This window comes from Amblyomma maculatum, chromosome 8, assembly GCF_055883805.1.
Source record: "Amblyomma maculatum isolate TAMU_Amacu chromosome 8, ASM5588380v1, whole genome shotgun sequence".
Classification (NCBI taxonomy): domain Eukaryota; kingdom Metazoa; phylum Arthropoda; class Arachnida; order Ixodida; family Ixodidae; genus Amblyomma; species Amblyomma maculatum.
Genome location: NC_139351.1, coordinates 121,237,523 through 121,309,110, shown reverse-complemented (window position 1 = coordinate 121,309,110; position 71,588 = coordinate 121,237,523). Strand labels below are relative to the sequence as shown.

General features: G+C 47.4%; 3 protein-coding genes across 3 annotated transcripts in view; 1 reads left to right on the top strand and 2 right to left on the bottom strand.

Moving 5' to 3' along the window:
• Window positions 1-2,747, bottom strand: part of LOC146182380 (uncharacterized) — a 12,179-nt gene extending 9,432 nt beyond the window's left edge. Inside the window, exon 1 of the mRNA XM_084577473.1 lies at window positions 2,566-2,747. The gene's annotated coding sequence lies outside the window, so the exon portion shown is untranslated. The remainder of the gene's footprint in view (window positions 1-2,565) is intronic.
• Window positions 2,748-26,154: 23,407 nt separating this feature from the next.
• On the bottom strand, window positions 26,155-37,029 carry LOC146182379 (uncharacterized). Its single transcript, XM_084575993.1, has 8 exons — window positions 36,937-37,029; window positions 35,549-35,598; window positions 31,238-31,415; window positions 30,390-30,551; window positions 29,860-30,172; window positions 29,586-29,684; window positions 29,185-29,252; window positions 26,155-26,321 (listed from the first exon to the last, which is right to left on the bottom strand). The coding sequence occupies exons 1-8, from the start codon at window positions 36,978-36,980 to the stop codon at window positions 26,222-26,224; spliced, it is 1,014 nt and encodes a 337-aa protein (XP_084432119.1). The 5' UTR covers window positions 36,981-37,029; the 3' UTR covers window positions 26,155-26,221.
• Window positions 37,030-52,441: 15,412 nt separating this feature from the next.
• Window positions 52,442-70,273, top strand: LOC146182378 (uncharacterized). The gene is made up of 15 exons (XM_084575992.1): window positions 52,442-52,483; window positions 53,902-54,105; window positions 55,080-55,241; window positions 56,608-56,699; window positions 56,977-57,142; window positions 58,818-58,990; window positions 60,105-60,175; window positions 61,144-61,260; window positions 63,177-63,499; window positions 64,344-64,502; window positions 66,046-66,157; window positions 67,336-67,472; window positions 67,937-68,164; window positions 68,338-68,457; window positions 70,013-70,273. The coding sequence occupies exons 2-15, from the start codon at window positions 54,064-54,066 to the stop codon at window positions 70,271-70,273; spliced, it is 2,163 nt and encodes a 720-aa protein (XP_084432118.1). The 5' UTR covers window positions 52,442-52,483; window positions 53,902-54,063.
• The last annotated feature ends 1,315 nt before the right edge of the window (window positions 70,274-71,588 follow it).

Below are 71,588 nucleotides of genomic sequence, written 5' to 3'. Positions count from 1 at the left end.
TGCTCAAAATAAAATGAAATGCAGTTACCCATGCCATGTCGCTTACTAGCGTAGTAACTCACATAATATGCAACCTATAAGACCTGCACAGGAAACGGGAGTTTATTTGCACTCTTGATGGAAACCTTCCAGTAAACAAACCTCTCGTTTATTCGGTCTAAGTCTTTTCATTTCATAATACTTAACTGATCGAATATGACGTTGCGGAGAAAAAAGTGCAATTAAACTCCCGATTCCTGTGTAGCTCTTATAGGCTACATATATGAATATTACAGGTGTTAAGCTAGTAAGCGTGAGGGCCCATGGGCAACTGAATTTCATTTTATATTTAGCAGTGCAGCAATGGGTTGAGCAGAAGACAAAAAGAAGTGGTCACCAGAGTTGAGGCATTTTCACTGTCCCTATACTAGTTTCCACAATATCTACATCGACGGGGTCCTTTGCACTCTTGATGGAAACCTTCCAGTAAACAAACCTCTCGTTTATTCGGTCTAAGTCTTTTCATTTCATAATACTTAACTGATCGAATATGACGTTGCGGAGAAAAAAGTGCAATTAAACTCCCGATTCCTGTGTAGCTCTTATAGGCTACATATTATATGAATATTACAGGTGTTAAGCTAGTAAGCGTGAGGGCCCATGGGCAACTGAATTTCATTTTATATTTAGCAGTGCAGCAATGGGTTGAGCAGAAGACAAAAAGAAGTGGTCGCCAGAGTTGAGGCATTTTCACTGTCCCTATACTAGTTTCCACAATATCTACATCGACGGGGTCCCGTTAGAAAAGCTAGGCATACTTGTAGAACGTGATTTTTCTACCCTTTCAATGAACGAAACAAATGTGATCTCAAGAGCGATCGCCTTCACACATGTGGCAGTATACTGGTACTTCTTGTGGCAGAGGATCTGCACTCTCCAAAATGTCGAGAATTCACAAGTGAACCTAAGAAGTATAAAATAAGTTCCGCAAAACATACGACTGGGGGAAAACGCAAGGCTCACAAAGACATCGCAAGGGGAATCACTTGGACGCTGTACTGCATGTTTTATTTCAGAGCGCAAAGCTAGCTTTTTTTTGTTTGTTTGTTTTTGTGGACGTTTGCACAGCGCGCGCCGGGCGCGGCATTTATGCGGCACGCCTGACAAGAGTGACGCAGCGCTTTGAATCTATGGAAGGGCCTCCGCACAAAATCAGCTCGAAAGAAGTGATAGCCGGAACGCCGCACTCACTGTCGCGAAGCCAGCGCAACTTTCCTTCCCTCGCGTCCTCGAGAGTGAGAGACCCAACCTCTCACCCTCTTGACTCTTCCGTGGCGAGCGCGCTTGAGAAACAGGAGCGCCACCTTCCGGCCCCGCAGCCGCAGCGCGCTCCCCCTCAAGACCGGCCCTAATTTTTCACAAAGGCTGTAGTACAAGTAAGCCGATTGCGCTCAGTGCTCTAAAGCGCTGCGCAACCATAGCCCATACTTCACTGATAAGAGAAAAAAAGAAAGGGTACGTGCTTTACTCGCAGGATGGCTAGATAGCTCCCCCCCCCCACCCTCTTGCCACAACCTTATAATCACTACCATTTTTATTTTGCTATCTCCGTCATAACTATCCCTATGTAATGTTTACTTAACAAGCCGTATTTTATCACATTCCATTATGCTTACCAATTTCATAACTGGAATATATTAATTTTCAATCATTAATCAGCACACCGTGACGTTCACTCGCAAACATTTTTAGCCGACACTTTCGGCACTCATTTTCTACAGCCACTCAGGAACACACACAAAAAACACAAAAACGTTTCGCCTTAAAAGCCCGCGGCAAAACATGAAAGCATGCAAGTCGTACACTGAGTAAAAACGAAGGCATGCTCACACTAGCGGGCATACGCGCAACCTAGGACGCTTTCCGCGCGCCGCTTCCCGCAAAAACCACTTTATTCTTTTTTTCGGCAGGCTGACTGACGGTGTAGGGACTTTTTCAGTTTCGCAGAAGGGATTGGGGAATCAGAGCCGGCCGCGGACCTTGCTGTCATATCTAGTTCAATGACTCGCAGGCAAAGGTTGCGTGAGCAACAAGAAAGCAAGATGGCGACGCGGGGCTCAAGTTGGCGGTTACGCGGGAGGAAGGAGAGCAAGATGGCGACGCAGGACAAACTCGCGCTTTCCAGTTTTCGCCTGCTTTATGCCGACTGTCCCTTTTCCTTTCATCTCGTTAACATCTGCTTTCAGCGCCTTCTCTGTCTACATTTCAGGGCAAACGCGACGGAAAAACGCGAGTAATGTGAGCATCATTCCAAGGAGCTGGAACGCAACGGCGCCGACAATGCTACGCCGGTGAAGGAATTTTCCCTGGAGTGTGCAGCAAAAGAGGCTTAGCAGCATCACGCAGAGCCAGGAGCATACGACAAATGGCAGGACGCGCCGATATCGAGGAGTCACGCGAGAATGCTTCCCGAATTTCATGTTACAGTTTTGAGGCCAAAAATGCCAGTTATCCAACGTGGGGAGTTAAGAGCATAGCTTCACAGAAACAAGCCGTCCTCGCCGCGAGGCTTAACCCAGTACTCACCGTAAAAGCCGAAGGCCTGGCTCGAAGTTATTTCCGTGCCTCAGTTGGTCAGGAGCCCGCCTTTCCAACTGTCCGTGAGGATGGAGAAGATGGCAACTAGCCGGCAGCGTCCAGAAAGTCACAAAGGATGAACCTAGCGTGTCGCGCAATACCAGCGATGCAGACGATATGCCTGCTCGGGAGCGGGTTTGTCACGAATCTGAACAGGGGCACATGCCAGACGCTGATAAAATGTCGAATGTGCGGTGATTGGATAATTTTCTCGCACCGCTATCGCTTACGTGTCCGTTCGGCTGCGCACTTCTTGACCACGTGCACAGACCGAAGCCATGACGGAGCACTTTAGTATATCTTTTTTTTTACTTCGGGGCACGAACATGCACGAAGACGAAGCACTTCGGCGTCGCTGTCTGACTTTTTCTTTTGCGTCCGTCTGCGTCTGGGTCGACGCAAATGCTCCCGATGAAGCGAGCGATGTAAGACGCTTTTTGAGACGGGAAAGTTTTGCCATGTCTGGGCCGTCTGGGCCGCTTGCGGACATTTGCTTGGGGGACGTGTTTTCGCTTCTGTCATCAGTACTTGAATGGAACTGAATGAAAGCTTTTCACAGCGCTCTTTCTAATTGTTAACGGGTTATTTAATGCCAAACGTACTAGATTTTTCACTCGACCCCCACCGATCTAGTCGATAAAAGTTTAATTCCTTTTTGAACCGGCTAAAGTAATTGCCTTTAACTTCGGCGAAAATAATTTCCTGGCCATGTGATAGCCCTTTAATTTCTCAGAAGATTGCAATAGTTCATTTCACTGAAACATTTACAAAAATCAGCTACTTTTTTTTTTATTGCGCTTGAAAATTTTGACGTATTAGATACGCATTGCGGTGTTTAACCACACAGGAAACAAATTTGCAACGGAGATACTTTTTTGTTGCATTTCATTATTTTCTCAAATATACTATTTCTGCAAATTTTCTTTAAATTCTCTTTCGGGACATTGGCGAGCAACACTACATGTTTCATCTCTTATCTACAATATGCGGTGTGTTGTGTATCTTCTCTTGTGTTTGTGTTCGTTGCGCCACATTTCTGAATATGCGGTATCTCATTGCTTAGTTCGAAAAATACTATATTTCAGAAACAACTGTCAAGGTCAGAAAAAACAGTAGGGTTTCAACTAAGGTTAAACCGAAGTAGACGTCCGAAAATACGGTTTCATCGGTTTAGCTGTTCGTCGGTATCCGTTATTTATTTTTTTTTCTAAGTTTTGATTTTGTTACGCTGTTGGATATACACACATTAGGCAACGTGTTAAAGCAAAGATCAGAATTGGCGAGCCGTTCTCGTAGTGGTTCATCTCGCTAGAGATATTTGCGATTGCGATCAGTCTCTAGGCGAATTAACAGTTCTTTGTTCTGGTGTTTCAGCCGTTAGCACAGACTGTTGTTTCTGCGGTTTTTTTCGTAAGCTCTTCCTTGCGTTGAGCAAAGTCTTCGGGATCGGCAGATTAGCTTTTACGGCGTCTTCTGTTCCAGCTCAGCCCGCTGGTCATGGTGCGCTTCTTCGACCGGCTCACTCGCCATCCTGGCGTGATCTGACCAAGGTATGGTCTAACGACCTATTCAGGTAACCATAGCGTGCAGCAAGATGCCAGTCGCATCTCGTCGGGCGAGTCCACACGAGCGAGACAATCCTGTTGTCCGGCTAATCCGATAATGATCCCTAGGCGTGACGGATCGGACTTTGTCAGCGTCCGATGAAATCTATTAAAGACGCCGGGTACGCGGCCCTGTCCTCACCTCCATCTGTGTAGCCTTTTCTTTTTCTTTTTCTTGGGGGGAGGGGGGGGGGTGGGGGGGTGCATTGCAATGAACTCGTCAATTGGCGCTTGACTACGGGTGAGCTGTTGCTGCTTGGTCTGGCAAAGTCACACTCAAGATCAAGTCATGCACATCCTTGAAGGCGACTTTGTTAAATAGTGCATTCGCACTAAATCTGTGTTGTGCCGCGCTTTCAGGAGTAAATTTCGTAGTGAGGCGTTCCTAGTAACTGATAACTAGTTGCATTGAAATGTCACTGTTTTAAGTGAAAAAATATGAAGTTCAGCACTTCACTGCAAGCCGCCGCTGCACTAATCGACATACTTTCGCCGGCTCCTGACAGTCACGCAGCAAACGTTAAAGAGATAAGATTGCACCAGGGGCCTCTGTGTCGTCAACACGGTGTAGTCGTCAACGAAGCCTGCGGCCGTGCACGGCAACTCTGAGTAAGAATAGCGGAGGGAAACAAGTTAGATCTACCGACAGTGAAAAAATGGGTGCAGGTTAGCTCAGCTAAGCCGTGTTATACAAGCGAAAGCATTGTTATGCTTGGTTATGCTCTCATCCTAAGCCAGATTAGACTGATATGTCCTGAACCTAGTTTGCAGAGTGTAATCTCGGTAAAGCATGGTAGCACGGCTGTCTGCGAACGTCAAGGAAACGCTGCCGAAACACTGTCCCCCGCGCGTGACTCCTCTGTGGCTGTCTGCGAAACTCAAGAACACTACAGCCGGGTCTAGACGACATGATGGTGTCGAGGGCGTTTTAAGGGAGGTTCAAGGAGGCGAGGGAGGGAAAGGGTAGACAGCGGACTGGAAGACTATGTGGCACTGTGTCAGGCGCTGTTGTATATTTGTGGAGGTGTTCATCGGCACGAATAAAGTTTGCCAGGTGTCTGAAGAAGAAGCATGAGTGCGATGTATAGAAGCGAAGCAGCAGCAGAAGCGAACGCCGCCGGGCCCGCGCGCTGCACGTGCAAAGGAGCGGGCGGCTCTGACGATCACGCCGCACCTGAGCAACCTCTCTTTAAATATAATAAATGCTTTTCAGCACCCCCTCCTGAGGTCGAGTTTACCATGCCGATACATTGGCTCGACGTTGGTCGTAAGGATCTCGCTTCACTTCTCTGGGGGTGCCTAATCGCAATGTAAAAATATAAAGAACTTCATTAACTTGCACCACCACGAAGAGGAGTTTTGTCAGGAAGCTGAGTGAAATTTTTAGCCGCCTCTCAGGGCGAGAGCGTCTGTGACGGAATTTGATGGTTCGTAAAGCACCCTGCTGAAGGGCAAGCCTTCAAGGCCTTACGAAGGCCACATGATAATATCCCAATAGCGGTTCACATGGGCTAAAACTAAACTGAAGGATACTGATGTCCCAAAAATCTCCCACAATGATAGTTGGTAGGCTTAAAGTTGCAATGTCTTTCTCCATGCAAGCCATTGTTTCCAGGTTTTGCTGCCATGCATTTTTTCCTAGTCCACAGATACAAAACTCCCAGCGCCACTATCTGCGAGCTAATTTGACCCGTCAACCACATCTGCTCTAGGCATGGCATTTGGGTCCTTCTGCTCTAGGCGTGACATTTGGGTCCTTGTCCACTGAGCACCAGTTCTAATAAGACAGCCTAGACCATCTCCTTTCCTCTCACAGCCCTTACAGTTGAGGAAATCCGAACATAGTTCTGGCGGTGAGGGGGCTCCTAGTCGCATCGCAAGCGGGTCTTGGCTATGCAAACTATTTCCACATGCTTATTCTCCAGTATTCCAAACAGTTCCTCCCATTTGGCTTCGCGTCGATCACCTTGCATGTTGATATAGGAAATTTTCTGCTGATTTTTCTTTCCTCTTTGGCGTCTTTTCCTTTTCATCGTGTTTACTATCTCTGTTTTCGTTACACGTTAGTTTGTTTAAACTCTCTGTTTGCAGTCCAGTAGCCAGGCCCAGCACGTTTAGTTCTGTGTGCCTAGCTGAAGTAGCAAATTCCCCCAACATCTGCAGCCAATGCACTTCAGTGTAGGCTAGTTTGCTTTCCTGTGCGGTTTTTCCTCACTGTGGCTCCATCTTGACAGCCTACTTCCCCTGTCTGGTGCTGACGTTCTTGGCCGGTCTTCTGAGCATACGGCCCTAAACAAATTGGCCCTCTTTAGCCCAGTTTTTGTCCTATGGGTTCAGCTGCTGCCTTTGTGTAACGGTTCCCAGCCAACCCAGCAGGTCCTACCAGGCCAGCAGTTTTCACAAATTCTGCCATGGGCTCCACCTCCTGAAATGCAGAGTGTACAAGCTTGTTTCATTGTCTGCATTTCCCATGGAGCTCTTTATCCTGCTTTTGGGGTTCTGGTACGGCAGAGATCGAGAAAGTGGCGGTGTTGGAATCTTTCACCCACTGTTCCAGTTTTCCCTTCAGGAAATTCGCCTCCTCGTGCGGTTCCGCCCCCTCCATAAGGTAGACAAGTCCCGAATGAAGGACTACAAGTTCTTGCTCAGACTGTCTTGTACGCAAACTGTCCTCCACTTCCTTCACAACATCTCTTTTTGCTATCACTACTGTATTTAACATGGTTTCGCTATCAGCATCTGCTATCACAAGGACAGGTTTTAACTTGTAGGCATTTAAGTCTCCAACCACTGTTACGGTGCGCTGGCTTGACATTCATGTTTCCTTCCTTTTTGATATCTCACTAGCTGGTGGCTGTTCCACTTTCTTCTCTGCTGGTGCCTCACGCTGAGAAGACGCAGATTTCAGATTTCCGGTCACCGGCAGTTTCGTTTGGGGGGCTTCCGACCACCTTCCGACCCTCCAAAGGTGCATGGGAGTCTCGCGGTCTTGCTCATTTTCAGTCGTGACTCTCTTAAAATTCTCCTGTACGAGGGTCTCGATCGGGTTTCACGTGATCGACAGGGGCATGGTCCTCCCCGTTCTTTATATTCTTCTGTGCAGTGTCGCGTAACATCAGGTCGCGCGTCGGGCCAGTGCTCCTGTCCTTACCTCCCCGCCTCAGCTCCGCCATCTACGCCTCTAGGGCCTCGCGCCGGTTGTGCTCTACCTGCAGACTCTATAGCACCTGTCGAGCTGCCTTGTCCGCTTCCAGAGTGACCCACCTGGGTGATGGGCGATGAGCATGGCCCGCCGTGCCCCTAGGAATAATCCGACCTAGGGGTTGCTAGGGGTCCAGCGCAGCTGTCGTGCAAAAACCTAGGCAACACTGCCGTTATTCATGGCGAGTTGACGATCGTGCTGACCGTGACCATCGCCATTGGCAACCTGGTTGGCGGTTGGCGCGGTGCACTTTTGACACAAGTTCGTGAGGTTTTCGCCACGGGCATGTTAGTTCTTTATGGTCTTTTTGAGTACTATGACCTGACTCTTGTGTGCTGAAAAACCGCGAAGTACGGTCGTTTTTACAGCAGTGCAGACAACAGCGTGTTCGTATTGACTCCGTTATTCACGGCCGCCATAGCACCGTTGTGAAGAACGACCGTTGTGGCATCGACCGTCGAGAGAGAAAACGACAGCGATAGCAGTAAAAGCGGGATTTTTCGAAAGTGATATGTGTGGGACGGGTAAGCTCGGGTCTCGAGCGGTGCGCAAAGAAAACTTTGTGCGGAAGACGACTGACGACCCGGGGATGGACGGCAAGGTGTGTGAAGGCCTTACGGCTCCCGTGGTCCTTGCGTGAAGGGAAGGCAACGAGCACGGAGTGGCACTCGCCCTCGGAGATGGTGTGAAAAGGCGTAGTGAGGAGCGGCAAGTGGAGCCGGTGGAGTGTCCAGGCCGGTTAGCGCATGGAAAACAACATGAGTAAGCCACGGAGGAGCAAGCAACTTTCCCAGAGCGATGATGAAGGCGATGAATGGGTTACCTGCACCAGTTGCGGCATGAAGCTGCAACTGCACGATACCCCGTTTCAGAGCTTGGAAGAGGCTAAAGCCGCAGCGCACTACGTGTGCAAGCGATGTGCAAGGATAAGTGTAATAGAGGCGGAGATAGCACTCAAGTTGTCAACTAAGGAGGAGGGGTCCCTGAAAATACAGAAACTAGACGCCAGAGGAGAGAGACCCAAGGGAACAGAGGAAAGGGTGAAGAGGACCTACAACTACGGCTATAGCAAGAGACGGGCAGACGGGAAAGTCTGGAGAAGCAGGTGCATGGACTGCGGTTACAGTGAGTAACCTGGAAGATGAGATACGCAGACTAAGGACACTGAGGTCACCAGGCCGGCTAGAAGAGATGGAAGTGGAGTCGGACACAAACCCCTCGGGGGAGCTGCCGGGCTGGTCAGATGAGCCAGAACGGAAGGCATCACCAGATGGGTCCGCAGGGAGGAGTGAAAAGCCAACAGAGGATAGTGAACCTTTAGGAGGTGTTGAACTCGATAATGAAAAACAATTAGCGAACGCGGCCAGGGAGGTTTTAGGTCCACACTCGGAAGGACATAGCGCCGAGGGGAGAGAGAGAGCGGTTCCCAACAGCGAAGCGACCGGTAAATACCGCACGCTCTCGCCGCCTCCCGCGGCAGACGCCATGGTATGGCTTTGTCCGGAGAATGCGGCGCGCACGAGAGATCCCGGCCGCCATATTCACGGCGCGTGCAAATGTCCGCAGCCGAAGTTGCACCCCCCTTCCCCAGCCGGTGAGTCAGAAGTCCTTCTTACGTAGCCTTGCCCTTCCAAGGAAAACCATGCCGATCTATAGCTAGCCGGCATGCTCTGTATTATTTGCAAGTGCAATAAATAGCATTAGAGTATTAATGATGTGTCGTCCCCGTCCTTGTCTCTTTGTTCCCTCTGCGGGTCACTAGCGAAAACGCTGCATCCGCGGAGTGGCGACGGGGCGGAATACCGTCCCCCTCATACCGCCACAATTGGCGCCTCAACCTCTTGTGCGGAAGCACTTGAGCTCTCACAACGGTAGCCCGACGTGTGCCAAACCCCTGGGACCAAGGACGGTAGACAGTTCGCGGCGTGGAGTGCCTGCCCGGACTTTAATTAACAGCGTTAGGCCTGATCCGACATCGGAGTGCTAGCAAGGCTAATTAATATGCTTTCTTGATGGCGAGGTGAGAGGAGTTGCAGCGAGAACAAATGTTCGTGCATGTATTGTGTGTGTGTGGTGTGTGTGCGTGCGTGCGTGTGCGTGCGTGTGTGTGTGTGTGTGTGTGTGTGTGTGTGTGTGTGTGTGTGTGTGTGTGTGTGTGTGTGTGTGTGTGTGTGTGTGTGTGTGTGTGTGTGTGTGTGTGTGTGTGTGTGTGTGTGTGTGTGTGTGTGTGTGTGTGTGTGTGTGTGTGTGTGTGTGTGTGTGTGTGTGTGTGTGTGTGTGTGTGTGTGTGTGTGTGTGTGTGTGTGTGTGTGTGTGTGTGTGTGTGTGTGTGTGTGTGTGTGTGTGTGTGTGTGTGTGTGTGTGTGTGTGTGTGTGTCGAGACCTTTGAGAGGTGCAGCCACGAGGTCCGTACATGGAGCGCGAGACCGAGCCGTCCACGGAGAACAGCAAGCCGGAAGCGAGTGCCTCAGCCGGGATGGCGGCCCTATTTTTCGTCTCTTTGGCTCCGGGAGCCAGGTGCCGCAATCGACTGACTGGTATTGCAGCCGTGATTGCCGGAAAGCACCGGGGCGCTCCGACACCGCTGGACGCGGTGGAGGGCGTTCACTCAAAGTTGCCTTTGGATGGCAGCGAGCGATTAGAGCCATCCTGGGTTCCTTGGCGAGCTTCCTGTCGCACATCGGAGGACAGTCTAAACGTGGCATACAGAATGAGCAAATGTGTTTTGCTTGCTTTATTTTACTTCTCTGCAGCCGAAGCATCTCGCTGAATTAGCGAAAGCTAACTTCGTTCGAATGAACTTAGCATTTTTGGGATGAGAACGCGAATCGGAAATTTCGCGGCACCATATTATGCCGGCGAATGAACCGCGGATGCCCGTGCTTCGTTCGGAATAACGGAACGCAGTGCGGTGCCGAATAAAATTGTTTGGCACTTGCATTGGCCCGCATATCAAATGTTCATTTTGCGCACTTTATTCAACTTTTTGCAGATCCGGAGGGTTATTATAGGAATATGCAGAGATCGAGTGAAGCCGCCTGGGCGTGCTGCCATTGTTTACGTTCGTCTGCTGCCCTGCGACCGTGAATCACCGAAGCTGTGGAGTCTCGCGGAACCAGACCGGCTTGACGGGAAGGGAGGTCAACCCCCTGCCTGTCAACAAAGGCGCGCCAGCGGGAACAACACCCTCCCGTCACGCGGGCTTCTGGAACCTGCCGATTGACAGTAGGGGCCCCTTCACCTTGCTGCTTGTCGGATAGCACCAACGTTTGGATCGCACTCGCGTCTTGCCTGTGCGAGGAGTCTTGCGTGATTGCGAGCGTCTTGGCAGCGAGCGTCTTGGCAGCGCCGTCTGGAAGAAGAGGTAAATACCTCCCCTTGGGGGAAGGAGACCAGCAGTAACCGTGTTTACATGAATGCGACAGCTAGCGCATCGCATCGCATCAACTTTCTAGCGTATCGCATTCATGTAAACAGGGGTAAGCGTTGTTGGGCGCCATGGACAGAAAGCGCGGGATATTCAAATACCTTCGGGTTGGATAAACAAAGGAGAAGAAGTATGTAATTTCGCTTCATATGCTGTTCTGGTATTTATTACAGCGTTCCTTTCATTCTGGTATTATAAAATAAATAATAAATGAATTTGAAAAATTTACAACCTGGTGCCATTAATGCTTTCGATATGCGACACCGCATGTCGCCACCACCGCGATAGGGGTGATGCGCTACATGTAAACGCTGTCGCATCGCATTACCGTGAGGCGCTACGAAATGCGATGCGATACGCTACTGTCGCCTTCATGTAAACACGGAATGGGTGCGCCACCAAGACGTCTACGCGGGTTCCCGCGAGAAGGCGAGAGAGAGTATCCATCCAGCAACGAGAGCGGTCGTCTCTCGTCAACCGCCATCCTGTCCTGGGCGCCGCCGTTGCCAGAGGGGTGTCCTACCAGGTGTTAGCCAAGGAGCTGGCAGACCATCTGTCCAAGGCCGCCCGCCCTGCCCTAGGCCCTCTACCAAGCCCTCCGCTACGTGAGCCTCAGACCCGCCACTCCCTGCCTGGTCGCTGCCCAGTGCTCGGATCCCATCACCACCCACGAGCTTCTTCGGGCCCTCAACCGGTCCAAGAAAAAGACGGCTCCAGGTGCAGATGGGATCACCCTCCAAATGCTGCGCAACCTATACACCCCAGAAAAGGCCTGCCTCCTGCAGGTGTTCAACGGGATCTGGGAGAGCGGCATCCTTCCCGAGAGTTGGACTACGGCCATCGTGGTCCCCATCCTCAAGGGGAAGAAGCCCCCCCAGCAGCTCTCCTCCTACCGCCCCGCGTCCCTGACATCCGCAGCCTGCAAGGCCATGGAGTCCGTGGCCCTGGAGCGCCTCTTGGATTGCCCGGGTGAAAAACTTTCTCCCTGAAAGCCAGTCCGGGTTCCGGAGACACAGGTGCACTGCGGACTCCATCGCGGACGTGGTGCCCACCCTGGAAGAGGCACAGCACGTGGGCGACGTCGCCCTTCTCGCCCTTCTGGATGTCGAGTCCGCCTTCGACCATCTACCACACCAGGCCATCCAACAGGCTCTGGATGACCTGGGAGTCACAGGTAACTTGCGGCGTTTTATAACAGCCTTCCTTTCCAATCGTTCCCTGCAGATCCAGGTTGGACAGACCCTGAGCTCGCCTCGCCCCATCAACACCGGAGTGCCCCAGGGGTCTGTTCTCAGCCCCTTCTTGTTCAACCTGGTCCTGGCCGGTCTCCCGAGCGCCATCAAACAGGGTCGGGACCACAGAGTGCTGACCTCGGTCTACGCCGACGACGTGGCGCTCTGGGTCCGGGCCTCAAGGAGACGGATGATCTCTGCTAGGATAGCCCTGCAATGAGCCTTCGACTCCGTGCAGCAGTTCCTCCTCGACAGGGGGCTCAAGCTCTCTGCCGCAAAAGTCAGAGGCCCTCATGGTGCACCCTTCGGGAGCACGAGCGTCAGCCCATGCAACCACCCTGATGATCGACGGCACCAGTCTGCCCTGGAGACGTCAGGTCAAGTACCTGGGGCTAGTGATCGATCACCGCCTCACATGGATCCCTGCAGACAAGGCCTACCTGGGTCATCTGAACCGGGTTGGCCGAGCAGTCCAACGTCTTCTCGCAGGGGGCAACGGCTGCTCAACATCATGGGCAATCCGGCTGTTTGAGGCGGCCGCCACCTCTTCCATACTCTATGCCCTCCCTTTTGTTTCCCTCAAGGCCACCAGAGTGAACATCCTGGACGGAGCACGCAGGAAATGGATCCGACGCCCGCTGGGAGCAACGCAGTGCTCTAGGATTGCGGCAACACTGGCGGAAGCCGGTGTCTACCCCCTGACCCTGCAGCCCCTCCAGAGAGGCCTCACTCACGTGGACCGCCTTCACCACGCCCCTGACGGAGCTTCCCTCCTGGCACTAGTGTTCCTGTATTGGCACGGCTGCGCAGCGCCCCCTATTCACGGATGGGGCAACTGACGGCTGTGTACAAGGACCGCATCCGAAACGCCCAAGGGTATTCCATCCTCCCTTCTCCACCAACACATCCTCCTTTGCAGGTCACCCTCGACCTAGAGGGTGTCAGCAAGCGCCGCTCCCCTGTTGCTGCCCTGGGCCAGGCCGCCGCAGCCCTGATTGAAGAGTGCAAAGGGAGCACCCTCCTCTTCACCGACGGCTCGGTACTGCCTTCCACGGGCCAGGCTGCAGCGGCTATGACGGTCCCACAGATGGGGGTGTCCAGCTCTTGCAGGCTCTCCTTTCCAGGTAGCTCTACTGCAGCCGAGCTGGCAGGCCTCCACCTGGCAGCGGACTACCTGGAGACTGGTCAGCCCCCAGGCTTCTACACCATCCTGTATGACTCGAGGCCGGCACTGCAGCTCCTGCGCAAGCCATCCTGCTCCCAGCTATCGGCTTGCCACCTACGAGCGCGCCTCCAGGCCCTGGAGGATGCCGGCTTCGTCCTCTCACTGCACTGGATCCCGAGCCATGCGGGCATCCAGGGCAACGTCGAGGCCGACGCACTTGCCAAAGCGGCCCACTCTGATCAGGTAAGTATGACTCACCATGTATCTGTCTTTGACTTTTCCAGGCTCCCCCTCAACAAGGCAGTGAGGGCCCTGCACCCTGATCGGCACATCGCCGAGGGGAGGACGTTTCACCGCCTGTCTGACAAGCTCGCCCGCAGGGAGCGAGCTCTCCTCCTACGCCTCCGCACCGGAGGTTCCTGGACGCCCACGGAGCTGTATGTCCGTGGCCGGGCTCCCTCCCCAGCATGCCCCTCCTGCGGCGATGCAAGAACGCTGGGGCATCTCCTCTGCGTGTGCCCAGCACATGCCCACCACCGTCGCAAGATGGAGGCAGGCTACCGGGCCCTTGGACTTCCTGCTGCCACGGAGGACCAGCTGGTCTTCCCGGCCAGGAGCCCCCTGGCAGCCCACCGGCTCCTGCTGGCCTTCTTGGAGGAGTCCGGCCTGGCTGCACATCTGTAGCCTTCCACCGGGCCTGCTGACCACGGCGTTGGCGACGAAGCCGATGACGACGAGAGCGACTACAAGATGATGACCCCCCCCTCCCCCTCCCAACATCCCATCTCCCCTTCCCCCGGACCCCCCCCCCCCCGAGAATATCCCAAAGACACCAACCAACCAACCAACCAACCAACCAACCAACCAACCAACCAACCAACCAACCAACCTCTCCCGGAAAACGCCGCAGCGCACACGGGAGGACCCGTCGTGCACAACCGCCCCTCTTCTGGCCACGGCCGGTCTCGAGGGAGAGCGCGCTCTCGCCGCCTCCCGCTGCAGGCAGATGCCGTGGTATGGCTTTGTCCGTAAATGCTGAAAGATATATGTATAGTGGCTGCACAGCAACCATAGTTCTGCATAAATAAAGCAACAAAATTCCCATAAAGAAAGGAGTTAGGCAAGGAGACACAATCTCCCCAGTACTATTCACAGCTTGCTTAGAGGAAGTATTCAGAGACTTGGAATGGGAGCAGTTAGGGATAAGGGTAGATTGACAATACCACACTAATCTGCGATTTGCTGATGACATTGCCTTGCTAAGCAACTCGGGGGATGAACTGCAAATAATGATTGATGACCTAGACAGGAAAAGTAGAGAGGTAGGCTTGAGAATCAATATGCAGAAGACTAAGGTAATGTTCAACAGCCTCGGGAAGGAACAGCAGTTTACGTTAGGTAGGGAAGCACTGGAAGTAGTAGGCGAATACATCTACTTAGGACAGGTAGTAACCGCAGACCTGGACCATGAAAAGGAAATAACAAGAAGAATAAGACTGGGATGGAGCGCATTTGGCAAGCACTCAGATTATGACTAGCAGCTTACCGGTATCGCTCACGAGGAAAGTATACAACAGTTGCATCTTACCTGTACTCAGCTATGGGGCTGAAATTTGGAGGCTAACCAAGAGAGTTCTACTTAAGTTGAGGACAACCCAGAGGGCTATGGAATGAAAAATGGTAAGGGTAACATTAAGAGATGGGAAGCGTGCAGAGTGGGTCAGAGAAATAACTCAGGTTACCGACATTCTAGTGGAAATTACGAAGAAATGGGCATGGGCAGGATATGTAGTGGAAAGAGGATAACCGATGGTCGCTTAGGGTAACAAACTGGATTATAAGGGCAGTAAAGCGTAGCAGGGGGCGGCAGAAAGTTTGGTGGGCGGATGAGGTTAAGAAGTTTGCACGGGACAAGTGGATGCAGCTAGCACAGAACCGGGTTAATTGGAGAAATATGGGAGAGGCCTTCGCCCTGCGGTGGGTATAGTCAGGCTGATGATGATGGGCCATTTCACATTTTACTAGTAAACAAAAATCGAGGCAGTTTCAAACACAAGGCTATGTTCATAATTGTTACAGCATGAAAGAAATTATAGTACAATAAACATGGGAACCATCATTGTTTTTTAAAATAAACAGAGCTATCAATCAATTTGTTGAAGCATTCTTAGTCTGACCTATAAGGACCAAAGGGGGATTTTCCTTTTTCAACCCACCTGCCAACCTGGGAGCTGGAAAAGAAAAATCCCTCAAAACACAACCAGCCAGATGGAAGTTGGAGGCTTCACACACAGCCCATGCTGTACAGTTTTTCCCCTTATGGCACTCCTAACACATCACATTAATTAAAAGGAGCTGAAGTGGTGCTGCCCTATGCAGATCATTCAAGTCATGGTGCTAGAGCGCAGTCAACTTTGTGTGTTGCACACAATATAAATCGTTCCCAAACGAGTATTTTTTGCTACAAAAAGCAACCTCTTGTACCAAAAGTGATGAAAAAAATAGCGAAGGGTTGAGCCGGTTAACTGTGTTCAAAAATTTATTCAAAACAAGAAACAATGCAGAGGATTTAATTTGCCAGTTCCTTGACAGCAATCAATATTTTATGGTCTTTTAATCACAAAAAGCATCTCAAAGAATTAAAATACAACACAAAGTGACTGTGCCTCATTCAACCCTTGCGGGCTTCTTTCTTGCCCTAATTTTTGACAAAAAGTCCCCTACAGCAAGGATAAGAAGTCTTGAAATGACAGACACTTGAATGGCCACAAAATGGTTACGAGAGATTAGACTCACAAACAGGTATGTATTATCACGCTCAATATGAAGCCGTGCTCAATATGACTACCCAGGCCCAACAGTGTGGCTGCAGCGCTTCCCGTTAGCACGGTAGAGCCAACAAGCGTAGGCAGTGGAAGCGGAGGCAATATCACTGCTCTGCTCTTGGCAATATCACAGTGTTCTGTATGGTTCAAGCGCTATTGCATAATTGGCACCTCTGTGATGATGTCTGATGCAATACAGCCCTTTTACTATCATGGTCTTTTACCACGCCCGCATCTTGTGCCCGTGATGCAGCAAGGTTGATGTATGGGCAGCTTGCGTTTCATACGCGGCACGATTTCGGCTTGCTGTAAACATTCTATACAGTCAAGGCTTATGCTTTTTACATGCTTTTAGCAGGCGATGCGGGGGATGCAGCTGACTCCTTTCACGGGAGCAGCGGAATCCTTTCCACTTTGTTTTCAAGTGCGCCGCCTGCGGCACCATCGTGCATCCGGAAAACGCTGCGGCAATAATGTTCGCTGATTGCAAGACCACACTGAGCGAGATATTATACAAAAATAACATTGTAACCTCCTGCTATATCTGAAAAGAAGAATAAGTTAACAATAACACTGTCAGCAATCACAAAGAGATGGTGATTCTAGAATATTTTTTTAGACTATTAATGAAAAGTGTACCAGGCAAGACAAACAAGTATCTAACTGATGGAGGACTTCAATGTCTGTTCAAGGGACACTATACAGTCACAGGTGGATAAAGGCACATTTGTATATTCCAAGAGTAGCAGAAGGCAGCAAAAAAATTCACAATTTGCCAGCAAATTACATCTTAAATTAGCAGAAGATTTGCCCAGCTCAAAGCGGCAATGTGCTATATATAAAATACACATTCACGCATACCGTATTCATGCGAATCTAAGACGGCCACGAATGTAAGACGACCCCCCCAATTAACAACAATGAATAAGAAAAATTTTTTTTTTCTCCTTTATTGCAACAAATGAGTGCACCGACCATCACTCACTGTCACTGCTGCTGCTGGCCTCTTTGTCACTATCGTCCCACAACATGTCATCTTCCGTGCCGTTGAGGTTGTTGGAAATTCCGCATTTCTTGAATGCGCGGACGACCATTTCATCCGGAATAGCGCGCCAAGCGTCCAGGATCCACCGCGCGAGCTGGGACAACGATGCTCGCTTTAACCTTCCGGTAGGCGTAAGTGCGGGTCCTCCTTGCTCCATCCACTCACAGTAATATTTACGAACATTGTCCTTCAGAGGCTTGTTCAGACAGACATCTAAAGGTTGCAGCTGCGAGGTCATCCCTCCTGGGATGACGACGAGGTCGCACCGGTTGTCTGCCATTAAAGCCTTGCTAGCGTCAGTGGTGTGCCCCTTGAACGCGTCCAGAACCAGCATCGAACGTGGCCTCAGCAGCGCTCCTGGACGACGGAACCAAACGGTGCGGAGCCAGTCGTTGAACATCTCCGCGGTCATCCACCCCTTTTCATTGCAGCGGATGATGACACCAGCAGGAAAGTCTTCCTTTTTTGGCAATGTCTTCCGATTGAAGATAATGTAGGGGGGAAGCCTTCTACCGTCCGCAGTACAAGCTAACATTACGGTCACTCGTTGCTTTTCATTTCCCGTCGTCCGAATTTTCACGTCTTTAGAGCCAGTTTTTTGAACAGTGTAGTTGACCGGCATGTCAAAATGCATCGGTGTTTGATCTGCGTTGCCTATTTGCCCCAGGCTGTAGCCATGTTGGCGTCGCAGCCCGATGACGTACCGCTGAAATGAAATTAACTTCTCTTCGAAGTCTTCCGGAAGCCTTTGACAGACTGAAGTTCGGCGGCGGAGCGAGAATCCCGCGCGGTTCATAAAACGCTTCACCCAGCCTTTGCTAGCTTTGAAAATTGTGCGACTAATGCCACGCTCACGGGCCAATTCCCTGGCTTTCATCTGTATCATCTCGACGGTGACGGCGACACATCTGTTCCGGAGATCATTCACATACCGAGCCAAGTCTTCCTCGAGCTCTGCATGGCGCCCGCGTTGTGGTGCTCTGCATGGCGCCCACGAACTTGAGCACGCTGCCAAACTGCTGGCGTTTCGCAGCCACCTGCGCACGTTCACCTCAGAAACGCCGAAGCGCCTGGCTGCTTCCAGGTTGTTGCCAGTCTCGTTCGCAACAGCAATAACTTTCCGCTTGAACTGTGCCGTATAATGCCGCCTGGTTTCACTCATCATGAAGCGTGCGCAAAAACACCGCTCACATCCGCAAACAAAGAAGGCGCAAACAAGGACGCGGCACGGAGAGACGCAGCTTCCCGGATAGCGAAAGATGACTGAGTCTGACGCGCTAGTGGCGCTAGCACTGATTTCGCGGCGAGTGACATCATTTCGGACCAATCACAGGGAGCCGCTCCGCTTCTTTCCTCGCATCTTCGTTCCCTCTCCTTTCTTCACGCTCGGAGCGGAGGGAGCACGCGAGCAGAAGAAACGTAAAAGAGAACGACAGAACAGCGGAGGCTACCCAGTCGGGGGCCCTAGACTAGGGACGTCTAGGGGCGTGGTGGCTAGGGGACGCGGGCGGCCGCGGGCGGCCTTGAGTGGGTTTCGGGAGGCCACAATCTCTTTCTCTATGAGGCCACGGCCGTTTTTTTATTTTTTTATTTTTTTTTGTCGCCAAGCTACCACCGTAGCACCTTGTGCGCTTCTGGCGTAAGCTTTTTTCTTTCGTCGCGTGGACCGATCTTCTGTTTTCAACCCGGTTTTCAGACGGCCGCGAATCTAAGACGACCCCCCCAAACCGTGCACCATATTTGTGAAGAAAAAAGTCGTCTTAGATTCGAGTGAATACGGTACTATAAAAAGAAGCACTCCCTGCACTATGACTATGCAATGTCTGCAAGGTAGAGAGATGATGATACACATTAACGCATACTATAAAAAGAAGCACTCTCTGCACTATGACTATGCAATGTCTGCAAGGTAAAGAGATGATGATACACATTCACACATACTATAAAAAGAAGCACTCCCTGCACTATGACTATGAAATGTGTGCAAGGTAGAGAGATGATGATAAACACTCACACATACTATAAAAAGAAGCACTCCCTGCACTATGACTATGAAATGTGTGCAATATAGAGAGATAATGCAGATCACAGGTAGCCACCATGAAAGGTACTGATGCAAAGAAAATACTTTGGTAGTAAACATAGACAGTAGGCTCTTGCCCAATTCATGCAAGCCTTTGTTACAGATTCAAGCATTCACTGCGACAAGTCCCAGCATTGATTGGGGTTGTTCAGCGATATCCACCAGAACTAGCCGAGGTAGCCCATGAGTTCTTCTGCACCTTCCATGTCATTCTCTTCCAGCAGATCATCAAACTCTTTTACCACAAAACGCCAGCCTGAGTGAATTTTCTAAGTGTGGCAGGAAGTCTTCGGCTTCTTTGAGCTGACCGCACAATAGAGCTGTCAGACCCAATGTCATGAATAAAGTGCCGCATTTACTCGAATGTAACGCAACCGCAAATGCAATGCGAGAGGCAACTTTCCATATTGCCAAATGGTAAAAACATTAAACGAATGTAACGCGAGATAATCACATGAAAAGGCTCCTTTAATAGACATTATGGCTACTGCATGCTCATTCGCTGTCGTCGGAGGCAGAGTTCTAGGAAACTGAGTCTTCCTTTTCACTCTCGCCCTCCCAGACGATTTGGAAGCATTTGCGGTCAAGCTCACATTTAAAAATCACCTCCCGCTGTATCCGCAACCCACGTAAGGTAGATCAGTAACATCTAGCCGTCGAGCTGCCACAGAATTTCCAATTTCTTCTGCAATCACAATGGCTTTTTTTAGGCGAGTGTCGTACCGTGCATGGCGCGTTGCCATCGTGCGAAATGTGTTAGCAGAAGTAAATGCACTAATTCACTGCGAAAGATGCGACAAGCACGTGATCAAGGAGACGATGTGATTCTGAGCCCACAGACGAAAAGCGCAATGTTTTGACTTTGGATAGATTGGAATTTGGCTGATTTAGCTTCCCTGGTACCCATGTTGCCAACATAACATCGTAAAACCGCGGAAACCGAAACTGAGTGGTGGCGGATTCAATATGGCTGCATCCCGGCGCTGTTTTAGGCCAACCGAATTGCAGGATTCGATTATAATGCAAGGGTAGATTTTAAGCTAAAACTCATTTAAAAAAACTCTTGCTACATTAGAGTAAATACGGTACATTAGGGAATTTTCATATCTGACCGCTCTGAGAAGGCTAAAAGCTTCGCTCTTGTTCGGACAGATTTGGGTCTCGGGGAGAACGTGAGCTGCAACGATCCTTGCTGTCAACTCCAGGTCACACTCCTTGAGGTGATGCACAGGCCACAACTCGTACGCTGACTCTGCCAGCAGTCCCAGGATCAGAAATAAACACTTTCCATCTGGATAATGCGGTATATCTTGAAGACTTGCCTCCTGCATATCAAACAAAAGGGGTGAACTTCTGAGCCTGATAAAAAGTGCAGCCCTAATGAACATAAGGACATCACTGAACTCAATTTTCAGTTCTTCAGGTTCGACCCCGACCTCGGCGGCTGTGTTTCGATGGAGGCAAAACGAAGAGGCGTCCGTGTGCTGTGTGATGTCAGCGCACGTTAAAGATCCCCAGGTGGTCGAAATTACTCCGTAGCCCTCCACTACGGCTCCTCTTTCTCTCTTTCCACTCTCACTCCTACCTTCTTCCCTTACCGCATGGTTCAGGTGTCCACAGCAACAAGTGTGACAGCTACTGCACCTTTCCCTTCCTCTGAACCAATTATACATATCCTTGCTTTAGAATGAAATTAGTGTGAAATTTAGGATAAACTGCCTTGCCTTCAACTATTGAATCAGATATTGAAAATTTTCAAAATGGAAAATCATTCCAGAAGAAGACAAATAGTAAAAGGTTACTTACTGTACAGTCAAACCTGACTATATCGAACTTGTTTACATCGAATTACCTCGTATATCGAACAATTTATGAACACCGTAATGTTACAATGAGACTATATAGCAAAACGCATGGATACATCGAACAAAAATAGCAGCCGCGCTCAATATATCGAATTTCAAGCAGCGTAAGACCGCCCCAGAAGTTGGCTTTCCCGCACGCTGGCTGGGCAACCTGCGCCAGCACGGAAGCAAACGGAAGGCCGGCCAAATAACAATCAACAAGTTCTTCAATAGATTAAAGCAATGACATCGGCTGCCCTGATGATACATACATAATAAATGGGCTGTTGGCTGCATACTGAGTTTTTTTGAACAGCTCTTTTCAAAGCCATTTCATGAATGCTTGGCAGAGTTTTGGAAGCCTGGTACTTCACCCTTGACCCTCTTGATCTGAGAAATATCAGTAAAATTGTGAGTTTTTTGCATGTGGTCGTTGACTGTAGTCATATTTTAAAGCAATTTCCCAAATGGTATGATCGAATGTCACTGCATAAGGCTTGGACCATGTGCTGTAAGCCCTGAGCAGTGCTCACCTGCTTTTCACACCCAAGTGCAGCAAATCTGCCTTTGGAGCTTTCCTTGGAGAAAGCAAGGACATGGTTGCTGCAATCTGGCGGCGCCTCGAGGTTGAAGTGCAGTGGGGAGTAGGAGCCCCAAACCGTCGCTCACCGTGTGCTTCTGCACTGGCCTCTTTTAAAAGACAAGACTCTGGCACCCCGCTCTGGTTGCTGCAAAGGAACCAAACGAAAACAGTGAACAAGCGCCATACTGTCCACGGCTTTCCAAAATATAGGCAGATCAGACTATTCAGTGCCCCAATATCATCTTGAGAGCTATGAAATTCAACATGACCACAGGCAGCACTCATTCAAGTCTGCCTTTCGGTATGCATGTTCCATTCTAGCATTTCCGAAATGGCATCTGCAAGATAGCAAGACATTATATAGAAACTGTATAAATGCTGAGCCATTTCCTTTCTGAAACGGTCAACGGTGCGGTATAGTGAACTCGGGAAAACTTTAAAGAAATGTTCTGTTTTCCTTTCATTTGTCTGTACTGGTTATTTTGCAGTCCTGAACCACATAGTTAGCAATGTTAAAGGCAGCTAATGGTATACTTTAGCTCTGGGTAATGGACTCTGCTGATGCAATCAGTTTTGAAGAATTATTTTATTTGCCATAACCTCCATTATATACATATCTTTAAAAGGGGTGAAGGGTGCTGACATATTGGGGACCTGGGCAGCTCTCTTAGCACAGGAAAGTGTTGACTCCGCCCCTTAACAGCCCAGTCAAACCGGTTTCTCCAAGAGTCGTAAAATGGTCTATACAGTCTGCACCTTAAGTATAGACTGCAAGGTTAAAAAAAATTTTTTACTTCACTGCACCCATCAGGTAGATAGAATAATGTTGGGAATGGCACACTGTAATGGGAGATACGATGAAAGATGTTATATAGTCAGCATACATAGACTAACCATGTTTACAAACATAGGATCCTCACAGACAACGGAAGCGTCCAGGTTATGTAGTCTGCACTATCGTCTCCTATGGTGCACGTTTAAGGGGGTTAAGTCTGTCATTACAGCACAAATTTACCCCGCCGGGGTGGCACAGTGGTTACGGCGCTCGACTACTGTTTCCAAAGATGCGGGATCGAATCCCGGCCTCAGCGGCCGCTTTTCGCTGGAGGCGAAAAGCAAGGTGCTCGTGTGCTGTGCGATGTCAGTGCATGTTAAAGAACCCAAGGTGGTCGAAATTTCCGGAGTCCTGCACTACGGCGTCTCTCATAGCCTGGGTCGCTTAGGGACGTTAAACCCCACAAAACAAACAAACAATACAAATTTGTCCGACATTTTAAAAAATATGAGCTTCCAAATACTTTAGCACTCTTTTTCATGCTCCTGTCGAAAAGGCTTCTACTTATCATACCTTCTAGTCTCCAAATTCTCCCAGACATGAGTACCTTGCAAGGCACCAAAGTTGCCACACTACACAACCATTTTGCAGCAATTATGAGCACAGTTTCTGAGCACTGCTTGTTTCACCGAAAGAAGCAAGAAGCAATTGAAAGAAAAGGCAAGCATCTCCCAAGCATCCGTTACAGCTGGCTGCCACACGCTGATTGGCAACATGGACCCAAAGACCTTCACATTTAATAAAGGAACTGCATGAATGAGGTAAAGAAGGATCCCGCATAGCAAACAAGGCACCACGCATGAATACTGGGGCTAGAGATGCACTGGCATGTTAATACAAAATTAGTGCAGCCTACAACCCTACACTGCCTCCAAAAATCAATGAATCTGAAGGATGGCACAAGTCGAATCTTCACCATCTGACCATCATCACTTGCAGTATGACAGGGACATGCCTAGTCACCCGCATCTAACAAGGTGGCTCTGGTGCATTAGGCCACGTGCAACTTAAGTAAACAATAAAAACAAATATATATATATATATATATATATATATATATAGGGGTAACATTAAGAGGTAGGAAGCGTGCAGAGTGGGTCAGAAAAATAACTCAAGTTACCGACATTCTAGTGGAAATTAAAGGTCCACGGAAACGGCCCCCAAGAAACCACTGACAAACATGTTCAGTGTGTAGAACACATCCTTTTGAGCATTAACGCAAAGTATAACTCCTTGGAACAAAGCAAGCGATTTATTATTAATTTTTAAAAACCGCGTTTTTTGAAATTCGCGGGAAGAGGAAATGTCGCTTGGCGGTGTCGCATGGAACTATTTCCTAACCCCGTGACGTCACGGGTCGGTTGACTGGCAAGGCTTGCTAGAAGCTGCCATTCGCTGCGGTCACTGCAACCATGACGTCACGAACACACTTCCGGTAGGTGCGAAAGTCGTCTGCTCGTACGCTGCTCGAACTCTGTGCGGGCTGTTACAGCTCGCCGCCCTTATCGGTTAGGTGGCCATTGCCCATTAAGTGCAACAACCGAAACGACGCAGGGATCGGCAGAACGAAGCTGCATTTACAAATATCTTATTTATATAACGTGGTTTCAGGAGTATCGGAGTGTCGTCCGACGAGGCGTCAATAGCATGGTCAAGCACCGCACGATGGCAGCACCTCCTCGACCGCCGTAAACACCGCCGCTGTGGCCCCTCCTCCCGCATGCCGTTCGCGAACGACACGGCGGATCGTTAGCACCGATGTCCGAAATAAAGCGTGCTAAACTTTGTTGGCGTCTGGAATACTGAGCCGAATATCAAGTATGAAGCCCTCGTGAGGATCGCTGACCAGCAGCAAATTGCTGGTAACAGCTATAGCCGTGATACAAGCTAGTTTCTGCTCAAGCCAGCTGCCGCTGGTGCATTTCGGCTGATCCGATCTGCTCGTACTAGCTCTGCGATTAATGCGTCGGCAGAGTTAATCCTATAATTATTTTACTATGACAGGATAGGAATCACTATAAGGCAGTTTCATAAGTAGACGATTTACGACAGCGTTGATCATGTTCCAAAGCGTCGACCGCCGCGGCTTCGAAGCGAAACAATAGGCCTAGCGACGACTAGGGACGGTCACGCACGGCGCCGGCGTTTGCCGCGCTCGCACGTTCCACCCCCGCGGTAATTGTGTAACGTATCTCAGCCTGCTCGCGGCATCCCGTGCTGCAAGCGTTGCAAACTCGTGTACTTTCATAGCTAAGGCCGCGTATTTTTTGGCGTTCTGCTCAGCAACAAGCCGTTCAAACGATACTGTAGGCACGACAAGGCTTCAGTACGCAGTCGCTGCACTGTCGGCCGTAATCGAAGACGTCGGGCGGCACCATAACCTATACATCGATCTTTAAACGTGATACAGTGGGCAAATGAATAACTTTGTGAAGCAGACCCGCTCGTACGTTTCGCGCACTCGGGCGCCGACGAGTAGCTTCCGTCAACAGACGCCTTCATAACCTCGGTTAACGACGCAAACCGAGGTCGTCAAGCTCGGTTTGCGGTAACCGCGGTTAGTGGTGCAACCATGGTTTGGTCCGCCGTGTAACATAGGATAACCACGGGTTCGCGGTTACACTAACCGTCGCTGCGCGAACTGGCGAACTCCTCAGGCGTGTGCAAGCGAGGACGGGTTGGCGGAGTACGCCCAGTACGCCAGCGAGCGAGCGCGCGGCAACCGGAAGTTCCTCGTATGTCTGGGCGGAGCTTTGAACTTGCTTGTATTCTTTGTTTTTTTTTATGGCTCCCTTCGGCGTACGAGTTGAGAGGGAAAATTGGAAGGGTCATTTTTAATCGCCGATATCTCTGGTGTTGCAGAAGCTAGATCGAAAATTTTTGCGGGAGAATGATGGGTGGTTCAATAACTATCAGTGTTATGGCGTTGTTTACCCTTCTTGGTGACCCCTTTCTGGGGACCTTTAAGAAGAAGAAATGGGCATGGGCAGGACATATAGGGCGAAGGGACGATAACCGATGGTCGCTTACGGTAACAAACTGGATCCCAAGGGAAGGAAAGCGTAGCAGGGGGCGGCAGAAAGTTAGGTGGGCAGATGAGGTTAAGAAGTTTGCAGGGGTCAAGTGGATGCAGATAGCACAGAACCGGGTTAAGTGGAGAGATATGGGAGAGGCCTTCGCCCTGCAGTAGGTATAGTCAGACTGATGATGATGATGACAACAGCTGCTGCCATTGTAGAGAACCATAAAACACGTCAGAACCATGCAGATGAGAACCATGAACATGAGAAGAGACTGTCGTTGGCTGAGAACAGATCTGTGACATATGGTCGATTTTTCCATTACGCTCTGCAAAGTTGCCTATCTTAAAAAAAGGACTACTATGCAACAAAATTCTCACCGACAAACACGCTAGCAAAACAAAACAACAAAAAATATCTCTAAGATTTCCTTAATTTCAGTGACTGTTGACTTTCCTTTTTACATAAACACTTACCGACAGTTCATGCAAGTCAACCTAACAGGCTCACATAAAGGCAGCTGCAGGCAATAACCATACACGTTTGCCATTACTTGAAGTAAAATAAAAGCAGAGGGCAGGTATAAACTGATCCGACTGTAGGTTTTGGACAGCACGCGCACAGATCTCTGCTGCCTTTAGCAGCTGGGCCCTCAGGCGGTGAATTACCTGGTTGCTGTCGAAGTGGCTGCTGTAGAAGAAACTGCAGCAAAGGCATGGCCTCACTCAAACAGGAAAACTTCAAGGTGTGGAGAGTCTGTCACGATGTAGCCTACGCCGATGCTGTCCGGACCGTGGCCTTTGATCTCGTTTACCTGAGGTGGACTTGCTGCATGGGCTCCTACAAACAGGTCACATTCGTAGATCAACACAACACACCCTCAGTTTTAGCCTTTCAAATACAGTTTTTCATCATAGGAACATATTAGCAGTTTAGGGCAGCGCAAGGCGATTGAACTGGCCGTTTATATTGCCTGACCAATGAACACAATGAAGATCTCGTATCTGACCCAACTAATATATGCTGTGTCATGACAATGTGATCAAGATATGGCTCAGGTATGTAGATAAACATTTGGAGGAAGCCTGCAGGAAATTCGATGCCTGCACAGGTCAGGCGGACAACTCGACCAGCCACTGACAGTGAGACGCAAGGCTCCGGTCTTTTATGAAACATGCAAAAGCCACTTCTGCTTTAGTTCTTCATTCAGTGATGCTGATAATTGATGAGCACACAGCCTTTGTTTGCTGCAGAATTGAACTTCCACAGATGAACCCCAGTAGTCACACTCATGTTCCAATATTTACCTGTTACCACAGCTTCAGGCAACATCTACTCTGTCAGGCCCACGGTTTATGACAAGGCATGTGGTACTTAAGTAGTTATGCGCCTTAAAATATGTAATGTTCTCAGTGTTGTGAAGCGAAGCAGCACACTTTGACAAGAAGACCTTATTAAAGAAAATTGTTAGGGATTGGAGATAACATATATGAAGCAGAGAAAAAGCTGCATTTATGCATGGCCAAGCAGGCTAGTTGACAGAAAAGCTTGAAGTTTTGGAAATGCGTGCTCTGAATGCAAGGACTCCACCCACTTCTATTGTAGGTTGTCAAACAGATTCACATTTGACTGCAAAGCCAGACTTGACTGCTTTTCTCATTTGCTTCTGTTCTTATGCACTGCTTGCACTAAAAAAAAAAACGGCATCCCAAGTGTGCTGTTCAGTTTGAGTGGACAGCACCAGCCATTGTCATTCGACTCAGACTGAGCTGATGACACCACCCGTTATGGATGGCTATAACCTTTCCATCTGGAGTCAAATAAATGTTTCTTTTCGCCGCCATGTGAGCCGTGCTGAACCACATGCACTGTTGTACCGCACGTGTGACATATTTATATAATTAGTGGTGATGTGAGCACACTCGTGGAACACTAGTGATCATATTAAAAAATTTCCTTCCATTTTTTTTCCTTCAATCGTGCACCTGAACTACTGCAGCAGATATACAGACAAGAAGAAAATATATGTTGTCATGTGACAGGCTGATCAATAACTTTTCCATCTGATGGAAACATGTAGAGGCCAGTTTCAAATATGCAGTTCCATCTTCAAAACAGCAGAAAATTCCTATGTGACATCCCACTCCTAGTTTCTCTTTCACAGGTTGTGTCGGTGATGAGTAATCCGAAGATGCTTTCAGACCAGCAGCAACAGAGTTTAACCCTGTTTCCAATGTGCACTTAATGTTGACTACCTGAAGCTGCATTTCCTGCTTTTGAGTGAAACATTCATCTATGAAAGCTCACATGATCCACTTAAAAAACAATGATGATAGTCTGAACAGCTACTAAACAGCTGGGCAAAAGAAAGTTTGGTTTGGGTTGTAGGGTTTAACGTCCCAAAGCGACTCAGGCTATGAGAGACGCCGTAGTGGAGGACTCCGGAAATTTCAACCACCTGGGGTTCTTTAACGTGCACTGACATCGCACAGCACACGGGCGCCTTGCTTTTCGCCTCCACTGAAAAGCGGCCGCCGAGGCCAGGATTCGATCCTGCGTCCTTAGGCACAGTAGTCGAGCACCGCAACCCCTGCACCACCCCGGCGCAAAAGAAAGTGGTGATGAAATTGCCCCATTGCTTTCCCTTGTGTGACGGCCAGCTCAAATGCAAACCTAATGTTCGCAGTTTTTGTTTGCGAAAACGTTCAGCATGGAAATATAAACGGAAGCCACAGCACGAATAGCTTAACAGAAGCTCTGCGTATATATTCTGCATGCAAGTGTACTCACTGTTTTACATGGTACGTGTTACTTCATGCATGCTGGCTTTCCTATTATTCACTCCTCTAAACTCGAGCACTGATCCCAATTCTCTATTTTCTAGACTGGTCCTGTTCTTTTACAGCCTAGACAGACTAACGAAAAAAACGTGCTCACTGAAATTAAATGCACACAGACATACAGGAACAAGCCATTTATCAGTTATACAGAAAGGCATAGCTTCCTTACTCCATCAAACATTTACGGGGGATGTCACTGGTCAGAAAAAGACGCATGCTTTTACACACAGAACCGTCGCCAAGATCCTTGTGCAAATAATTTGAAGTGCATTTTAAAAGTTATTAATACAGGATTCAGTTCGAATAATTTCCTATATACTCTATGTATTTTACTTTTCGAATAATTGAATTGCCCCGCCGGGGTGGTACAGTGGTAAGACGCCCGACTACTGTCCGGAATTCCTGGGTTCGAACTCGACCTCGGCGGCTGCGTTTCGATGGAGGCGAAACGAAAAGGCATCCATGTGCTGTGCGATGTCAGCGCACATTAAAGATCAACAGGTGGTCAAAATTACTCCATAGCCCTCCACTACGGCTCCTATTTCTCTCTTTCCACTTTAACTCCCACCTTCTTCCCTTCCCATACGGCGCGGTTCAGGTGCCCACAGACCCAAGTGTGACAGATACTGTGCCTTTCCCTTCCTGTGAACCAATTATTATTATTATTATTACTCGTTTTACTATTTGAAATTTTCTAATATATAACATATAGTATGTCATTCCAAGTCTGAGCATGTTGAGAAACAAGCGCAGCTTATCAGCTCTAGACCTAACATTGTATCTGTGCTTAGGTGGAGGCAACACATTCAACAAAATAAGTCTTGCAGGGTCACAGCTTACAAATACTATTGCAGTGCCTTCACCTTTTTCTCTGGGGACTCAAAGCCATGGAATCCACCGTCTCGCTTCCAATTTGCAACTGTGCTTGCAACTTTCAGGAGAGAAGAAATAGAAAGCATAATAAAGTGAAAAAGGAAATGCAGCTGGGTAAGACGAATAAAAAATAGAAAATAATGCCTGCATTTTCCTGCAACAAAACTCATCCACTAAACAAAAACAAAAAAACACGAATGGTCATCACCATTATAAAAAAAGAAAAGAAATAATGTTAGGCAGGAATAACAAATTAAAAATGAGTTTTGCTCAATAATGCAAGCAATTGAAAAAAAAAAACGCTTCGATTTAGGTGCTACCACCAAGGCAGTGACACAGCTCGACACAATAAATAAGGAACAAAAACTAATTGTCGAACTGCGTGACTCACTTCCGTGTGCACAACTTGTGTAGATGCCTCAGTGCCAATTCTTGCCGAGACTAGTACAGCTAGCTTTCCCAAGGATGCAAATTCTTCTGTTTGGCACGCCTGAAAGAATGGAGCAGAAAATTTGTTGCAGTATTTAGACAAACCTTCAGCGCTGCATGACACAACTGAAAGCATAAAAAGACAGTATATTGGAATAAATTTTTTTTTTTCTTTGCACTGGTCTCAAGCTCTGTCTACGTATATGGGCACCCCGTTAATCAAAAGGCGTCCTTACAGTGTCTCTCTTTGGAGTGCAATGATCTTTTCCCGAGCCACATACACTGCTCGTGCTCGTGATGTTGCTCGTGACATTGCTCATGATGTTGCTCGTGACATTGCTCGTGATGTTGCTCGTGCCGTTGCTCGTGCCGTTGGGCAAAGGAGTAGTGGCGCTCGTTTCCCAAGATGCACCATTGAATTCCACTATGCTCAAGTCGCAACGCAAACCGTCCAGAACAGGGGATTCTGGCATCTGCACTGTTGCTTCATCGGATGTGCTTTCATTATGTTGTCCGGATGAAACTGCCTGGTTGGAAGATGCCTGCCACCTGCATTTTATAATTAAAAGCCATGGTTAATGGCAATTACAGGTTACGAGTCAACCTGCCGTGCAGTCAAACCACTACGTGCATGCTAATGCCGATTTTATTTATTTATATTTTGCCGACACAGTTATTTCACAATGAAGGGAAGTCAGCAGAATGAATTAGAAAACGTGAGGCTGTAGCAGTCTCCACTGGCAGTTTCGTCTTTTTGGTTCCGTACCTTTGTGCAGTTTCTTGATCAGCTGCCCCTGTTCCGTAAACTGGTGGAAAAATGGTCGGGACGTACGAGGGATGTTGGCTGATGTCACTTTTGCAATTGCCCACAAAGTGAGCGCTGCAAATTCGTGAATGTTCTTTTGGCATCCACACAGTTCCGTCGGGACTGCGCCAGAAAGAAACAGCATTGCCTGCTGTCAGTGGTCAAGATACATCGTACACAGATACGAGAAAAAATAAAAGTGCACAATCTCTGAAGGTAGCAAGTATTTCTAAAGCTCAGGACAATACTGAGTGCCAGTGAGAGTCACAGGTTAAGACACTACCATAACAAAGCACGAAAGAAGAGAGCAATAAGCAAAACAATGCTAAAGTTTGTTAAAATTAAAAACGATCTGTCTTGATATCATGCAACTGGTATTCCAATCTATAAATTGCAGGTACCACGCCTTTGACAACAGGTGCAGTTTAGTTGATTTAACAGAGTAAACATTTGTTAAACTTCCCCAGGAAGCACAAACCATTACCAAAGATTGGCACTTTGTTGGAAGTGCAGTGGTCCAATGTTTGGTTAGCTATTGCCAACACGGTGCCAATATTGTGCGAACTTTCAACTACAATGGCTGCATCTAAAAAAAAGGGGACTCACAATGCAATGTTCTCACCAGGCAACCATAACATGACTTTCACAATACTCGTGCCGTGGGGAGAGGCGAGAGCAAGTACGAGCAACCTTTCTGCAGTAGTAAGGTGCGCGCATTGTCTTGCGACCGGTTCAAGTAGTAGCAACAACCAAAAGTGAGTAACTGAAACAGCCATAGCAGAAAGCGATACAGAGCTTTAGGGACTTACTTAACTCGCCTTACTGCGGTGATCCACGCTTGTCGCCTTTCTGTCTCGTACCACCTGCCAGGAAATCTATACAGTTTCACAGGCGGGTCGCGTCCCTTGGTGTTGTATGCACTGTTGTGGCACCCCACAACACAGCAATACTTCGGACCGTGCTTCCTCTGCTTTGGTGGGGCTGCGTCTGTCATTGCAAAAATGGGTTTCAACATGCACGTCGAATTAGCACTCTAAACTAGTGCCGCTACGCCCCAACTGCACTGAACAAAGAGCACAGGCGCACAGATGCTGCCCAGCCACAAAAAAAAACGTAGGCCGTGATACATAGCTGAGAAGAGAAGAGTGGCACTGCCGTCGTGCTACCAAATGAGCTTTGGGCTCATACTCTATGTTTAAATCTTCAGCTTGCATCCACGCTAGCAGAGCAGGAGACTACAATGGACTTTTAAATGACAGCGCAAAATGAGTCCATGCAACAGGTTTAGGTCTGAAACAAAGCATTTTAAGCTTTTGAGTTGGTATGTGAGGCTACTGAGAGACAAAAGGAAACAAACAAAACTAACTGCAGGCCAAACAATGTTCTGAGCAGCTATGGTGCCTCGAACGGAAGGGTCATTCCCACAAAGTATTATGAATCATCTAAGGGTAGCACCAAAAAAAAGGAGAACAGTGAGGATACTAAACAAACACACACACACACATGCACACATGGACGCACACACACAGGCACGCATGCATGCATGTACACACATTATATATATCCTCCTTTTTCTTAGCGCTATCCTTAGACAGTTCATGATATTTTGTGGGAATGACCTTTCCATTCATAGCATCTTAGCAACTTCCGTTCAAGGCACCATGTATGTATATGTATATATGTATATATATATATATATATATATATATATATATATATATATATATATATATATATATATATATATATATATATATATATATATATATATATATAAAAATATGCTGGCTCAAGGTAACATGCAGGAACAAACACCTAAGGTTTTAATACCCCTGCACCATAAGCCCATTTTGGGTGCAAAAATTGTGGCAGAAATGCTAGCAGATCTGTTATTCTGGAGCTATGTGTTGCTTGATGGGCTGATGTTCTTGGCCTCCTTTTAAAGTGAATGATGTTCAGGGATGCTTTAGCAACCTAACCTTATTTTTTTTATACCGCTTCAGTGGATACCAGCATAGTGTTCAACATCCTGGACAACAGAAAACTAAACGAAGTGGCCCACAGAGAACTTCAGCATCAGAACTAGAAGTGGATTTCCTTCACAAATTTAAGCACATCCCAACTAGCTAAAAGATATACAGCTGAACCAAATTATAACACTACCGCTTTAAACAACTTTAAACAATACTATACTGGGCATGACAATGAACAATCGCAGCACCGTCAGCTTTACTATGTGTTCTGTAGTAAAATAAACTGCACATAATAACGCTGTCGCAACAGATTATCGATGATAATTGATTCTGGTCACTGAGCGCCAACCCTAACAGAAAGAAAGGGTGTACAACCGCTGCGACATTGCCAGCCAAAATGCATCTCGAAGTCTCAAAAATGATCAGAGTCCCTGTAGGACTTCGTTCTTGCTAAAAATTAGGGGTGTACGAATATTCCAAACTTTAAATATAAACTCGAGCTCTGTCTGCGCTACTGAATGGGGATGCAATGCAAAGCTTTGTCTCAGATGTTTGAGGCACGAGCAGCGCAGTGTTGGGAGGAGTAAATCTTTTCAAGCAGCACGCATACCGGCGCCCTCTCCCGCACGTCCGCTGCAGGCCGTGGCACGTCGACTTATCAAGTGCGCGTTTCTTAGGGGCCAGTTTAACCTTGGCTCAATCCCAATTCCGCCACCTGTTCTCGGAACTGAGGCAGCGGTCCACATAAGATCACTTCACAAGGTCCCCCCCCCCCCCCCCCCCACCTTCTCTCCGCATCCCCAACCCTGGTCTACAAGGCACAATTCCGTCTCCTCAACGGTAGGGTCCCGCAACTTCTTTCTCGTCACTGGTTGCCTCTCAGCGGGTTAAACAGCGATTGTTACCAAGAGGTGTGTCTGAGCGCAACCTAAAGGTAACACACACTCACTATAGACCCTTTACAGCGCGAGCGCATGGGCGCTGCCATATTTGATCACGTGACCCTTCCGCCATCGCCGGCCTTCTGGCCTTCTGGTTTGACGGCTTCCGGCACGCTGGTACTCGGCTGCACGGCGCGGCGTACAAGCTTTCGCTGGGGACAACGAGCTTGTAGACAGGCAATAAACTTCATGTGAATGTCTATAGTATGTGAAGGTGCTAAAAAAAGTTTAATTTAACCACGTAGTTCATTTATTGCGTCCTCCTAAATGTCTGCATTGGCTAGAACGTTTCGACAAACTCATCAGCCGTCGACTCGTTTTTTTGTTTTGCTTTTTTTTTTTTATCAATTCCCTCTCTAGTGCTCTTTGTGGAAAACGTGACTTTCTGTAAAACTGAATAGATTACAAACTGATTATTCCCTCAAACGTATTTTTTTTTTTTTAATTTTCTTGCGCAAAGGGCGATCGCATGCTCAGACTATGCTGGCTGAGACACATTATGAATATTCATTTAACATTGTACACAATACTTACTGCTCAATATGGACGCGCGTGTAATCCCCGAAAATTGATAAGATATAATTTTATCTCCTGTAAACGACCTGGCTACAAAAGACTATTACACTGCTTGAAGGCTGCATCAGGCGCTCAGCGGCGTTCATCTGCGCTCGGGCGAAGGTGACTGAAAACTGCACTGGAATTCAGAACGCACGGTACGCAGCCGAAGCAAGCGGGGATATAAAAAAATCTTATCATGGTAAATTTCATCATTGGCCCATGCATTAGTTTCATAAAAGCAGCAGTTATTAGATGTATTTCAGCAGTACTTGTCTAATTAAAATTTGGTTTTGTTTGTGCGGTGTTACGTCCCAAAGCGACTCAGGCTATGACTGGAGGACTGCGGAAATTCCCATCCCCTTGGGATTCTTTAATGTGCACTGATATCGCACAAAACACGGGCGCCTGGGTTTTTGGATCCCGCATATCCTAGGGAATAGTACCTAATTAAAGCAAACAGATTCACTTACATGCCCACACTAACTTTCCGTCTCTGCGCAATCAATTCGTATAACTGCATAGACATTAATAGCAACGTGAAGGTACCTCTTAACGCCTTGCGAAAAAAACTCGGCAGCAGTGCAAAGACTCAATATCCAATTCCTGAGAAAACGTCACGGTCGTTCTCGCATTCCCATGGCTACTGCCGGTGCTAAAATGAGCTGGGGCGTGAGGTATAGGCATTCTCTGGAATTCACAGGCGCTTTCTTGTCCCAGAAAGGAACATGAACTCGCGATACGTCTCCCAGAAAAACGGTTGCCTAGGCCATGATGTGCAACTTATGTAGAAAGCATCTTCTGTTCTTCCGCCAGTAAACAACAGGGTCATTAGCTCTACTTCCTCACAGAATACTTCGACAATACAGATGTCACCTGCATCAAAGCAGCGCTGTTTAAAAGTCAGCTGGTATTCTTACACAAGATACACAGCAGCAGTTAGCACTGCGCGCCGATGCGTTCCGAAGGCCAGCAATGACGGCCGTCCTCGTGGCGCCACCTGTTAGGGAAGAGTGGAACTACTCGCTGTAAACGGTCTATATAAAGGCAGGAAATGATTACGGTGAAAATAATTAAATAGTGTTAGCGTTGTCATGCTGTTGTCTCGTGGCTATGTTCACGGCTGGTTTTGTGGCTATTAAGAAATAAAAAGAAATGATGTAACCTAAAGGGGAACACCCCCCCAGGAAAGATATTGGTAGCTTATTGTAATGTTGCAATTTAAAAAACAAATTAAAAAAAAAGTTGCAAACACGGATTCGAACTATATTTTATTCGCTAAGTACTCAGGTCAGGTAAGTAATGTTAATCCATTGCGCCACTGAGGCAATGAGTACAGCAGGCTTTAAATGCGCTCTTATTCATTTTTACAATATTTCCACTGTGTCGCCAGGTGACGCTGCTCAGAGGACCCTACCGTTGAGAGAACGGAATCACGCATCTACAAGTGGTCCCTGAGACATCCATGGCTGAGAACCACTGTTATAAATGATCACTTCTGCACTTCTTCCTAATTCTGTAGCATATATAATACAAGTAATGACACCATTTTTCTCAAACGAGTAATTCTGAAACCAATGTGGGACATGGGGCATGTGTTTTATTTGCTACAAACAACCGAGACCAAGCTGAAGACAGAAAGGCCACTCACCACGAGAACTACGAGGCTGTGGCTTTGTCATGGTGCAGCTTGGACGATACCTGCAAGCAAAATAATGTGAGCAGTGGACCTCGGACTACAGACAAAAAGGGGCATCCGAACATGTGGAAAATTCTGATGGGTCATTTAGTCTGGTAAAGCATACAGAGGCAAGTAAAAGCATGTAAAATAAGGTGTCAGAATGAAAACAAGGCTCGAAATTCATGATGAGGATTGTGGAAGTATTTGAAATTTCCCCAGAGTGAATTAAAAATCCTCTTATTCCACTCGTGATACAAGTCAAACAGCCCATGGTCAAAATAACTAGAAATGAATCAAACAAATTGGCAAGTTTTCGAATGGAGTTCAACTTGAGTCCATCGTGAATTTCTTTGACAACTGTTGCAAAAACATGGCCAACATTGATGCTGTACATCATGCTATTGCAATTGGTCTGCATGTAATGGGGAGTTCAGCACAGTGACACAGTACATTCATATGGTAACATTCACAATATTCACAACATGACAGGGCTGAGCCAGGTTCAACAAACTGTGTCTCGATTCCAGACTTTGGAGGCTAAGGAAAATAGGGAATTATAGAGTCACATTCCTTAGTGCCTTGCTTTTTCAGCTCTCATCTAATATGGAAGTAAAAAGACACGGTCCTGAAGCCACATCATCACGTAAAAGGCTGATCGCATTCATTTCTCACTGATCCAAAGAAACAGGCAGTGAAATTGCCTTTCCTCAGTTAGATAGGTAACATCAAAAGTAGTGCACAGACAAGTGTGCGACTGCCCTGTTCACATTACCAAGACCTAATGCCCTAGTGCGCTAGCGTGCCTAGAGCATTATGTATTGGTTAAAGAGAGAACGGCGCGGTAATGCGAAATTGGCAGTGAAGTTAGGAGGGTTTCTTAGCAAGGAGGCAGTGGAGTTGGTCAGTCGTGCATCCACGTCTTTAACCGCAAAATGATGTCAGAGCTGAGAGCAGCAGGTCAGCAGGCGTCTCAGCGTTTACGGAGATAGGTGGAGACGAAGCGGACCTACAGCCCAACAGCATAGCAAGCAGCCTCGGGGGTCAAGGAATTTACAGGACCAGTCTGTATCCCAATCCTCGAAAGTAGTGGTGCACAATGCAAGGGACGCCAGGTGACCCTGAGTCCGAAGGAAAAGAGGAGCGGTGCGAGACTGATCAGCAGCCAACAGAAGTGGTAGTTGATGCACAAATCCCAGAAAAATGGAGGAAAACAAGTATCAAGCCCCTATATAAGTGGACCGGGGACAAAGAGTGCCTGGAGAGCTACAGGCCAATAGCACTGACTCCGAGTAACCACACAGATGACAAAGGCGCGACTGCAAGCGCGAGCAGAGGACTGAAGCAGACTGGGAACATACTGTTCGTGGCGTACTACCTGGGCATTGCAAGGTTTACATGACATCGTACCATGAACTTACGCAGTGGTTTCGTGTTGTTTACTGCACGTACTTGCGGCTCCGTACTTGAGCTTGCATTTAACAAGACGGTCCCGATTCCCGAACTCTGCAAATACACTGACGACGGCTACTCCAGTCCCAGTTTGCTATGGCTACTACTACGACTGGGATGGCGACGGCTGACTAAACACAATTTAAATTAAGTTTTCTAAATATAATTTAAAAATAATTGCTTAATAATGCCTCTAAACACAGCTAGAGCTAGTTTTATTATAAAAACACTGAGTTCATTAACAATGTCTTTGCGATGTCACCTTAAAATAATCTTTGTTTCGATTTCGTATTTTTTTTCCTTCGCTTGCTTTTTTTTTTTTTTTTTTTTTCCGGACGCCTGCGTACTGCGACGATTACGTAATTAAGTTTCAGCTTCCTCCATGAGTTTCAGACATGTATCAGTCGTTTCAGTCTGCAAGGAAATTGACAAGTGATAAGCAGTCCGGCTGAAGCCTGAAAGCATAGCTTTAATATAAACAGTACAACACTGAAACTCCTTGAAGTAGATCGTCTCTTACTGCAAAGCTTTTGTAGCCAACGTTGCTAGCAGTTCTATCCATTTGTCGCTATTTGCGTTGTTCCTTTTTTTGTGGTGCCGCGATCGGCGCTTGGTTTGAAAGCTCTACCTTGGCTCTACGACATGGGTCGTATTGTACGCTCGATTAGGGAGGCTAGCCCGGCTTTAAGAAATGACTTCTGGCGCACCAGAGAAATACGCTCCTTGAGCACCACGAGGTAAAGATTCTTTAATTTTTTTTTTGTCACATTTACTATTATTTGTAACGTTATAGTCGTTGGGCGACATTTTCGCACACATTACCGTTACTACAACAGGATTTCATGTAACCTTCCAGCAAACTGGATTGTCGGTGAGCGAAAATGGATATCCCCACTGCGAGGCAGTTCACAAATTTCTTCTCCCTCGGTGCGCATAATTCATGAATTTCTTCACTACTAGTGGAGACGGTTCTGTTAATGGACTGTTACTCCGAAAAGTTGCTAAGTCTTGCTAATGATGAAGGGCATTCTGTTTAGTCAGTAAATACTAAAACATCGGCAATGAATCTGAAAAAAAAAAAAAAAAATTAAAGCATTTCAACCCTCAAAGTGACTCAGGAGGTTTTGTCAAAGTGGCTTAAAAACGGGTATTTAGGGAAAGCTAAGGGTTCCAATTTAGGGTGACACTATTTTAGCTGTCTGAAAAATCATAGTTGCCGAAGAGTACTAAACGTAACTTTGACAGCAAGGACCTATTCTACATCCCACGAAACGACCCATAAAAGCTCTGGACTCCTGGCTGTAGTGGCGCACATAATCTCTCTTTATTAGATGGCAATGGCTGTCATTTTCCAAAAGAGCTTCGTTCGGATGTAATATGAATGCATACTTCTAGTCTTTTTTCACTCAAGAACCAACTGTACACATTCCTATACATTGCCGAACCTAAATTTATCCTTCATGTCACCTATTAGTATCCTAGGCAAAGGAATCTGTAAACTTATTGATAATTTAAAGATATCTAGTGCTCCTGGGCCTGGCAACATTTCTGCTAAATTTCCTAACTATCCAGCCGTTTCCTCCAAATCATTTCCATGTGATCTATTTCGAGTGGCCAAATCCCATCTAGTGGAAGATAGGCAGAGTTGTACCTCATTTCAAAGCAGTAAATCGCTCTGATCCGTCTAATTATCATCCCATCTTGCTAACATGCATAGCTTCGAAGCTACTTAATAAACATATAACTTGCTCCAATTTAGCTAATCGTCTCGAAAAAAATTCCTTTTTCTTCTTGTACCAACATCCAATAGCTATTCATGCGAAACTCAGCTTTTCAAATTCACGAATGACCTCCACATAAACCTTGACTCATCATTTCAAACAGATGTCATTACCTCAGTTTTTCTATGGATTTTAACCACATTCCTTACCAATGCCTCATGGCTAAACTTTCTTGCTTTTCTCTAGACCCGCAATTATTGTCATGGATTCACTGCTTCTTAGCTATGATCGTACACAGTACACTTTCATCGACAGCCATCTTTCTACCATTACTAATGTAACTTCCGGAAGGCCTCAGGGCATCCCTTTCTCCCTTTCTTGTGAGGTGATCTACACTTGCTTAGGGATTGAAGAAGAGCTTGTAATGGTTTCCTATAAATCCCTCCATCCTGTGGCTGTGGGCAGCATGGAAAAAAATGTAATTGGAACTGTAGATAAAGTCAGAAGGAAAGTCTTTTTCCACCACCACTACCTCTATCGCCCTACATCTCTCAAAATGTTTCGTCAATTCTTTTCTGCCACTTATAGCCACTGCACCACCCTGGCGGGGTTATTGCAGAAGTGTAGAATGGAAGTGAGGAAGGACAGACGAAGGGGTTACACGTGCTTTAGCATTGCGTGGTCACTCATGATGCGACACGCGTGCAGTGCACGGAAGCGAATGTCGTCCACATGGCGAAGCGCGCAGGCAATGACTGCATTGATGCTGCAGCGTCCTTACATCTGTTGCAGTGGAACTTATAAAACAAGGAAATTTAGAAAAAGTGCCTTGCCTTGCCCTGTAATTTCTATAAATAAATTACCACAATGAATTTCACAATCCCAACACATTCTGCAAATTCTCCATGCTTGGACCCATGTGACCAATAAGGATAAACCTATACTCCTGTAACTTGAGAACTAGCTTGAACAGCTCTATAAAACTTAGTAGTTATTCAAATGTCCATGCTATGAGCCTAGGGTCCTAACTGTTTCATTAAGATATCTCAACGAACAAGAAATATGGCATTCTCTGACCCTTCTATGGCAATTTCCTCAGAATTAATTTTTAGCCTAGTGTGACTACTTAGGACAGCCGTATCTTGGGAACCCCTTGTCCAATTTTCATGTGGGTTCTTATATTCCATACCTCAATAGATTTCTTATGACAGGACAATCATTTCTTTTTTCAAGGTATTGTCTCTGGAATTAATGATAAACAGTTAAATTTTAGTTAATGCAGGTTTAATAATAACACTAATTTCAGGCCTGTGCTAAAATTTTACACCAGACTCGTTAACATAGTTGTCTTTTACTTCGCAAAAGAGCTGGTTGCAGCGTCAACTGCGGTTCTCGAGGTCGTCAGTTTTCGACAGTAGTAACTGCAGTACCTGTTGCTGTCGTTCATTTTCCTCTTTGCATTCAGAAATTGTAGCTTGTAAATCTTCAAGACAACGAAATTTTGACTCTAAATTCTGGAGCCAAGGTCAATTATGGTTCAGAAAATTTTATAGAAAAAAAAAAGGAAAACCTGAATAAGCGAATTCGAACTACTTCTTTTTCACGTTCAAAAACTCAGCACTAACACATTTTACCAAGAAACCATCAAGAAGCAAGTTTAATTGCAGTCTTATTTGTTTTCATATTTCTCTGGCTTACTGTTAACTGTTGCTGCTCGACAGGTGTGGAAATTGTATTTTAATTCGCCTTTGTAAGTTTCTTTGATTGTCTGCTAGGTTACGCTGCCACTACTGTGGACTATAGGGCTGTACCATTGACTGAACGGGTGCATGCTTCTCGCACAGGCTGTCGACAACAAAGATGCCATGTTTTCTGTGATGTAAAGAGCTGCACTTATATTTTGTATTGCCAAGGGTCATAATTGTCGTAATGGTGTTTTTAGGTGGTTCCTATCCCACAGGCCGTACTCAGATGTTCTCTTCCTTTCTCTCACCAGGTGGTGGGCGGCTATCGTATGTCATGCCCTTTGGACTGCCCACCGTTGTTGTACGAAGTCATGCGGGATACATGGCACGAGGTCCCAGCAGAGCGGCCCACCTTCAAGACATTGCTTTGCAAGCTCGAGGACATCAAATTCTCAGTCATAGAGGCTGCCATGGCCTTCCAACCCCCACAACTAGCACCCAGCCCACTTCTCTATAAAGAGGGGGAGAGGAGGATAGGTGGCTCCCAACCCCCGCAACTAGCACCCAGCCCACCTCTCTATAGAGAGGGGGAGAGAAGGATAGGTGGAGATGCCCTTGTGCCACAACGCCGCATTGTCCGCCAAGTGCAGCAGGAACAGGGGTTATGCCAGATCCTCTGAGCTAGACTTCTGCTGCCTCATCAGTCTGCCACGAAATGGCCGCTCATTGGAAACATACGAGGAGTGGCCCATCATGTCATGTTGCAATAGATTGTTGAGTGCATGATGCGAGAGTTTACAGTTTCTGCCGTCAATCTCGGCATGGGCATCACTATTCTGTGACGAAGAGCAATCCGCATTGACAGCCAAATGCCGCAAAAGAAGTGCGTCACGGAAAGAGTATGTGTTTGCATTGTGACTGCTTTGCCTGGTTCTGCTAGTTTTTGGCACATATGTGATCGGTGACATTGTCAACAGTGCTTTCAGCGTACGTGGCACCATTTTGCAAGTGCTGTGTGCTACTGCACAGCACCAACACAACAAAAGATCTGACAATCAATTATCGTGAGTGCCCATATGCAGTTATTAACATTGGAAGCGTGATTGAAAAAAAAAACTGGGAAGACTTTATGCTCCGTTTTTTGACTGCTCTGTATTCACAAACTTTACACTCATCTTTTCACTCTGTTCACTCAACAGCACTTAATGCGTTTCAGAAAGCAACCTCATACTAAAACGAGATCTTTTCTGGTACTTCACTGCCTCTGTATGTTATGCCCCTGAAGATAACTCCGGGCTTAAGTGCTCAATTATCGTATCCAGCATGGTAGACTGTGACGATGGATGCAGGGTTTGCTGATTTTGTAACCAAAGATGAGCCATGATACACATAAGAATGTGGAAATGGTTGCCACAAGTGTTCAGAGATCCTGAAAACTTGCCCTACAGGGTCTGTATTCAGAGTTTGCATCGTTTTCAGAAGTGTTGTTTTCTCCCTGGTGTCGAGAGTCACCCGATTGATGGAAACACCAGGACCAGATGTCAGTTTGGTTGCCACCAGTTCCAGTTCCAGCGTTTCCACCAATCGAATGAAGGCAGACACAGAGAAAATGACAAAAACTTGAATTACGGACCCTGCATAACACACAGTGCCAGCCAGTGAGCAAGCTGGCACAGTGCGCCACTCTTTTAGCTTTGGATGTGATAGTTGTGCATCGGAATCAAGTGACACATGGAGTGAGTATTTAGAGAGGCTGCAATTCTGTGTGCACTGTACAACCACAGCGTTCAAGTACCATACCATGCAACGACGGTGGGATTTGGAGTTTTATATTTGTGTTTGATCAGCGAGCTAGCTGTGTTGTTTTTACGTGCGGTACAGCTATGCGATGCATGAACGAAGGTTGTTTCATTCCGTGGCACACCCATCTTCTAGATGCTCCTGCTTCGGGTAGCAAATGCGATTTTGTGAGTGTTAATGAGTCAACCTTGCTTTTTGGCCAACTTCCAGCTATGTTCCAGAAACATTCTTTTCACAAGCGCGTATGTGTATAACGTCAATGAAGAGATGATTGACGTTGCGGTGTATGGGAACAAACTCTCTTTATATTTATTTTTTTAGAGCTTCTGTAAGTGCAAAGTTTATGAAGTTAATAGTTAAAGTTAAAAAAAAAGACTGTTTAAAAATGTGAATACCACGTGTGAGTGACCTTGACTTAAATGGCTTGCATTGTAACTATGTGCTGTACAAAATAGAAAACTAATTCATTCTTTTCTTTCGTTTGTCTTTTTCTTACACTTCAGTATGCCATTGTGTAGTTGTCACTTTTCTTGGAATATGTATTGGTTATAGTGTCATCGTAATAGCTTGACCAACTTTCAGCATGGCGTCTCCAGAATTCTTAGATTCTTGATGGCACCTGTGTCTGTCACAAAGGTTTGAAGTTTAGAGCATTTGAAACATCTTAGCTTCCCCCATATACCAAGGCTGAGATTTACCCACCTCAGGACAGGTTTAGAGGGGGCTTCAAGGCTGTGTGCCTTGCACCAAGCATCATGAGCAGCCATGTTGTATGCTTTCTGGCGGGTAAAGGTGGGGTACTTGTCAAGCAGCTGTGTCACAGGCTTCCTGGAACTTTTGCAACGGTGAGTTGGTAACTACTGCCTCCAAGATGTGGAATACTGAGGCATTGTGCTGGCAAGGAAAGGTTTCTTCACAGGGAAACCACTGCAACAATAGCCAAGCCCTTAGAACATGTCGCACCTTTGTCTGCAGTAGTATGAGCACTTTGTCGGAGTAATTTCAACCACCTGGGGATATTTAAAATGTGCTGACATCACAGGTTAAAGATTCCCAGGTGGTCGAAATTACTCCGTAGCCCTCCACTACAGCTCCTCTTTCCATTTTCAGCCCCAGCTTCCTCCCTTGGGAGGGGGGTGTTCAGGTGTCCACAAAAAAGTGTAACAGATACTGCACCTTTCCCTTTCTGTGAACCAGTTATTATTATCAGAAGTGCTTGTGGACCTTTGGTGTGAATAGTTATGACTGCTCCATGCCCAGCCAGCATTGCAAGAGTGGTGAGCTGGCAGCCAAGCTTACTGTGCAGCTGTTTTGTGTGGTGAAGTCGCTGGCTGCAAAAGCTGTGGACTATCAAGAACTCAATACTGCTAGGATTGGAACCTGTTGGAAACCCAACTGTTTTTTGTTTTGTTTTTTGCGACTAGGGTGTTTTGAAAGTTATCACTGGGCACATGTTGAAAAAATAATAGGACATCTAGACACTGGGTATTCTTGTTAGAATTGTGTTCAGGAGGTACAAATGAAAAATTCAGTAAAGGTGCACAAGGTGCTAGATTATTCATCCACAATCTTCCCTTTGCCCTATGTTTAAAAGGACACTGAGGGCAAACTGAATTGTATTGATAAGTCACAGCATCATGACAAAAAGGCTGCTTTCATCAGAAGCTTTTATAAGAAGGCACCAAAAAATGGAACATAAGTATTGCTGCCAACAGCTGTTCTCGTATGAAAAACTATACAAAAATGTCAAGCCAGATTGTGATTGCCATTCTTACAAGAGATGATAATGTGCTGGTTCTGGCATCACAAGCTTGAAGTGAGTGATTACTCCAATTTTCTCCCAACAAATACGTTTTCTGTTGGAGAAACATTAGCATAGTCGGGATGAGCCATAAAAGTGGTCTCTACCAAAAACAAAATTTCAAAAAACTTTGTCTCGTCTGCCTTTAAGCTGAATGCTAGTAACTCCACAAAGCCCTTCCAGAAGCAAAATTTGCGCCGAAACTTTCCCCTCCTGTGCTTCTTTTTGCCTTTCTCCTTTTTTTCTTTTGTTGCTTGTTCTTAAAAAAATTCTAGGGGGCACTTTGGATCTCTAAGATGCTACGAGGCGAAAGCCTTTACTGCTCTGTGGTCCCAAGCCCTTAACTACCAGCACCGCTTTCTCTCTTCTTTCACTCCCACTTTTCCCTTACAGCCCGGGTCAGGTGTCCGCAGAGAATTACGACAGATACTGCGCCTTCTCTTTTCTGTGTGTATCAGGTCAGGTATGGAGTTTGGGTGTGGCAGTAAGCACAACATGACGGCAGGCTTAGGTTATATGAAGTAACACTAACGGCGATGTTTGGCAATACAAAAGGGCTGACTCGACCACAAGAGATACTTCTCAACAAAGTAATAACAAACGCAGCTTGCACAACGCATACTTGAGAAGTGGTTTCTCGGCAGACACGAAACACTCAAACACTACACCCACTAGGAACAGTGCAGACCTAAAAGATTTTATATGGCAATGTGCGTCTTTTTCACGAGGAAGAAGCAAAATTATGCATATTCAACACGATGACATGGTCACCCTAGCACATCAGATACTATCAAGCACTGCAATACAACATGCCATTGCCACCTATGGCAGTATGTGAGAGCGACCTGCTTCGAGTAGTGTGAGAGAGGTCGACTTAATAGCACGCAGATCGGCAGCATGGCAAGCAACGAGAAACAGATTGAAGACCCCTGAAGAAGCGAGAATTAAGCTACACTCCCTTCTCTTCTAACTCCCTAATTGCCCAAACAGCGGCCGAGAGCCATCCCTATAAAATAAAGGTTTTATTCATTCATTCATTCTTTCCTGTAAATCAATTTGAAACGCCGCTGATGTCTGCTTCACTGCGTATGCTGTGTGGTTGCGGCGTTCAAGGAAGCACTAAATGAAGGGCACAGCACGCAAACCTGGATTGGACGCCAGGCGGGCTCAGCTTTGTAAGTGAATCGCCTGATAATGTAATCGGTCATGACATGATGTCATGATCGAATTTGACGTCATGATAACGTCAGTTCTGGTTATTATACGTGACCGAATGTGACTTCATGATGACGTCACGACTGGTCATGACGTCACAGTCTCGCGGTATCTCGTGGAATCTCGCGAATAAGTGAGACACTTCTCGCGGACGCACGGACGGACGGACAAGCTAATAACGTTGGCGAGTCATATGAGCCACTAAAGGCTTTCACCTTATATATCATATTTTCACGACTCTAAGCAACACCCTTCCCTCACCCCCCAACTCAGCGGAAAAATGTTGAAAAAAAAATAAAAATGCCTGTGGTGCAATGGCTGCTTGGCTACGCTTATGATCCGCTTTGTGGTAGCTTGGTGGGCACAAACCAGACACAGTTATCAATTTCAGAGGTTTATGCGCCACCTTCGCCGAATGATCAATACGATGTGCCCTTTACAATAGCTGAATTAGACGCCGCTCTTGCTTCTTGTCGGCATTCATCTGCACCTGGTCCTGATGGGATTACTTATTCAACCTTATCAAACCTAGGCAAGGATGGAAGAACTGCACTGCTGAATTATTTCAATAATATACGGGCTTCGAGTACTGTTCCTGAACACTGGAAGATTAGCCGCCTGGTTGCTCTTTTGAAGCCTGGAAAGCCCCCTCTCGAACTTACCTCATACCGGCCAGCAAGCTGTGTTGGAAAAGTTATGGAGCGAATGGTGCTGGCAAGACTTGAGTGGTTTCTAGAGAGTAATGATCTTTATCCGAATATGATGACTGGATTTCGCCGGGGACGCTCTTTCATTGACAGCGTCATCGACCTTGTGGCGACCGTAGAACACGAAAAGCGTCACCATCGACTAGTAGCTGCTGTCTTTTTAGATGTAAAGGGAGCTTACGACAACGTCCTCCATGATGCTATTCTTGATGGACTTGACGATGTGGGAGTTGGTGGCCGGCTGTACTTGTGGACTGTGAGCTATCTCAATGGCCGCTCTGTTTACATGACTACGCCTGAAGGAGATACTACCCGCTTTCAGGTCGGTCGTGGAGTTCCACAGGGAGGAGTCCTCAGCCCAACTTTATTTAACGTTGCGCTAACTGGCATGGTGAGTGAACTGCCAACTAACATCCACATAAGTGCATATGCTGACGACATCTGCATCTGGGCCTCTGGTTCGACGCGCCCACAACTACGTGCGAGATTACAATGAGCTGTGTCATTGACATCGATGTACTTATAGCGTCAAGGTTTATTTTTAGCGGCAGAAAAGTGTGCAGTGATCGCATTCACGGGAAAATGTGTCAGCCGCTACCTGATTACTCGTCATGGAGTCGCAATACCATACGTCTCCAGGCGTAATTATAATTGGGAGTAATTATTAACCACCGACTATCTTGGTCGAAACATATTACTATGGTGAAGAAAAAGCTAATTAATTTTTGCCATGTACTTCGTTTCATAGCTGGCATCAAATGGGGTCCAATTGTGAGCGCTCCTTAATACGACTTTACGAGACTGTTTGTAGGCTACATCCGATACAGTCTCCCAGTACTATCTAGTATGAGCATTTCCTGCTTGCGGACTTTAGAGAGCGTGCAAGCGCAGGCACTGAAAATATGCCTTGGGCTGCCCAGATGCACTTCTAACAAAGGCACAATCGAAAAGGCACATGCTCGCCCAATATCCATATACTTGTCGCATGAACCACTTCGTGTATATTTGCGAGTACTTACAAGACACCGTTTTCACCCACTGAGCAAAATTCTGAATGAGCGGCCGGACTGCAGTTTTACAAGGGCACTCCGCTGCCATCAGTCGCAAGTACCGACAGGATATGCCCTCCCATATCGTTCCGCCCAACTACCATGGACAATGGATAAACCTTTGGTGCACCTTCGTGTTCCCGGAATACTAAAGAAATCATTGGTGCCAATTAGTGGACTCAAACAACTCACTCTGGCACACATCTGGTCAGAATATCCTAATTATATTCACGTATACACCGATGGATCTGTGTCAGCACGGATATCCGCTGCAGCTGTGGTCACCAACTCAGAAAACGACTCTACATTTCCTTTTGGGACATACTTTTACATCAACTGCTGCTGAACTTGCAGCCATTCGGGAATCTATTCGCTACATATGTGGGGAACCACCTCAAAAATGGTGTATATTCACGGACTCAAAGACAGCATTGCGAATTTTGGAAAACTCCTTACACCACACTGCCTACCAGTCCCTGGCACTAAACATTATGGAGCTCCTAACATCTGCCCAGCTGCAAGGCCACAGGATACTGTTTCAATGGGCCCCTGCCCACTGCGGGCTCCATGGGAATGAACAAGCCGATGATGAAGCGAAAACCGCACTCATCAATGGCCTCCAAACAGACGTGCCTTTTTCAAGAGAGGATACAACTTGCCTTCTTACGAGTTGTATGAAGAATGCTACAGCAGCTTACTGGCCCCAGCCAGACGCCCGACACATTCGTCTAAGAAGGCTAGATCGAACATTGAAATTTTATGTTCCGCGTGATACTCCGCGCTATCAGGCATGTTTGCTACACAGACTTCGTTTAAATGTGGCTTTCACGCGCAAGTACTTACATTTAATTGGACATGTGGACTCGCCGGAATGCTCAACTTGTGGCATCCCAGAGACTGTGGACCATATATTATTGGTGTTCCCAGCATATGTGTGCGAAAGAAGTGTGCTAGCCGCTTCCTTAAAGCGTTTGGACAAGAGGCCTCTGTCGGAAGAACTGCTGTTGGGCACTTGGCAGGACAAGGGGAAGGGTGTCCAGGCAGTGCGTGCTCTTTGCCGTTTGTTATGCGCCAGCGAACTTGATTCGCGCTTGTAATGCAAGCCACTGTGCCTGTAGATATGTATTTCATATGCCTTCTCCCACATCGTCACCCATCATGATCTTCTTTCTTTTCTCCTTTCCCTTCCCCAGTGCAGAGTAGCAGGCCAGATTTGAATTATTCCGGCCAACCTCTCTGCCTTTTCCTTTCAATAAATCCATCTATCTATCTATCTATCTATCTTGGTTGTGCTTTGGTTTATATATCGACGTCGACAGACAAAGTATATATGTAGCTTGTTTATTCATCCTAATGAATACGCTAATGTGGTTGGTAAAGTAGAGTGATTTGGTCTCTATTTTGAGTATTTTGTATGTTGTCTCTGGTGTAGATATTTAGCCAACATTCCTAACCCTAGGCTCTGCAGAAGAGGACTCGCACTGGGAACTCGAGCAGCTAGCGGACCGCTTAGCTGCATAGCTCTCACGGCTTTTCTGTAATCGGGCGGCACGTTTTTGTCGGTTTCATGTGCATGTTGCTCCTTCTGCTTATCAGCCTGTCTACTGGCCTTTTCTGTGACTTTGTCCATGGCGAAACTGATCAATCGAGTTGTTGTTGTGGCTGTAGGAAGAAGGAAAAGAAAATGCACAGGCCTGCTCCTGGCTCTGTAGCTGAGCCACCTTTTTCTTTTCTTTTTTTGATTGATTTATAGGAAGGGAAAGACGCGATAACTGTCTCACTTGTTTCTGCGGACACCTCAACCGCGCCGTAAGAGAAGGGCCGAAGGTGGAGTGAAAGTGGAAAGAAAGAGGAGCCGTATTGGAGGACTTCGGAGTAATTTCGACCACCTGGGGATCTTTAATGTGCGCTGACATCGCATAGCACACGGACGCCTCTTCGTTTCGCCTCCGAGCTGAGCCACCTCCGCTGCCTCGTGCGGACAGAAGAGAGAAAGTAAAGAAGAAAGAAAAAGAAGAGGGAGAGAAAGACGCGCGCCGCAACAGCCGTCGTCCACCACCTAAGCGGTGGCGGGTGCAATGACGGCCTACAACAGATAAAAATTCGGTGGCTGCAGCTAGACCCCACCGCAAGCGGCGTTAAACTGCCGTCACAGCCCCGTAGGGCCAGGAACTGCTCAATCGCCGAAGCGCCCGCGGCCGCACACCCTCTCCACACGGAGCGAGCGTGCGTCATGGAGCTGCTAGGCGACGGAGAAGCTAGCTGCTAGGCGAGGCGGCGGACGAGGCCTTGGTAACTACCGCGCGACGGCGCGCCATGGCTACCGCGAAGAAACGGTCTAGCAGGCGTAGTGTTGCTTCCGCAACAAAAGTTTACATGCAAATCTAAGCAGCCTTTTTCTTTTTTGTGTGAGGAAGAGCGCGTGCATAGACAAGGCTACGAACGTATATACTCACGTTAAAGAACCCTAGGTGGTAGAACTTTCCGGAGTCCTCCACTACGGCGTCTCCTGAGTCGCTTTGGGACGTTAAACCCCACAAACCAAACCAAACCAAGCCATTCGCATTGCCGGCTTGTGCTGCGTACCGATCGTCCTGCACGACAGCTAGTGGCACAGAACGTCAAAAACCGACCGAAAGCGACCCCGATAACTCTATCAGCATGTTACTTGCACCTGGAATTATGTTTAATTGCACCGCATGCCCCTAGAAGGATCATTGGAAAGGCTTTCTGGCGCTTCAGGGGAAGGAAAAAATTAGGGAGAAAAAAAAAGCGTTCACAGAGAAGGAGACCAGAACGGCAATACGTGGCAGTGTCGTAGGTTAGGGCGCTTGCGCTCAAGTATGCGGGATCGATCCCGGCCTCGGCGGCAGCTTTTCGCTGGAGGTGACAAGCAAGGCGCCCTTGTGCTCGCGATGTCAGTGCACCCCATATGGTCGAAATTTCCGGAGCCGTCCACTACGGCGTCTCTCATAGCCTGAGTCGTTTCGGGACGTTGACAGGTGAGGTGGACAGTTGTCGGCACTTTTGTCGAATACACCGTCGCGAAATATTCCCGCGCGATGAAGATGTCACGGCTTGAGGAAGATGAGAAAGGTAGAAAGATGAACGTAAAAAGAAAAGACGAAAGACCGAACGTGCGCGCGCGCATACCGTTTCGTGGCAAGGGTTCCTGTAGCAACGTATTCGTGATCTGCGCTTTAATAGTTCTCTTTATGGCGAGTACAGAAATTATCCGATAAGCGCTCTGAGGTCTTCTCGGCGTATTCAGGAACTGCTGCTCGTTGAGCGTGATGGGTGAAAAGTCACGTGAGTTGTATTCCACATCTGTTTTCATGGAATATATGGGAGGCCAGAGGTCTGAACGACTGCGCGTTGTGCACATCGTTCATAAATTGTATTAGCTGAGAGGAGGTGGCTAAAGATCGAGACTGCAGGCTGCAAGATGGAGCAAATTAAAGGCTCATCTTCGATAGCAGGGGAAGGGATCCGTGTATTCTAACGTATTTTCTGCAATTTTTGTAATGAACACGTAATTGAACGCCGAATGACACGCACGCATGAAACGAGAAAACCAGAACAGGGTTAGGGCGCTGTCGAGTACGCAACTTCATTTACCTTGATCAATTGGGGAGCGCCAATTCTGCAAAACTGCCCGCCAGCCATGGGGACCCCGTTTTAGTGAGGCTCTCTGCGTTTGCTTACGGACTGAAGAAAGGTTTTCGTAGAAAGGTTTTGTAGGGTAGCGACATGTTTAAAAAAAAGGGGCACTTCAGCTGCTTCTAGAGAGTATGATGCTTCAGTGCTAATGGCCCCCGTCCGTGGTCTTGTATCGTACATCCATTTACTTAACCTGCTATTCCTTGGAAGGTGCGATTAACATCTCACCAACCCAGCTCGACGCATGCAGCAGCCGTGGTTGGCACCTGCCATGTCATGGTTTCGTAACATCGTAAAAACCTGCCAAAGCCATGCCGGTGGTTTTTGCACTCAAAGCCGACAACGCCAGCTATATTTGCTGCATAACGATGCCTTTAATGATATATGTTAAAATATAATTGAGAGAGTTAACATGCGACCTAGAAAACCTTTTTCTCCGCTGCAACCACCGTTGATCTCTAGCTCTAAAACATTTTCATCTCTCCCTTTCTCCCGCTTTCGAAGAGGAAAAAAATGGCAGGGTTTTAACGCAGTTAAACCGAGTAGGACGTGCGGAAGGTTTTAATTATTTATTCTCAAGGCCTTTTGAAGTTGAGAGTAAAAGTGTAAAGATCGAGTGTGTTGCAGCCTGCGCGTGGACGAACCCCAACTGAAAAACATTGCCAAATGCTGGTCCAACGTCGTCAAACATCCCGGCAATGTATTAACGTAATCTATAGGTCAACAAGGTTGGACAGAGTTTAGGATTGGTTTCTAGCCTGACACTGGCCGACTTTCGGCCGCCGAAGGCCAACCTTGCTGACAGTACTGTCCACCATAGGAAAGCAAAATGCTCCCTGTATAGTTTCAACATCGCACTAAAATTTTTCGGGGTTTAACTTGGCTAGACCAATAATGCCGTGCAAAAGCACTACTTCAATTACCCTAACCAGGATATGTGATGTCATGATTTGGAGGACCAATTAGAAGTCATGCACAACGACTGTTAAAGTTATCGATTGGCCTTGGTCACGGAGCAAGAAGCTTTCTACTTCCATGGCTCTGGTATCCGTATGTTCCGTTTGGGTAGGTGCGCTGCGCTACATTTTGTTCCCTTCGACCATGTACCAACCAGCCCAAGTATCTAACCGTATGTGTGTTCTCGCGTTAAAGGGGTCATGACAGCTAACTAACAACTGAGCATAAACTGATTATTGCATTTCACTCCTTACAGGTTAAATTATAAATCCTGGAAATTTGAGCTCATTGCGTGCAGTAGATAGTTTTAAAATTAATTTTTATTATTAATATCGAAATTAGCTTTCTGGTCTGGCAACCATTGGCCGCTGACGTCACAACGTCAACCGTGATCTCCTTGTCTGAGTGTTGTGTTGGACTGTCGAGTGAGTTTCATTGGTCGCATTTGATTATTCTTTTTTATTTTGTGTACTTAATATGAAATTAGTGTAGCACGGAAGTGGAGAGGGGCCGCCAAGAGTGGGGAAAGGTGGAGGAGGCTTACATGTGCGCATTGTCCCAGGGCCCCATTTTTCTTAATCCAGCTATGATTAGCTTTTAAAAAATGGTGAAATTTGCTTTACTCAATACAGGCAGCAATCAGGCAGAGGTTGAGATTGGTACGTATATAGAATTCACAGACTGTGCGTTCGCGGGTACGAAGCAACGCTGTTCATCGCCAACTCTTCAAATCTATGTCCACTCATAACGGAGAAATAAAAGCATGCCTTGCTGTCACGATATCTGCTTATACATCACTTCCTTTCAGTACCCGAAAAAGGAAAGCAAGGCGCAAAGACCCTGACTGCACTCTTCCCTAGGGTGAGTTCAGTGCACTTGCCGCACACAGTGTACAAAAAAAAACAACAAAAAAAAACACGGTCAGTGCCAAAGGAAGTGTCTTTGACGTTATGGTTAGTTAAAATGTTCGTTAAAGAAAGGACTCCAATTGTCAACAGTAGATTTAGGGAAATGCTGTGCATGGCGAAGAAGCCCTCGCTGTGTGGTTCCGCGTCCCACCGAACGCTTTCGTTTAGGTTCTCCCTTCGGTTACGGCGCCGTGTTCATCCTATGTTTTGGCGGCAATATATATGTCACTCGCGAGACGCTGACAATAAGAGATAAAAACATCTTATACTTAAAAACAGCGCAAAGGAGCATGTGTAAACACTTAAAAATCCCCATGAAATGCTACTTTCGACAAAATGTAAATGAAAAAAAAAATATTCGTAGAGGTGGTCTTATAATTTACGAACGTCATTTAAAACTTCTGGCGACCGCTCGCAACCGATTCGAGTGACACATCCCGGCGCGCAAACCTCCCCATTGACGTCAGTGGAGCTGCTGGGCGTAAGCGCTCTTTGGACGCTCCCAAGTTACGCGGGCGGGACATGGCGTGGTGGGGCTGCGTCGCGACTCTTCTTTTTTTTTTTTTTCTTGCGCGCCGGCGTGGACTGTGTTGAAGGTGGATAGGAGAAGCATAATTTTCGATCTTTGGTGTTAATGAAGCTATAGCTTAAAGGGCCACTGTCCAGGACGTACGACCTATTAAGCAAAGGAGCCCAAATGTTTCTATCATGTACCGGAGATAGTCTGCGCAAAATGCTACAGCGATACGCGCGCCGCAAAGCAGCAAAAATACAAATCAAAGCTCCCTCCCATCCTCTCTTTCTAAAAACAGCTTCCATTCTCTACGCTGGCCCGTCGAGCTGAGAGGCTGACGTCAAAATCACAACGACATCCATTGGTCCGTTTCGCTGACTGACGGGTGAAGGATGGGAGTACCCGCTCGCTTCGCGCTTCCCTCGCCCGTTTCATTTTCGCGCGCGCAGAGTACCACTCCCTACCTCCCGCCAAACGTGGAGGAGGAAGGGGAATTTGGCTTGCGGAGGCTACACGACCGGGCAGGAGAGTGAAAAACCTCTGAGAGGGAAACGAGAAATCGGTTGATTGAGTGGCTGAAACTTTTTGCGACCATGCGTTCTGGGGACGAAGCCTCCCAGTCACCAAGGAAGAAAATATTTTCGACCGGAGGGTGTACGGCTTTTAGAGGAATTTGCATTGCGGAGAGGGTTGATGGGGTACCTTTTGCTCGTGGTCGTTTTATATAGTTTTAATAAATAGCCTTTCATGGGCCCTTTAACATCAGCCGGTAGGTCAAAGTTCATTCCCGTGTCACACGTAGCGTTAGTCCACACTTACGCGTGGAAATATGCAGTGATAGGCGCGCGCGGGTGCAGATACCGAAGACGTGCGCGACGCTGCTGGAGGTGTTCATCAAGCGTGAGAGCAAGGTGTCGTTGCTGCGCGACCCACTGACGCACTTCTGCGAGGAGGAGTTGGTGCTACACGCGCAGGAGTGCCTGCTCAAGGTCAACAAGCAAGTCATCACCTACCAGGACATGCGAAGCATGGTCGAGAACCTCATCGGCCTGCACACCATGGTAGGCGCGCACATGTAATAGTAGTAGAAGACTATTGAAACGCAACACTTAGGCGCCTAATACATCGATGGCCTGCTGGATGAGCAGGCGCTGTTCTTCTTCACCCTCAGCACCAAGCCAGTCCACCAAGGTCCAGATAGTATGGGAGGAGGTGGGAAAGAATCCCGATTTTAATGCAACCGGGCAGGAAAATAAGGCAGTGGGAAAGGTTGGCATAAGGGGAAGGGCAGTTGGGGCATGATGGATCGTGGAGTGATTTGTACATGATGTAGCCGTGCACTGGTTATGAGCGCATTCAGAGCTGCCGAACATAATGCACAATGACACTGCGTGATCCTGAATTGACGGTGGTATCGAATTTCTTCATATTTCCCTTTTATATACGGTTTGGTGTGAAAAACAATTGTGAGAAACTGAAAGTGCAGCATCGTTCTTTTAGACCAAGTGCTCGCCAGGTTTTGCCGAGGTTATCGCATGGGATAATTTGACCTTGAAGCCAGGAACTTGTAGTTTGGTTTAAAGTCAAGTAGACCACTTAACACTGCGTTGACCAATTACCATAACGACACCCATTTTACATAGAAGCTCAGCAAAAAACGTAACCAAGCCAAACAGATCTCTCACTCTGTATCTAGGTTTAGAAGAGTTAAACCTCCATAATTTTCTTGCTGTGGACTTCGTGCCTTTGTCGATGAACTGACTGCTAATTTATGTATGCGTTTAGAGAGCGCGTCATCTACCTGTTCGCAGCGATGTATTATTTGGACATTTAAAGTTCGGCGTGTTTAGGAAATCTGCTACGGCGCCGGCACCATTTTTGTTCATGCGTGTGAGTATAGTGTTCATTGCATATGGCTGTAAATGCTAATATCATTATTTGCCTGCTTCCACGCGTGTAGCACGTGAATGGAAAACCAGCGTAGGTAGATCCGGAATGACTGCACGTAACAAGTTGCAAGGGATGGGGCTTGCAGTGCATCAAGCGGGACCCGGACGTGGCCAAAGCACAGGGCGAGAACATGCGGAAACTCATCATCATAGTACACGAGGTGGCCAGCTCGCTGGAACGCTTGTGCGACGTTCCCGAAACCGACTGGGTCGCCATTGCTGACTCCCTCATCACGCGCATGGACAAAGTAAGAGCACATGCAGAAAAGCATCTTCGCAGCATCTGAAGGGATTACACCTTTTATAATAATATACCGCGCACTTACTCCCCACTATACTCCCTTACAGCCCCGCCTGTCAGACGCTTACTGGCCATCTTACGATTGATCTGTCTATATATATTGTAAAAAAGAAGATGGGCTTGCGTTCGAGCCTCGTGGTCCGACTGGTCTCGCTGATCGGTGACTCCTGTTACGCATTCTTCAGTTCTCAAGGCTTGCAGAAACAAACCCCCAGCTTGCAGATTTCTTGGTTACGAGAAGTATATACCTCTCCTCCCACTTTGCACTCCAGCGTTTCATTCTTTTACACTGACGTATGTTTGCCAAACAGCAGTAAACATATTACGTGCACTTCGATTACACTCAACGCTAGCTTGCTTACTGTCGCCAACGACCCAGATGCTGTGATAACGGCTTAGTGGCGAAAATATTGATACCGCATTTGGTATGATGTCCGAGTAATGTGCACACTGTGTGGGTATGCTTCGCGCAGGGGATGGAAACAGTGTAGAAATGGAAGGCATGGCATAATAAGGGCTGCCCGCCTGGTTTGAAGTCAGAAGTCGCTATGAAAAATGTTTCAGTAATTTAAGTCAACTCGAAATCATGCACCGCTAGTGACGCAACAAGAGTTTTCAACGCCGTTAATATCGTTAGAGGTCGAGATTTCATCGTGTTCAGAGTAATAACTAGAATCGTGTTCTCGACGTCATAGGGTTTCGGTTCGTCGCCGTCGTGACGTACCACGAGTGGTCCTCAAATTGGCCCTTTTTGACAGCTATCATTGCGAAGCTGGAGAGAATCATGTCCGTTTAGTCAGAAAATTATGGCACCTTTCCTGAATGTACGTATACCTTTAAAACCGGAACACTTTTATACTGTACGACTGCTGGATTCGAACTCGATCGGTGCCTCCAGCATGCGAGGCGAATCCTTAGCCCCTGATCTGCAAGATTGTGTGCCCATCTTTGTTGTTCCTGCTGCAGCGCAGGGACGTCTACTATAAATTTTCGCATTCCTCTGTTGATGACATGTACGTGTCAGCGCGTTTCTTTTTCTTTTATTGCTTATGAAAAAAAAAAAAAAAACAAGAGAAGAAATCATCACCGATGAGGACACTATTGTGGACTAGTAGAAATTTGATGCGCCACAATTGGTTCTACATGCATAATGAAAGTGAGAGGGAACGGCTTTTCCTGGCTGGCATCCTTGGAAAATTATGTTCCTATTATATGAACACAGCCGAAATTCCGGTCGTATTCCCTTATCATGTCATTCAGTTCTTCGTTACATCGAGGGGCTAAATGATTTACTGTGCAATGTTTACCCGCAGATGGACCTCCCTAAGAGTCTTCCATTTGCAACATACATACCGAAGATTCGCGACTTCGAGAATATCAAGCTGCTCGGCGCTGGAGGCTTTGGGTAAGTTATATGTACTCTATGTTTCCGCAATACCCAATTCTGCATGATGTCCCAGCAAGCCTTCATGTCCTCTTTACCTGTCGTAGCATAGTGCTGGCGGCGGCGGCCAGCGGAATAAAGTGAAATGAAATGCGATGCCTCGGGATGCCCGGTTTGTGGTGGTGGGTTGAACGAAGCACGTGCTCTCCCACCCGACGCTAGTGCGTGCTCGGAATGTTCTCCATGGACGCGTAAAAAATGCAGCCAACATCTGGTACTGAGCTCTGTATGTTCGCAGAGCGGTGTACTTGGCACGCTACAAGCCGGTGGGCTTCGATGCCTCCCTGAAGTTAGTAAACATGGACCGGTTCGCACGCCACAAGCAAGCCGCCATGGACAAGGTAGTCGCCGCAGTCATCCGGAACCCGTTCCTCGTCAAATACTACTCCTGCTACTGCGTAAAGGTACACACCCTCGATAGCCATGCGGTCGGTTGGCTTTAGCCGCGTATTCAATAGCGGAAGCCCAATAAGCGACTGACCAGACCGTCCAACGAAAACTGATCTTCGTTGGCGTCTTTTAAGTTGCGTTCAGGTGAGCGCGGGGTGGAAAACATTACCTCAGGTACGTATCAAGCCCAACAGGTCTTTAGCCACAGACGTGGGGGACATTAACAAGAAGAATGAGATTGGGATGGAGCGCATTTGGCAAGCACTCGCAGATTATGACTAGCAGCTTACCGGTATCGCTCAAGAGGAAAGTATACAACAGTTGCATCTTACCTGTACTCACCTATGGGGCTGAAACGTGGAGGCTAACCAAGAGAATTCTACTCAAGTTGAGGACAACTCAGAAGGCTATGGAACGAAAAATGGTAGGGGTAACATTAAGAGATAGGAAGCGTGCAGAGTGGGTCAGAGAAATAATTCATGTTACCGACATTCTAGTGGAAATTAAGAAGAAGAAATGGACATGGGCAGGACATGTAGTGCGATGAGAGGATAACCGATGGTCGCTGAGGGTAACAAACTGGATTCCAAGGGAAGGAAAGCGTAGCAGGGGGCGGCAGAAAGTTAGGTGGGCGGATGAGATTAAGAAGTTCGCAGGGGTCAAGTGGATGCAGCTGGTACAGAACCGGGCTAAATGGAGAAATATAGGAGAGGCCTTCGCCCTGCAGTGGGTATAATCAGGCTGATGATGACGGTGATGATGTGGGTGACATTGTACGAAGATGGGCCTGATTTAATAAAACGACAGTGTATGACTAAGGAGGATAGCTCAATGGTCATCCCGCAAATTAATACTTTCGCATATGCCCTGATTATTTATTTTTTGCTGTGAAAGCCTTGCATCGAATTTATTTCATGCGGCGAAAGCCTACATCACCGCATGGAATAACAGTCGGGGTTTCGGCTGCGTGCAGAAATGAACACCAAAACCACGTAACAAAAATCACTGGTACTGTAACACAAAATTACAACACAGATGATAAAATACGCTAAATGAAAATTAAATGTAGCGGCTGTGAAACAGCTGGAAGGCGCATAACACGACCTAAAAACAAATGTCGCGTACAAGAGCCATGAAGCGAGCTAAGAGTATACAGCTTTGCAGAATAATGCATGTCATAAGATATCATTATATGGGGGATTGATTGATTGATTGATTGACTGATTGATTGATTGAAAACTTTATTGAGTGCATGGGAGTTCTCGGAGTTGTGGGTGATCCGCCTATTCCGGCAGTCCAGTGACCTGCGCCGCAGCGTGGGCCCTGCGAACCAGTCCTCGTTGTTGGTCGGGGTCCTCGCTGTGCAGAATGGCCTCTCACTGCTCCAAATTGGGATTAGGAAGTTTATCGATAAAGGGATTTAATTGGCATGCCCACACCACGTGAAAAGCCGTATAGCTATTTCTCCACAGTTAGGGCACTCTGGCACTCTGGTGTGTAAAGTGAGGGGTACCATTGGTGAAGTTTAAATGGTGTAACGAGAGTGTCTGTCTGTAGCCGCCGGAGGGTGTGCTCTTCTGCCTTGTCTAGAGTTTTGTGAGGTGTGGGGTATGTCCGTCTGGCCTGTCTGTAGGCCTGTAGGGGTTACTCGTAAAGCCGGTGGTTGGAGAGGACAACTGTGGCCGACAGGAGGCGTACGTGACCATAATGGAGTACATCCCGGGTCTGGACCTGCAGCGGGTGGTGACCAAGGCCGAGTACCTCAAGATCGACGCCGTGCAGATCATTATGGCACAGCTTATACTCGCCGTTGAGCACATGCACCTGCGAGGATTCCTACACAGGGACATCAAAGTCTCCAAGTGAGCCACTTAATAACCTCTCTAGGGGGTAAACATTCACCCTTTATTTCTTCGGGAGTCGGGAAAGAGGCAGCCCAAATCGACGGCGTTCACAATAAGGCAGCACTGCTGGAGTAAACTGGGCTGCGGAAAACTCCCAAGGGAGTGTAGGGGGTGAAATTTCGCCCTCTTCGGCACTGGAGGAGTAAACCAGAGTTCGGCAAACACTTGAAGAGATATAAGTGAGTAAACCAGAGTTCGGCAAACACTTGAAGAGATATAAGGAGTTAAAGTGCACTCTTTTCAGTACTGGAGGAGTAAACCGAAGTGCAGTTACTGCACTTCGGTTTACTCCTCCAGTACTGAAAAGAGTGCACTTTCACTCCCTATATTTCTTCAAGTGTTTGCCGAACTCTGGTTTACTCCTCCAGTGCCGAAGAGGGCAAAATTTCACCCCCTACACTCCCATGGGAGTTTTCCGCAGCCCAGTTTACTCCAGCAGTGCTGCCTTATTGTGAATGCCGTCGATTTGGGCTGCCTCTTTCCTGCCTTAATTCTTCCGCATAGACCGAAACGACGACTACAGCTCAAAAATATCATAGCACCCAAGGTTTTCTACATAGCAGCTTTAAATTGTTTCCTCGATATAAAATCCCCTTGTCAAATTTAGCAAATGAGCAGTGCTGAAATAACGATGAAGCATGTCTCCCATGAAACATTTAACCCGACACGGAGGCTCAGTGGCTTGGGGTCACCCTTCAGTGCCATAGGTCGTGCGTTCGAATTCAATCAATGAGGCTGTATTCTAACGGAGGCGATTTTCGAAAACTCCTGGCCATGTCATAAGACTGTCAGAGAAGCAAAAATCACATCTAATGGCTGAAATTATTCAGACACTCATTTGTAGCTGCTTTATGTAATAACTCTCTCGGCTTTGGCACCGAAAATTGAATTACCCTGTCTTACACGCCACATAGCATCGGTCCGACACCTGGTTCGACAAAGAGCTTCATAAAATTTAGCTTATATTAGCATTAATTTACATTTGTCTAGAAAATATCGTACAAGGGTTTGATTCATTTTTCTTTTTGTTCTGTTCCCCCTCTCCGCCCTTCATTGATTGACGATCCCGTAGCATGCTGATAATGCCCGGCGGGAGGGTCAAGGTAATCGATTTCGACACGACCAAGGTCTGTCACGGTCACTGTAAGTACTATGCACAGGTCGGCTCAGAAATTTACCTCGGAAGCAATTGTTCCTTAGAGATCATACGAGTATAACCCAACTTTGTACTCCCGCGAAAACGATCGCAACAATCGCATATCAAACCAGTCTTACGGGAGCCCTTACACCATAAGTAGCCCAGCAGAGCGCACAGCTCGAAGAAAGAAAACGCAGGACTGGGTTCATCCTCTGAAATGTACGATTACACCGCTGTACAGCGTAGCTAATTAAATTCCAACAATATTTCTCTCATGACATCAAACAGAAAGATTAACGGACTGGGAGCTGTTAATATTCTAATTAGCGCTGCAGTGCCAGCGAAAGGACGGCTCCGGACTACCGAAGGGGGCTGCCATGGCTACACACAACGCTCAGCGCTGGATTAAGAGAAGGGGGTGGGGGCTAAGGAGGCTGCGGCCGGCGGTCTTTTCGGGAGTGCGAGGAGGAGGCGATTTTGTTCTAACCTGCTTCATATATAGAACCAGAAATAACGAACTAGCCTATGAGTAACAGGTATGCAGGAAAAAAAAAGCAGAACGAGAGACGGGACCCCTGCGTAATCGGATTTCAGTTGGGGAGCCCTTTTAGAGCAGCAAAAGCAGGAATTTCCTCACCATTATCGGCGCTCCCTTTCACGTGAGGTGATCTGCACTTGCTTATAAGAACGAAGGAGAGTTGTTTTCAACTGTTTCCTGTCAATCCTTCCATCCCTTGGCGGTAGACAATATAAAAAAAAGTGTTTAGAATGATAGAGGAATAAATTTACATTGTCCCATCCCTATCGCCCTACATCAAATTTTTTCATCGGTTCTTTTCTGCCGATTTCTGCCTTTTTTTCCACGTAAAATTCCTTACATATACATTATTCGAACAGAAAACCGCGCCGGCTCCGAACGCGATCGAAAAATCCGCCCCTGGTATACCGATTGAAGATTGTTCGCGAACTGCAGTTTCCAAGCGCGTCCTGAGGCACTACTTCAAGCGGACGGCGTTTGAATTCAACGACGGGGAGTCGGCGGGTACCATCCCGTACATGGCGCCTGAGATTCTCAAGAGGCGGCCCTACGGTAAGGAAGCGACATAACGCGAAGTTAGAAACATGCAAATTCACGGAAACCCATTTTTCATCAGTAGGGATGCTGCGCACAAGCCAGCAGAGGGCTGGAACTGCAGTAATCGGATCAACCACAGGTCTCCGTTGGTTAAATAAATACTTTCCGCACCCTGCAGTAGTAGGATTTGCAGCAAAGCACCCCGTATAACTTTCTGAGTGCCTTTATTTCCTTGGCTACATTCCTTCAATGATAATAGCCGTTCAGTGCATGGTCACGATAATAATTCGGAACAGCCGCCATGGCTAGCGACAGCCTCTCTCAGTGAACGGTTTTCCACATCTGCGGCGCACGAACCCATTAACTATGTTTGCAACGAACTTGTGGCAGCCCAAATAATGTTGTCTGAATGAAGACACCAACTTCGCAATTTTTTTTTAACGAATAATAGCCCTCCACTGCTAACTCAGAACCGCACAAAACTACAGTGTGACCCAGGTATCAGATGCCCAAATGGCAGGGTGGATCAGCTCGCTCAAAGACTCTATAAGGGAGCTCAAGAATTCTGGAAATACGTTAGGATATCCCACATATGTCTTGGGTCACCGGTTTAAAGTAAATGCTAATTTGCATGAGGCAGTCTTGAATAAATGTGAGAACGCACTTCCTTGCACACTCTGGGTGCAGTGACATGGATCTCTTGCAGCCCTATGGGTATTCGGTCAACTGGAGGAACCCTATACGGCGTGACGCCCGAGGGAGAGCTCAAGTATTCTGGGAGCCTGGGAGGGCATCAATATATCAGTCGCAGTGTGTTCCCTCATATCACGAACCTGTGGAGCCATGAAAAAAAAAAGAAAAACATTCGGATACTATTTTCTGGGAGCGTTAGAGCAGGCTCTGTGTGAATATTCAGTTTTAGGGTAAACTGGCTTGAGCTACCCGTAACTGACTTGAGCTGTGATCGGCATACAGCGCCGTGTTTAGATCATGCCGCGTGTCAGGCACTGGATTGCCACATTGGCGCACGCATTGCAATAGTAGTCCTAGCCATTTTTTGGTGTAGTTTCGGTTACTGGGAAGAGCAAAAAACTTCCGCTTCTTCCATTTGACAGAAAAAATGTACCAATGAATGGGGCTGCATTGCTAACCACTTTACGTCATAAACAGATAAACTAAATTATTAATTTGGAGATATGAAAGCTAAGTTTGGTTCCACACATTACGACAGGCCGCACAGCAATTAGAAATAGTCCCAGTCACACTGTGTGCGTAGAGCGACTCAGGGAACCTCCATGTATACATTTTAAAAATACAATGGAATGATCCAAGACCCCAGCAAACAACACTACCAGCATAAAAGCCTATAAATTCTACCGATGTGTATCGTTAACAATCCGGATAAAATTGTATGATATGATGGTTTTATAAACAGTACAGAGGCAGATATCCACCACTTCTTGTGGGTTTTCGCGACACTGAAGCCAATGAAAATTCGGGACCTGGAAGTGTTGGGTCTCTCGCCAAACAAGCCGTCGTTTTATACTTGGATTAAATCGGGCAACCTTTTTTCTTGCATTTAGTACTTTTTTTCCTTTTTACATATTTCTTCATTCCCTGGGACAATAAACAACGTTATATATAAAAATAAACAGCACTGGCATCATTTCTTCCATAAGCGCAAATAAAGTAATTGACTGGGGTTATTCTTACCTTAGCATGTCAGGGGCCTCAGAGTTCCTGTTGCTATCTCCATGTTTAATATTAATATGCCCTATATGCCTCAGCTTTGTAATGTCCCTCTCCAACCTCACAAAAAATTACAGAAATATAGTCATCATAGCTTACAAACCTACACAAACGACACACCTTCAAGATCCGCGTCGACCATCGACGGAACTGCCGTTGTATCGGCATCATTTTTGATGCAGGACGCTCGGTGGACTGGTGGTCGTCGGGGATTGTCATGTACAAGCTGATGACAGGCCGCGTGCCCTTCCGGGGAAAGACGAAGCAAATGCTGCGCGAACGTATCATCACGGCTCCACTCAAGTGGCCCCGGGCCACGGACCAGCACGGGCACTCGGCCACGACACCGGCCAAGGACATGACATACCGCATGCTGCGCAAGAATCCCGCCGAGAGGCTAGGCTCACATATCTACTCCGACCTCAAGACGCACCCTTTCTTCGACGACTTCGACTGGAAGAAGCTGTACAACAAGAAGCATCTTTGCGACATACCCAGCATTCAGGTGCGCACACAGCGTCTCGAGCGAGACCGACCGCGTCGTTTGTATCTTATCCCTTCTCCAAGGCAGGGCGCCATTTCAAAATCCGAAAAATTTACTAGGCCCAACGGCGAAGCTCAGCCAATGTAAACCTTACTTTCGGCACTTATACTGCCTGCTAGAGGACTGCCTCAAAGCACTGAGTTTGTTGGACGCACCCACTTCAGTTGCTCATACGTGGAACCATCGCAAACTCGCATAAGAAAACTGCCATGAGAATCATATGTGACCTAGAAGGCGACAATTTCGTTAAGTGGACCATAAAAGAGCGTGGAGTTTCCCGCACCTCGCTACTGAATAAAGGTACAGTACGGTCCACTGTTAAAGGGAACATGCGATCGCATGGCCCCGGCGGCGCTGCTTCCAACTATACAAGAGTGGGCGGCACCATGATCATGCTGGCAAAGAGCAGCCGACAGTAGTCACTGAGCGCTAGTCACTGAGCGCGCACCTTGTGTCACTCACTGTTTATCTCCGGCTCTCCCGGGAGAGCTTTGCAAAATGTGACAGCCACGCGGTCTCACGTTCCCTTTAACAGTGGACCGTACTGTGCACGATTCAATAACCTCGTAGAAGTTTTGTCACACAAATGTCATGCATTATCGTGTAAATAGCATACAAAGTGTACGACAATGTATGATACTTAATGACATTAGTGTTCGAAATATTTGCGTGACATTGTATGATAAAACTTGAGTTAGAAATGCTTGCGTGATATCGCAAGATAAACCCTGCGCGAGGCTATTGTATCATAGTCTTTTTCAGTAGGGCGGTCCTCAAAGTCACTGTAAAATAACGGACCCTGCAGGAGCTGATTGAAGAGGACAAGAAGAAGGCCTCGGACGAGCAGGACCCCGACGATGAGCGGCACCACCAGCAAATCGACGAGATGAACGACATCCTGCCCGAGATGCAGAAACCGCTGCTCTGTTACGCTTCCAAGAGCTTCAGGAAACTCATGGTCGCGGTGAGTACTTCACAAACTCTTCCCTCAGCACGAGATCGTTACTCAGCAGATAATTAAGTGAAAGGCGTTTTGCCGTGACATCTTGGTGACCATTATAGCAGAAAGTTAAAGACGGCTGCGTGCACTTACGCAGTATGCATGGTATAGACAAGGGTATACAGAGATGATGACATCTGAAGCATGAACTCGCAGAAATTGAGGCGAACAAAGGTCCGGAGATGAGCGGCTCGTTATGAGGTAGGTTTATTTGAAGTCACCAAAGTCAAGGAAAGCGTAGGAAAACATGTTTGTGTAGCGAGAGCTACACTACGCCAGCCGCTTCGCGAGGTCAGCGTGGCTGCGCGCTGAGCCGTGGCACCACCGCTCCGCCAGCTGTGCGCATGCACGGAGTGACTTAATAGCCTACAACAGGCACTATATTACAACTAGTGTGAGCGCCGCGCACCTCGCCACTGCGCTGATGGCGGAGCCATAAGCGGAGCAGACGTCGCCAGCCTCGTCAGTTGTGCGCATGCGCATAGAGACGTCAGAGCCCGTAGCTGCTGTGCACGTCGCGCCACTGCGCCGACGCCTAAAGTAAGCCGTTACGTAAATCGCGTGTCTTTCAAGCGCAACCTAAGCGTAGCCAGGGGTATCTAGCTCTCGCTACTCTACCAGGTTTAATCAGAGTTAAACCACGGCCAATTTTTTTCTGCGTAGTCATTTTTACCTGAAAGAGACTTGATTAAAAGGAGGGAAAACATAACCACATGTTTCCAGTTGTATCCGAACCCACGCCGTTCGTGTGTCGCGCGCTCAATCACCTCAGCAGTATAGTAACGGTTGTGCAACATTCGAGTTTGAAGTTTATCGTGTCGTGGGCAACCTACCCTTGACAGCGTTCCCGTCAGCGATACGACATAGGTGTATGGTCCATGCGTAACCTTGTGGCGCGGCTGCCCTCCCCCATCCCCAACCCCGTCGCCTAATTTAAAGCGACAGGTACGAAGAACACGTACGCCATTGGTGAAACAGCACCACACATGAGCCCGCCGTGACGACATGCATTAGGTGGTGTGAATGTCTCTGATGTCACGGACTCACGATCGACAGCATACCCGCGCCATGCATACACTGCACTGTGCACGGCGCTTTTATGCAATGATATATCGGCCAATTACATGGACGCCTTGCTTTTCACCTCCGTCGAAAACGACCGCCGCGGCCGGTTGAAGCCGCGATCTTGGATTTAGCAGTCGAGCGCCCCAGCAATTGAGCGACCGCGGAAGGGGAAAAAAAAAAAAAAATATATATATATATATATATATATTGATACGGGGCGGCAAGACAAATGGCGATGAAATTAGTTTAATGAATCTCTGCGAGCCTATATGCTAGCGCATGCCACTGTCGGCTGTTTCCTCGTCCGTAACAATATGATTAAATATATGCGTAATGCTCCATCGCAATCATAAGAGCGAGTAGGGTAATCATTTGTCTGTGAGTCTCGCTTTACACAGCAGTGACACTACTGGGGGTGTTTCTTCTTCTCCTGTACATACAGCTAAAAGAAAAAGTCAAGAATGTGAATGCGGACATGATGAATTCAACCGCCAATGACAGCTCCGAGCTTCACTACAACCAGCAGAAGTCCCTCACCGAGAGCATACCCGACGGTGAGCATCTCTCTCGTTCTGCTCTTTTGTTTCCTGATGGTGACACCCGCACTCCACACCCCATAAGAAGACCGAAGGACTGATTTGTAACGCGCCTGTGATGGGCACTGTTGAGCTCGTGGACAGAAGATGGCAGTTGTATAGCCATAGCTGGCCGCAAGTTTAACGTGCAAAAGATAAAAGTGCTCTCATGCTAATAGGCTATAGTTAGGTCTATTAGCCTCAGTTTTGCCTAATAACCCTTAATTAGAGTTAAAAGGTGTAAAACTGCGGCCAATGTGTGTTCAGATGGCGCTGTAATGAAACTTATATATACAGACCTATAGCAAGGTCTAGACTAATAGGCTTAATTAGGTCTGGCACGCTGAATTAGCTTAGAAGGCGCAGTTACACTAACATGTGTTCAGGCACGTTCAGATTTCATAACTGCTTCACACCGGTTCAATTAGTGCCAGTGAGGTCTAATTAGCTTTCAGCTTGACCTTGCTCAGGATAATCATGGCAGCGGTCACTCATAGAAAGTCACAGTATAAACATGTATAACAGAGCTAAAGCATTAGTTGTCATTACAACATCCGGACAGGCGCAAATTAACCGGTAATCGGCGAAATCCATCACACGGATAGAAGTGATTCCGCTAGCCTTGTGCCTGACCGTCTGTTCAAATGACCCCATCAGTAATTCTCCAACCAGCTCAAGGTTACAACTATCAGGATATTAAGATAACAAACCTTGTCTTCCAACGATGATCCAAAGAGCTGTCCAAGGCTAGGATTTCTTTCATGCCTTCTATTTTTCCTTGAGCTACTGACATATTGTGTGGGGCGTGTAGAGTTCTAAAGCAACTCTACGTTGTTTGAGGCAGTTCACGGAGGAGAGCTCAATCCGCAGTTGAAGTTCTCTAGTGTGCACCGAAATTCCATGCATGCGGGCGTTTTTGTATAACCACAATCTGACGAAAGGGACAATCGCATGCTAGAAATATTTCAGGAGTGTAACTTAGGTTCGGGAATGATAACGTACAGCGGTGAAGTCACGCGTATACATATAGCGTGGCCGCAGAGTGCGCCGTGCATGATTATGAGAAAGAAAAAATAAGCTATTGGCCCACACGCACAGTGACTGCACCAGAGTATTCATTAATAACGGCGCTAAAATACTTTTTTTTTTTACCCCAGCCACTGAAAGCCGAGAGGGTACTGAGAAGGTCGATATCCTGCTGTTCCGGAAGAGGAAATTCTACAAATTCTGGGGATACGGCTTCTCCCTGCGCCGAGCCAAGGGCGAAGACGACAGTTGTTACATTTACGTGGAAGTGAGTGATTCGGACAGGGCTTGTCAGCTAATCTTGTCAATGTCCTTAAAAAAAAGTTAGCTGGGGTTTAGCTTTAGTTAAACCCAATCAAAGCCGACGTAGCTTCTCTTTTTGTCCTTTCTTCTTTTTTCTTTTCCTTTTTCAATTTCTTTCTCTTTCTCTTTTTGTTCTTTATCTTTTCTTTCTTTTTCTTCTTCTCCCCCCTTTTCGTCTTTTCTTTTCTTCTTTTTTTCATTTTTCATTTTCTTTCTCTTCTTCGTCTTTCTTTTTCTTTTTATCTTCTTTTTCTTCTTCTCTAAAGGCCAAAGGTCAAACGTGGCTACCGGCCGGGTTTACGCGACGGGCTGAAACCTCGCATAGTATTGCTTACGCAATAAAAGGCCGCCACAAGTTGTATCAAATGAGGGATGACAGCGGCAGATACATGTCGCCCAGTTCAGATGGTCGGGAGCGTAAACTCGCAGGCGGTGACAGCGGACAGCCCGGCGGACAAGTCGACCGTGCTCCCACTGGACGTGGTGCTGTACGTGGACGGCACGCCGGTGATGAACGAGTCGCTGTCGAAGGCGCGCAAGCTCATCTCGCGCACCGCCGACACCATGGTGCTGTCGGTGATGTCATGCAGCTCCTACCGCCTCCTCACCACACGAAGGGACATGTTCTCCATCATGCGATCCGTGCCCAAGGAACAGGTACGTTCCCCGCTTTCAGATGGCGCCACTATCTGCGAATTCCAAGTGTCGCATACAAAGCAAAAGGCTAAGCTACCAGCTACGGCGCCAAAGCTTAGTCACCGCAGCTTAGCCTTACACGTGTAAAGGTAGGGTCCTCAAATGGTATTAAGTTCTCTCACAAATATTCGCAGGTAGCCATCCGCGGCAGCGGCTTTTCGTGCAGTGGCTCGACTCCGTACGGCCTCGGACTCATCGACGCCAACGTATACGACGACAAGTCCAAGCAGTTTACGCGCTGCTATGTCCTTACGGTCAGTGTCACCATGCGACGTGCAGACTCTCTCCTTAATCCCTACGCTATCATCCATTATGTTGAGGGGCTCAATCCTCTTGCAGGTCCTTGTTCGCGCGCTCGTGGATATGCACTTTGTCACTCGCTTACTACAGCTCCATTTGATGCAGCAGTTATCACAAAGAACGGGGACGCAGAAAGAAACGCACGAAACGAGGATTAATTAAGCAGTCTCGTTTTGTGTGCGTTCCCGTTTGCGATTCTGCTGCATAAAAAAACCTTAAGTATGCACCTTATTAACGCTTTTTTTAGCACAGCTCTTTTAATGCCTCCCTATTTTGCGCATATATACTGAAGGTTACCCCTAAATTGTCTTTTCAGTGCAACTTACCTGCTTTCTTCTTCTACTTTCTTACTTTTTTTTGCGGTAAAATATATGCATTGTTTTTTAGCAAGCCGTTTTTATACACGAACATATTACTGTACGTCATCGTTCGCACAACTATATCGCCTGTGTTCTAAAACTTGCTAACCATACCGCGCCGAAAACAAAATTTCTCTTACGTCCGAAGGTGTGTGATTCGAAATGTCAGGAGTATACTATAACGTCAAGAACAGTCTTAGCGAACTGCCGCATTAATAGCGAAGTTTTATGACGACGGATTAACCGACCCGTAAAAATCGGTAGTAGTTGAAACCGATGAATTTTGTTAGCACGATGACAACACTGTTCGGGGTGTCATCTGCTTCATGCGCACAACTAGCCGCCGTCATATATGTTTGTTTAACCACGGCCGCTCGATGGAAGCGAGCGGCCGTGGTTTAACGAAACTTGTGCATCGACACCTGTAACACATGAAGTGCGCATTCATGTGTTTGGCGGCTCAGTACGCGCTTGCGCGGCGCACGTGGTCTGCAGTCTTTAACCACAATCGAGACAGTCAGGAACGAACCACATAATACATTCTAGATAAATTTTACAGATGAGCGCGCGATGCACGCAATATATTATGCACAGACGCTCTAAACGTTGAAAGAGTAAGCTGCTCACCATTTCAGCCCTTCGATTCGTGTACCTGCCATAGAACGATACTGTGTAAACTATGCTTGAGGGCAATAAGTGACACCAAGACACGGAAAACGTAACAATTAACTGCGCAATGATGCCATCCTTTTCGTCTTCTGTCCATCGCCCCTCAGAGCATGGCATGTCATTGAAGCACAAAGAACTCAAGGATGAAGCGGCAGATGCCCCCCACGAAAGATCGGCTCCAGCCAATGGCGTCTATCGATTATCATGACGTCGTGGATAATCCCCTTGTGTCTGGCAGAAAGTGAAATCCAAGAGCGTGACGAACGAAAGAGGATTCATCACGGCTTAATCGGATCAACCGCGGTGTTATGAACGTCAGTCAACGCCAGTGACTGGAGAGACTTTAACCAAGTGGCATCAATCTGCCGCTTTGCTCTTGAGTCAGGTGCGACCCCAATCTTTGGCAAATATGCCAATGACGCGAGCGAGGTGAAAAGTTTGGGCTCTGCGGGTAAAGTAACGCTGGGTTCTATTTCCGCAGCGCGCCGACGTGAAAGTGTCGGGCAAGGGTTCGGTGTACCCGGGAGACGTAGTCACCATGGTGGATGGCACGGCGCTCGAATCCCTGACGCGCGAGCAAGTCATCCAAATGCTGAGCCTGGGCAAACGTGAGGTGAACCTCTCCATCGTGCCCCTGTCGCCGATGCGTACGCGACGCATCGCCATCAGCAAGCTACAGGAGCAGACGCTCACCGACGCCAACACGCCTAGCCGAACCACGCACGCGGCCGAGGTCAACTGACCCAGACGCCATCTTGTCACTGTCCGCACTGTGTAAAAGCAGTTGTGGCCAGCGGGCAAGTTGGACTCGTTCGGCTACTGTCCCTAGTGAAGAAGCATCCTACGAACGAGAGTGTGACGTCATCCAGCAAGTTTGTGCATATGTTCGTTCCTACAGGCGAACCTACTGCTGTGCGAAGCGCCCGTTTGCGCCTCGCGGACTACACAATTCGTAGCGAAGTTCGAGCGATGAGGTAATAGGCAGAGACATACAATGGCGCGTCCCGTATAGACGCAGCAAAGGAAGCGTCAAATTATGGGAACTCAAACGCTCCCTTCCGCGCAAGAGCCGGTGCGGAGCCTGTGCTTTTGCAAAGCTGATCTTGGCAGAGGTCTCTCACTATGAAACGAAACAAATGCATCGAATCTTCAATACGTTATCCCACAGAACATCGTAATTCTGAATTTCAACTGTAATGACATAATGTACCGTTTAATTTGGCTGATATTTAATGCTTGTACCTTCGTTTCATCCCTGGCGGACCTTTGTTTAGACCTTGAGTTCCAAAGCCGTCCTCCTCAACTCAACAAGCTCTTGCCGCGGCCTGTTCGGTTTCGTGATTCACGCGAATTCCACCTGAATGCACTTCCGCATTCCTCGCCGCAGAACTGGCATGATGACAAAAATTCGCCAGCGATGTGTGGTGTACGGAATTGCTCGTCCCTTCGTGCTGCATTTTGAAAAATAGAACGCTAATTAAATGTAACCGTTCTCTCGTCCGCGCTTGCCGTCAACTCTGGGTTCGACGCGTCGCTTTGTGTAGTTACGTATTTAACGATATCCTGCAGGAAGTATATGTTCGCGTCTCCTATGCGCACTCATAACTTTCCGGTTGGTGCTGCAGTTTTCACCTCCTCCGAGTGATTTGTGAAAGCTGCCGACATCGTTCAGGCTCCCCGAAGCGCATAGTGAGTGGTACGATCGGACACTGGACCAATGCATCTCCAGTCGGGTTCAAAGGACAGTTTTTCCACGAACTGCTATATTGTGATATATATATATATACATATATATTCGTTATAAAGTTTTTAATTCAGTGGTGTGTGTTATCAACTCAAGACTAGTTTCTTGTCTTAATGAGATATGTCGTGCATAAAATGCATGTACTCAGTAATGCACAGTTTCCTAGCTTTTACTGTTGTTTTGGTTTGCCGAAACTCTTCGCTGCGCGTGTTTTTCCTCGTTCATTCTGCCCCGCCGGGGTGGTGCAGTGTAAGACGCCCGACCACTGTGCCGGAGTACCCGGGTTCGAACCCGACCTCGGTGGCTGCGTTTC

Bases quoted from the DNA above. Each gene is read 5' to 3' on its own strand.
- LOC146182379 (XM_084575993.1), bottom strand. From the start codon at position 36,980: ATGTCATGTAAACCTTGCAATGCCCAGGTAGTACGCCACGAACA. The intron at 35,599-36,936 runs GTATGTTCCCAG...TTTTGCTTGCAG, and splicing joins CAGGTAGTACGCCACGAACA to GTATCGTCCAAGCTGCACCA. The intron at 29,685-29,859 runs GTAAGGACGCCT...CCATTCTTTCAG, and splicing joins GCACTCCAAAGAGAGACACT to GCGTGCCAAACAGAAGAATT.
- LOC146182378 (XM_084575992.1), top strand. From the start codon at position 54,064: ATGCGAAGCATGGTCGAGAACCTCATCGGCCTGCACACCATG. The intron at 61,261-63,176 runs GTAAGGAAGCGA...TTTTTGATGCAG, and splicing joins TCTCAAGAGGCGGCCCTACG to GACGCTCGGTGGACTGGTGG. The intron at 68,165-68,337 runs GTACGTTCCCCG...AAATATTCGCAG, and splicing joins GATCCGTGCCCAAGGAACAG to GTAGCCATCCGCGGCAGCGG.